The following is a 64,105-nucleotide window of genomic DNA, read 5'->3' as shown; positions in this document are numbered from 1 at the left end:
GGCCTGACACTCCATGAAATGCACGAGTACTACACATCTAAAAAAGTCCTTGTCCCACCTGTTGATCCAGGAGATGACGTGGGCTATGCTTGAGCTGTGGTGTCAGGTGAGCTTACTGTTCTAGTGTGAGTGATAGGCTGGGATGCAGATCCTTGTAGTTTTCGGAAGCGGAGACGTGATTGTTGCAACATTTCTCCTCGATGTCGAGGAAGTTGTTGAAGTTAGTGTTGTTGGAGAAGTGGTAGGTGTGCTGCTGTTAGTGTTTGGTTCAAAACATTCTATGCTTAGCTGACCTGTTGAAATAAACCAAAGAGAACTACTTGCGATTAGACGGTAGTTGCAAGCTATTCAACTAGTTGACTGTGTATGCATGTAAGAAGAGTGAGTTTAGTTTCCCATTTCACAATATCACAGCGGGAAACACGAGAAATGAGATCCACACATTGTCTCTATATGGGATATTGAACCCGTGTCCTCGGTGTAACGAGGGAACAACTAGGCTACCCAGTAGAACATTTGTTAGAAAGACATCACTGAAAACGTGGTTTTATTGTCTGAAATGACATGATTGATGACAAATTTGAAGGGAATCATTAGTATGAAATTGTCTTCAGGATATCATCTTGTTTTTTGGAAAAGATGTGAATCGTAGCATACAAGGACACAGGGAAATCCTACAGATTATACTATGTGGTTTAGTGATGATGCGGAAATTAAGTTAAATTTCAAACAATGTTTATATGTTTGTTTCGTACACACACCTCTGATTGAAGAGCTGGTTGCCAATACCACCTTCGCTAGACGACACTGTTATGGGTGTAACACTTTCTAGGTAAAAATGACCCGTGAAGGTCCCGGTTTGCATTCTGGCCCTCTGTAACACATGCTTGTGATGAAAGACGACTAACGGGATAGGGTGTCATCGGTTCCCAATTGTACAGATCGATGCTGATCTTGTTGAACACTGGATTTCCTGGCCCAGCCTCTTTTATCGACAGACCGCCTCCATATAGCTAGAATATTGCTGAGTGTACCTTAAAACTAAACTCACTCACTAACTCCAGGTACAATATATATCACCTTTGGCAACATCTCTCACCTGATGTTCGTTTCACTTTGAACTGCACCAGTCCTGACAGTCCTTTGGATCCTGGTTTTGTAGCCACCATCAGGATCCATCTTTTCTCATCTGTGGTGACGGCGTGAGCCTGTCCAGGTGGAGTTTGTACAACACCATTTGTACACTGTGTACTTGTCCAGCACTTCTGTACAGTCATGTATGTATCACACTGTGATATCCAGTCAGTAAAAGGGAACATCTCCACCTGTGTTGTCTTTGACACAGTCAGTCTACAGGAACACATCCCACCCACTGAGTTGATTTGTGTGGTAGGCACATCCAGCAGTATCTTTTAGGGGCTGTATTCCTTTCAGAGAAGGAAATCATTTTGTCATGACCTTCATGTAGATCCATGTTGTAACTTTCATCAAACGAACTGGGGTTTAACATACAGTACATTGTAGTTCTTACCGTGTTCGCTGACCAAACAAGACAAAGGATCCATTAGAGTCACCGTGGACAGTGTGTGTACTACAATGAACTGGTTCGATAAGTGTGAAGCTGTTATATATATCTATGGGCACCTCGGTCATAATTATGTAATTAAACTTACACATACTTACACACGCACACATAGTCTAGCTCCTAAGTGATGTCAAAACTATAGATGTTGAAACAACGGCTATTGATCGTCACTGACACTCCACTTCCAGCATTCGACTGCACGCTTGTTACACAATCAACATACATACACTTGTGATATACACACAAAAGCAATAAATACAGTTTTTCAATAACTAACACGCAAGCCTCAGTGTTTCAGTTACCCACCTATTATGAATACAGTAAGGATGACTGCCGGTAGCGTGAGGACAACCAAAGTCAAAGAGACGTCCATGATGACCTAAGTTCAGATGTACTTCTCCTCTAAGAATTGTATAGGTTACATTCATCTACAACCAGGAAGTAGGTTCTTTGTTTAATAACCAGTATTATGTAGTATATACAGGAGCGTGTAGTGCGGTAGTGTAGCCAAGTGGCTAAAGTGTTCGAATTCCGATAATGCTCGATTTCCGATATGTGTGCAAAATCTGAAGCCCATTTCTGGTCTCCTCCGTCGTGATGTTGCCGGAATATTGCTAAAGACCACGTATAATTAAACTCGCTTACAGGAGTGTGTGAATGAAGTTTCTTCAGATTACCGTTGCTCGTAAATCGTCAGGGCTAGCAATTTCGGAGTAGAGACAACGGAGTCTAGTATAAGGTTTTGTCATGGAGACCTTTGCTTTACTTGGCACCTGTATGCCGTAAGCAGGGTCACGTAAAGTTATGGATACGTATGTCATAGCTTGGGGAACTACAGTGTGTAGTAAATGGACATATTGCATGTTCTCTACAAACAGAAAGTAATTGAAGCGAATAACAATCAACCGGAAAAGCAAGTATAGTTGGTACTCTCTAAACAGTTTAGACACCTTACCTACAAAGGCATACCTCAATGTCAATATTTTAATGAGAAATAACCTTTCATGTGTATTCAACAAATGTCTGGGAAGTATAACGTTAACTTTATTATTGTCAGTGACAGTAGCAGGTAATAGCATGGTATGTGTCCAGTATGACAAAATAAGAGAGTATAATATGTTCTTGTGTAGGGTGTTTATTTTTGCGATGTTTTCTGTATACATTGGTCGAGTTCACTTCTTAGTGGAGACTTACTCCCAGAGCAATTATTTTTCAAATTCTTTTGTGTGTCACTTGATTCGGGGTCACTTGATATACTGCGATTCAGATCAAAAGAACGCCCGGTGATGTAATAAGTTCCAACTTTGGTCAAAAGCGCATGATGTTTAGCAGACCAACGATAATACAGCCTGTGGCGACTAGCCCTTAGATTCCCATCTTTCTGCTCACAAAGTGTCAATACCAACAAACACTCTATGACTCTAAGTGAACTACTACATTTCCAAATCTCCAGGCCTCAACTGACAGTTAACACAGATGCTGTGCAAAACAGACACGAAAAACGGAACATGCGCTATGTTCTATCAATGCATTTAACAAGCACTTTACAGTCCGCTAATTGGCTGAAATTCAATCTTTGAATGGTACTCATGATAGAGAGAGCCTGACATCAATAATTTTCAGCTTTAGCTTTGTATTGTGTATGTTGGTTATGGTCCTCATGCTCTTTGTGCTCTGTATTTTATCAACATTATATAAATGTTTTACAAATGTTTGCTTATCAGGCCAATTGTCCATATGTAAATTCCCCGCATGAGGTAGATAGATGCCTGGAGCTACTCGTAAAGATTTTAATATCCACAGGTCATGGACAGAGACTTACGCCCGAACGTATTGGTAAACATGTCCATATCCACACGTCACTGATAGAGACTTACAGCCAGATCTGCCGGAAAAGATGTCGGTTTTGTGTAATATGTGATGTTTTTTGTAATAGTTATTGTGCAACATTTTTAATTGACTCCCGACTCAGAAAAAAAGATAGGTTAATCTATAACACATTGATATATGGATTGTCCGTCACCTTTGAAGATTTTGGATTGATTTTGTCGTATGTGTTCATGGGCTCCTCTGTTCTGGGTGTGAACCCGGAGTAGGTGGGATGGGCATCAGAGATTGGGATGTCATCAGGATTGTGACGGCGGAATGTCCACCATTTTCGCCTGTAAAACAACACAATTAATCACACATAATAAAATCAACTTTTTGCTCACCGATATGAACTATTATCTAATATTGAAAGCTATGTGTGTTTTTAAAGCTACAACTGGTTACATAAGATTTGAACATGATTTTTACATGTATTTGGCTCACTATATGGACATTCGGGATGAATCTGTATGTATCAGGATCTATCAGCATCCACAGACAGTTCTGAAGTGATACAACATATAGAGTACAGACCACCTATCTCCCCTGGCCAGCTTCACATCGTAACGGAAATAATTATGAAACAATCTCAGAGAGACACCGGTAACACCATTCATTCATGTCTACGTGCTATGTCCTGTGGGGGTTTAGGTTTCATGCATACTTATCTCTACCTTTTTAACATATTTGACTGGAATTCGAGAAGTTAAGGATATTAAGAATGAGAACAAGTAATTTAGACATACAACTTCTTTATTCTGTTTGGCTACTTCTCTAGATCCTACTGTTGTCACTTGCTTGCTACAAATATGTATGTATGTATGTATGTATGTATGTATGTATGTATGTATGTATGTATGTATGTATGTATGTATGTATGTATGTATGTATGTATGTATGTATGTATGTATGTATGTATGTATATGTGTGTGTGTGTGTATGTATGTATGTTGCTACAAATATGATATGTTCAAAATATGACATTATTTTTTTCCATATATATATAGTTTAATCTTGGAATAGAAGTCTTTATATGTCTGCACTGAGTGCTCATGCACTGTTAGAAATATATTGATGTCAATAATAGATATATCTGAAAAGATTCCATATGGCCTCATAACATTGTCTACAAAGTGAGCACCTTTAGGGTTGTAAGAATAGTAGCATTCACACTTGTGATTCTTGACGTCTGCGAATTGGTATGGTATTAATTTCACTCATGTTTCTTAAATAGTTTCACAACACATAAGCACTACCCTGCCAGTTAAAAAAGACCTCAGGCTAACTTCAGATGTGATCTTTTCAGAAGTTTCACTATAGTACTTGAATTAACATTCCTCAGAAGTGAGAAAGAAAGCCAGTATTGAACTTTAGAAAGCATACACACCTGGGAAGGGATCCTTTGTATTGTCTGTAACGGCACCTGGAGTAGGAGTAAGAGTAGCTTGAGTACTTCCTGTTGATGCTGCAGCTGACCCAGAAGTAGTTCCTGCAGATGATCTAGAAGAAGTGTCTGCTGAGGCAGTAGCAGTCTGCCCTTGAGGTGTACTGTCTGTTGCGCTTGTGGTGGTTTTATCTGCACTTGTTGGCTTTGTTGGTGTTGTCTTCATGCTTGCTACTGTTGTTGTTGGAACGGATGGTGTTGTAGTTGTGGTTGATGATGTTTGAATGGGCGTTGTTGCTGTAGAACTGTTGGTGTTCGGCGTAAAGCACTTAATGGTAAGCTGGACTGGTACAGTTGGAAAAGAATAAATATTACAATAATACAACATCAACACAAATCTAGGCAATTTCACTGATTATATTCCACCTTTCATTACATATTCTGACTTCATCAAGAGCATGTGCTTGTGCATATCATGTTAAAATATCAGTTTAGATGATTTTAAAGATCGCTACTGACTACATGACATTTCCGCTGGATTTTTGTTTTTAAATCAGAGAATCTTATTATGATAGGCTTAAAACTGACATAATAATGATTATGTTTAGGTTGAGTGTGCAAAGTACTAGTAGTATAAAATAGTTTAAATAAAGCAGTGAAAGTCAGTGAAAATAGTCAAAGTACAAAGTGAAAGAATAGTTTACAGACATTACATGAGTCATATTATTATGTCATATGACTGCTATCGATTCAGCTTCTCGGCGGTTTAGCGATTACCGTGGCAGCGGATATGTTTTGTCCAGTTGTCACCTCCCTGAGAGGGGTCACACTGAAACTTGTTAAAGCGTCATTGACCAATGAAATTTTATTAATCCTCATGAAGGTAAGATACGTGGTCAAACAGGCTGAAGTGTATATGCATATGTATGTTGGAGATTTATGTTGTAGTTTGAGGTAAATATCAAGTAGTTAATGTTGTGTGCTCATATACTTCAAGTTTGTTATCTTACCTCTAATTAATAGGAATATACACATCTGTATCCTCTTAATTGTGATTATTACTGGTTTGATGTCAAACATCATCAGTTTCATTGTGTTTTTTTCCTTTCACAGATTTGAAACTATCTCTTACGTGATGGCTGCTTAACCTTGAACTGCACCAGTCCTGACAGTCCTCTGCCTCCAGGTTTTGTAGCCACCATCAGGATCCATATTTCCTCACCAGTGTTGACGTTGTTAGTCTGTCCAGTTTGTACAACACCATTTGTACACTGTGTACTTTTTCCCCACTTCTGTATAGTCATGCATGTATCACACTGTGGTGTCCAGTCAGAAGGGAACATCTCCACCTGTGTTGTGTGTGACACAGTCAGTCTACAGGAACACACCCCTCCCCCTGTGCTGATCTGTGTGGTAGACACATCCAGCATGATTTGCATGGAGCTGGTCTCTATCCCCGAGGAGCATGTCTGTAATCCTTATCTCATAACTAGCAGAAACGTCATTTGTCATAACCCACACAGTGAGATATCATCAGTTCTAAGTTAACTTTGCTCTTTGTTGTGACTTTCATCGAACGAACAGCAATTGTTCAAACATGTAAATTAATGATCATTGTCGATGGATATCGTGGAGATCGATAATCTGACAATTTGTCATAACTATCGGAGAAATACCTTTCAACAAACATAGAGAATATTTGATATCACTGGTGAGTTGTGTCGTGTTAATTTTATATCAAATCAGCGTTCTGAATATAGTATACTGAATATAGAACCTGAGCACGAATAAACTTCTAAATGTGTATTTTCTATGTTAAAAAAAGCATTTTTCTATCACAAAAGATAGAGTACGATATTATCGATCAGGGAATTTTCATATCGATATCATGAACATCTTTTCCTATCGACGATACTTCGATGACCTTAGCTTGTGTTAGTGTAAATTGTAGCTCTTAATATCATTCTCTGATCAAACATCTTAATGTCATTTGCTAATCAAACAAGACAAACGAAGTATTCATAAAGTTTCCGTGTACACAACGTGTGTACTGAAATGAAGAGGTGTGTACCAGTTATAGATTTTTATGGGCAACTATGTTTCATAGATAAAGGACACATACACACGTATCTCAGTGCAGGAGTGATGTACGCACAAACATATCGATTTCAAGCGAAAAATGTCGTTGTTTAACGGTGAGCCTATTACACAGTGTATGAGTTATATGTACATTTGAAGTCTTACCTGTGATGACTGCGGGTAGCGTGACGACAACCAAATTCACCAAGACGTTCATTGTCTAAATTTAGGTTTACTTCTTCAAGGAAGTGAATTACTATTTGTACCAGTTCACATCGATCGGACAGCTGTTCTAAGGTCATGGACTGCAGAATACCGTATATACAGAATAGTAGCTATATTTATAGACCAGCCCCGTCCGAAATCATCAACGTTTTACGTGTAAGATTTACTCTCTGAAAGGAGATGTTGAGATAGGTCAAGGTATGTTTATATAACACATATTCAGCTTGTATTTTGATATAATAGATAGTTTAGATGAAGTGCTTTGTTCACACTTTACAACTCAGATCAGCAATCTTCCAGTTTAATGTTGACGATATAAAAAGGCTTAAACTGGGCAAGGAATCCAATGGCTGACATAGTGAGCATCGATGTGGATACCATGATATTGCACTAATCAGTGTTAGTCACTCTAACCGTACAATCAAATCAGTCGTCTCTTTCAACAAGCACGACCAATTCTAAAACAAATCGTCATGCGTACGAGGAAATATAGACACCTGTTGATTGATACACTATAACACACACACACACACACCACACACACACACACACACACACACACCCCACCCCACCCCGCATTCGTGTTGTTAGATCTAACTATCTAAACTGTGTTGTTGTGAATGTTCAGTGTAATGTATACAGTAATGTTTATATCACTTGTAGAAGTTTATCGAATTGTTTTAAACATGTGTATACAACTTGAGTCATATTGCCTCCAAGTTATGTTAAAGGCATACAGAATATTATTGTGGCTAGGTTGAGGTTTCATAAACATGAAATCTCATCTAACCAATGCAAATCTGCTCAAAAACAATATTCAAACATGGACTCTCTTGGATTCACTTGCACTATTAGTTGAGTAATGGAAGAGTAAAGTATATATATTGTCCAATTTCTTCCATAAAATCATATGTATAGTATATCAGGGATGAGATACATCTGTGATATATAAAACATCTAACTCCAATCCATTTTAGTAATTCTAAGGTGAGACATATACATGCACCAATTCTCGAATGTGTTTTTGACAAAAATGATGTCCGATGAAATTTCGTATTTTGACTTGTACCAAACGTTCCCGAATGTACTTAACAATATATTTTCTGTATAAATGCATTTGATTGGATAATCTGTTGACTGCAATAATGTACATGAATCTATGCAATTTAGAGTATGATGACGTGAAACCAACCAAGTGACACTGACAGTCTTTCCTAGTATGGGTTCAATGTGGTCATGTATCTTTCCCCTGAACGATTAAATAATTATGCTTAATCAACGATACGGTGCTGTTTTGGATTGCATATGTTTTACGTCCACAGTTCAGTTTCTATTGTCACCAGAATCCCTTCATGGATATGAAATGTCTAACGATGTAAATAATATTCTAAACAACAAACTGTCAGACGAGGCTGAAATGTAATCGCAATTTTAAACAATATTTTCCGAAACAGCCGAAGACGCTTATTATGATCCCGTTTCTTACGTCACACGCCCACATAAGGTGGCTGAAGCAAGGCGTAGTTCTTCCAGGTCACACAGTGACAAATACCACATTATCTTGTAACCATCCTGAATGTCTTAGGTCGCGTTCAAATGCTATCAGGTACACAAATGAGTATATTTGCTCACGTAAGCAAATTTGCTTACAAGAGTAAATGAAACAAAAATACCACGTGTTCACATGAGAAAATAGTGCCAGTTGCAAAACCATGTTTATTTTTATGAGTATTTGCATTTTTATCATCATTTGAGAGTGTACCATTGATCTGATAACTCTGCTTGTAACAAGAAAAAAGATGTTACGACTTCTCTTATTTTTGTAGCACAAGACAAAAGACGAGATGGGTGAAGCCCAGATCTCAGCATTGGTGGTCAAATGTTGTAAAAAAAGATTCACAAGTAAAGAATGGACAGAGATCTTTAGAATGACAAAGACAACGTTTGATATTCTGTGTCGAGAGCTTGAACCTGGTTTGACATCAAACTGTGTAGGTCGATCTGTCAGAGACACACTGGAGACTGATTGCAAAGTTGCAGTCGCTGTATACTGGCTTGCATCCTTGGCTGAATATAGGACCATCGCAAATTTGTTTGGTGTTGGCAAGTCTACAGTATAGAAATGTGTGAGGGATGTTTGTATTGTAACTGAGGAGACAATGGTGCCAACATATATCTCTTTTCCAAAAGGTCAGCTGCTCAAAGTTGTTATTAAGGGATTTGAATCAACAAGGGATTTACCAAACAGCGCAGGTGCCCTTGACGGCATGCATTTTCCTACCATCGCCCGCTTATGTCCATGGTGACTACTTAAATCGAAACGGATACTATTCACTGATTTTGCACGCCGTACGATCACAGATATATCTTCACTAACATCAATGTGGGTTGGCCGAGACAGGTACATGATGTGCATGTTCTGGGACACCCTGAGCTTTTCCGCAAAGGAGAGACGGATGATTTGTTTCCTCAGTGGTCAAAGAAATTAACGACTCCCAACAAGTAGTTTCACATGCCGATTATTCTCGAAGCTGATGCAGCCTATCCCCCGAAACCTTGGCTTGTGAAACCCTTTGCTAACAGAGCTAAACCCAGCCTCTCCGAGACCACATTCAACCTGTCCTGCCCGTATGACTGTAGAGATTGCATTTGGGCGCCTGAAAAGTAGGAAACGTAAGAAACGCTTAGACACGTGTTGAGTTCACTAGTACAGCGGTCATTGCATGTGTGGTCCTGCATAATCTGTGTTAGATGTACCGTGAAGCGTTTGGCCAAAGAGGACGGGGAGACATTGATGAGGTGGACCCAGAGGACGATCTAATCCTCAGCACCACAACTCTGCTCAAGGACTTGGCAGAATATTTTGTGCTGTAGTGAGCCTTCTATTCTCTATATCTTATGTGAGTATGATATGTTGCAGTCAACTTTCCATTCATGTGTTCATATCGTTTTGCAAACTATAAAGAGGTTCAATACATCTCAACACTTTTTATTGTTATTGTATAATGCCCCCAAAAGTTACAGTTCACACATTTTTAATAACCAAAAAGGACTGAAAAGACCAGTGGATCAGATTATATATCACAATGGAATAATACTCATGCATGTTAAGTTGAACAAACAAATTTTAAAATAATTCCAAAATGAAAACGTTAACCGTGTCTTCGATTGCGAAAGTGGTGTGCATCAACAATTACCAAACACAAATATGCTCAAAAAACAAAAGTCATGAATCATATTATTAATGTATTAAGGGAATAATTGAAAAAGGGTGCTGTAAAATTTAATGAGTCTTCTCATTCTTCCACTTTTCCACAGTTTCTTAGTACACTCACGAAATGAATGCTTAAGTGCGTGCATCCTGTTTCTGTGCACTTGTCTTCTCAACGTCATGACTTCATAGAGCAGAAGATACGTGTTGATAAATAGCTGTTCTATTTCTTTTAGGATCTTCCAACTGTACTTCGATGTCTTTTTCTTTCCATATAGACAGTAGTGTCTCTGGCTCCCCGTCTGTCCACGAGTTTCCTCCTCTCCTCTTCTGACCAGCCATTTAGCTCCTTTACATTTCTGCTGCTTTTAAGTATATGACCTGTCATCACTAAAATCACACCATCAGGGCTATTTTTTTTTTAAATCATGTAATATTCGTCTAATTTTAGTTATGATGAAACTTACTTGCTCATATAAGCAAATTCTGTGTTCACCTGACACAAATACTCGTATGAGAAATTTGCCCATAAGCCATTGGAGGTGTAGTACATTTACTACAATAACAAAGCGTTATTACATAAGCAAGAGCGTTCACATGGTTAGTTTACTCATTAGGAGTAAATTTGCTTGTATGAGCAAATATATTCATATACGTATACCGTGGCATATGAACGTGGCCACATGTGAATGTTAAACACCACAGTATTTATTTACAATACAACCTATGAAAAAATGTATCAATTTCTTACATTTGTAATGTAAAGGGATATACTACATCCAAAGTGTTTGAACCATGATGACATTATACTGTGTGCTCACACATATTGATGAACCTTATACTACCTCACTTAACTGCTACACATTCAAAACAGTTTTTCTCGAACACAGACGAAAGTCTGTACTTACTTGTAAATAATTACCAACAGTAGTCCCTACTAATAGCATCCAATGTAGATCAATGTATGTCACTTATTCGTTGATGTAGTGGTTGGTCCTGACCTCTGCTGGACTAAGTCTGTCATAGTTGTTGACTGGTTCTTTAGGTCTGTCAATAAAGCCAGCATATAAACTTGGGATGGACAGGAGACACAGGAGTATCAGCAGTAGGACTATTACGGCAGGATGGCATGTATCTCGGTCTGAAATACGTCAAAGTGAAAAGTGATGCAGGAAATTACGTTAGGTTCTTGGAAGGCATATAGAAGTTGGTATTCAAGTATACGACAGATTGTTACGGGTGTAAACGTCTTCTTTGTTTTATACACAGCGTTTCTGAGCTATACCTTATCCCTTCGTCACCTGACGAAATGGCAATGCACAGCTCAGCTGACGAAGGGGCAAGGGATAGCTGAGAAACGTTGTGTATAAAACAAAGAAGACATTGACATCTATAACATTTTGTTGTATACCTGAACCTACGTTAATATTGATATGGAAGTGGTTTCTTTTCCTTTATAGTACATTTGTCAGTGTGTCAAGGTCCTGCTTAATATAATGTCATGACACATACATCTTTTCCTGTTCGCAAAGTTTAACAACATATGCAAGTTGTGTCACAGCCATTGTAGATGCATGATTGGATGGTTGGCTGTTTTTTCAACGCCACATTGAGTATTCTAGCTATATGGCAAAAGTCTATAAATAATAGAGACTAGACAATCCAGTGGTCAAGGGCATGAGCATCGATCTACGCAGTTGGGATACGACAACATGTGTCAACCAAGTCAGCGAGAATGACCACCCGATCCCATTAGTAGCCTCTTGTGACATGCATGGGTTGCTGAAGTCCCGGATCTTCGGGGATCCGTAGGTGTATTAAAACACTGCAGAATATTTTTTTAAAAAACCATACATGATGACGCAGAAGTAGACAACGGGAAGAGCAATGGCCATCCCGCCATCTGTGGCCATTCCACCAGCAAATACATGACCTTTAATAGTAATTATTTGGATTCAAATGTTTGGTTGATGTGTTATTTCGTATAAATGAAGCATAAGCACTCACCAATCACACACTGGTTTCCATCCTACCTCACTGACAGGTACATACACATTTCTAATAAATTCCCCATCCACCATTTCCAACCCAACCACTGATGCCTTATGTGTTGAAACCTGAAGACTGATATTTTTCACATTTGGACAAATTCCACGCACATTATAGATGTGTTGAGCAGTTCTTCACACCAAAGCACATCAGTAAAATACTGCCCTCAACAGATTCCATTTGTGTTGGTGTGGACCCACAACTATCTTTGGCTTGCCAGCAATACATCTGTTCCTGTAGGTTCCATCAAAGAGGATGGCACACCATACCTGCACCGCAGTCTGGATTACAGACACAGACAACCCACTGTGTGGATTTCTTATGTGTTTTGTTTCGTGATTAAAGATGGATAAAACAATAACAGTGGTGGTGCTTGTTAAATGGACCGCATTTGACCAGATAAACTAGTGCTTCAAAATAATGAGCAAAGTCAGGATGAGAAGACAAGGACCCATTCACATCATCGTCCCAACCTACAAGCACTGATTTTAAGTGATCTGTTCTTTGTTCATAATCATACAAAGACGTTTGACCAAAGAGGGAAAGGTTATACAGCATCAGGTTTCTTCTTACGTGACAATAACACACACTGACTGGAATTTAACTTAAATATGGTACAACGATTTTCTGCCTCAGACGGCAGTTATTAATTTCTTAGCATTGAAGCTGAAGAAAGAATCATTAATACGTTTCACCAACGTGGGAGCATATGTTTTCATTGTGTTAACAAAACTATTTTTGATAATCTATGTATCGACCACACTATAGTTAAGACACGAGATGTTGACTGTCCTAGAGGTGTGGTGTCAGGTAAACGTTCCGTTTCAGCCTGAGTGCTTGACAGGGATGTAGATATCATTCTTCATGTAGATATAGTAGGTGTTGTCGTTGTGCTGCTGTCAGTGTTTGGCTCAAAACAATAAATGTTCAGCTGATTTGCTGAAACGAGAAATGATCATGGAACGATTGTTTGCAGTTTTCAATTGACCATTCACTGCTTGTCGCAAGCAAATCAACGAGTTTTGTATGTATTTTTTTTTTTGTCCGATTTGTTCTACGATTGTACCTGTCAACGATTATCACAGGAACAGAAAAAAAACAAGAATAGGCAGTCAGTTTGCGTGCAACTAAAACAGGTAATCGCAGTAATTTTGATGATGTGAAAATATTAATGTTTTAATGCAAATAAATAAATATTTATATGTTTTAACCTTTCTTCACGAACCTGATGGTGCCATAAGTTTTAAATACAGTTTGAATCTTGCCAGAATGGAGGGTGTGAGACAGTCCGGTTATAGTTATTTTGTGTTTAAACAAAACTGTATATATTTTTTTTCCTGCATATATAATTAGATTATCTGTCTGGACATGGAGAGTAGGAGCATGTCTGCAGACCTTGGAGAAGAGAATAATCATATGTCATAACCTTTGACTGGGACATATCATTAATGGTAAAGTAATATGTGTTCCCGACACAACACTAGTAAATACACAGGACGGTTGGGGCTCTCATCAGGCGACACACTATTACATATGCTCAAGTTTATGTGCTTTCTGACCAAACAATAGAACATTATGCATTAAAGTATTACAGTGGACGTAACATTTGAACTTCAACGACCACGGACACCTATTGCTGATCGTATGGGCAGCAGGCCGTATGTTTTGTAACTATGCACAAAGACAGTACACAAGGTGTCAAACAACGACTCACGCAGGTAACGGACACTTAAATCTTAACTGCACGCCTCTTACACAACTGAAGTATGTATACAATCAACGTCCAATCTGAGATGACTGCCGGTAGTGCGAGGATAGTCAAAGTCAACAGGACGTCCATTATCTAAATTTAGATGTACTGAGAATTATACATGTGGCATTCATGTGGAACAAGGGAGTAGATTCTCTGTGTGACAAACTACGTGATTGATTGTCTCGCTGACTGGGTTATGTACTGGACAAAGCAGATCCTTGACAATTATTCTGCTGTAAATTGTCTTCAGGATATCATCTTGTTTTTCGGAAACGATGTGAATTGTAGCATACAAGGACACAGGCAAACCCTACAGATTACAGTATGTAGATTAGTGATAATGCGGAAATTAAGTTAAATTTTAAACAAAGTTTATATGTTTCTTTTGTAGTCACACAGCTCGTTGCCACTACCACCATCGCGAGACGAAACCGTTATAGGCGTGACACTGTCTAGGTACAATTGACCCGTGAAGGTCCTGGTTTGCATATTGGCCTTCTGTAACCCAAGCCTATGGTAAAAGGCGGCTAACGGGGTCGGGACATGGGCTTGCCTGGCCCAGACTGTTATTTACAGACTGCCGCCATATAGCCAGGATATTGTTAAGTGTGGCGTAAAAAGAAACTCACTCACTCACCCCAGGGATGATATATATCACGTTTGGCAACATCTCTCACCTGATGAAGGCTTCACTTTGAACTGCATCAGTCCTTACAGTCCCTTGGCTCCAGGCTTTGTATCCACCACCAGCATCCATATTTCCTCATCGGTAGTGACGGTGTGAGTCTGTCCAGGTGGAGTTTGTACTACACCATTTCTACACTGTGTCCCCCACTTCTGTACAGTCATGTATGTATCACACTGTGATATCCAGTCAGTAGAAGGGAACATCTCCACCTGTGTTATATGTGACACAGTCAATCTACAGGAACACATCCCACCCACTGAGTTGATTTGCGTGGTAGACACATCCAGCAGGATCTCTTAGGGGCTGGTCTCAGTTTTTCAATAACTGACACGCAAGTCTCAGTGTTTCAGTTACCCACCTGTCATAAATACAGTAAGTTTTACCTGAGATAACTGCCGGTAGCGTGAGGACAACCAAAGTCAAAAAGGCGTCCATGATGATCAAAGTTCAGATGTACTTCTCCTTTAAGAATTGTATAGGTTATATTCATCTACAACCAGAAAGTAGGTTCTCCGTATAATAACCAGTATTATGCAGTATATACAGGAGCGTGTAGTGCGGTAGTGTAGCCAAGTGGCTAAAGTGTTCGCTCGTCATGCTGGGCTGGATTTCCGACGTGCGTGCAAAATGTGAAACCCATTTCTGGTCTCCTCCGTCGTGACATTGGCCGGATATTGCTAAAGGCCACGTCTAATTAAACTCGCTTACTGGGGTATGCGAATGAAGTTTCGTCAGACTTCACTTCACTTCACTTGGCATCTGTATGCCGTAAGCAGGGTCACGTAAAGTTATGGACACGTATGTCACAACCTGGGGAACTACAGTGTGTAGTAAATGGACATAGTGCATGCTCTCTACAAACAGAAAGTAATTGAAGCGAATAACAATCAACAGGAAAAGCAAGTGTAGTTGGTACTCTTTTGGACAGTTTAGACCTTGGACCTTACCTACAAAAGCATACCTCAATGTCAATATTTTTTATGCGAAATAACTTTTCATGTACATTCAACAAACGTCTACGAAGAACAATGTTAAATTTATTATTGTCAGTGACAATAGCATCTAACAGCATGGTATGTGTGCGTCAAGTGGTGACAAATAAGAGAGTAGAAAATGTTCTTGTGTAGGGTTTTTATTTTTGCAATGTTATCTGTCTACAAGGATGGAGTTCACTTCTTAGTGTAGACTTACTCCGAGAGCAAGTACTTTTCAAATTCCTTTGCTTGTCACTTGATTCGGGTGCATTAGTATACTGCGATTCAGATCAGAATAGGAAGAACGCGCGATGTCAAATAATACGTTCAGCCTTTGGTCAAAAGCGCATGATGTTTAGCAGACCAACCATAATACAGCCAGTGGTGACTTGGCCATAGATTCCCCTCTTTTTGCTCATAAAGTGTCAATACTAACGAAGACTCAAAGACGCATACTGCATTTCTAAATCTCCAGGCCGCCGTCGACTGTTACCACAGATGCTGTGCAAAACAAACACGAAAAACTGAACATATGCTATGTCTCATCAGTGCATTTAGCAAGCTTTTTACAGTCAGCTAATTGTCTGAAATTCAATCTTTGAATGTTATTCATGATACATAGAGCCTGGCATCAATAATTTTCAGATTTAACCTTGTACGTTGGTCAAAGTCCTCCTTCTCCAAAAGATGTGTATTTTGTGAGCATTATTTAAATGCTTTACAAATGTTTGCGTATCAGGCCAATTGTCCATTTGTAAATTGCCCGCATGACTTACAGCCAGGTCGACTGGAAATGATGTAGTGTATCTTAATATCCAGGGGTGCAACATTCTTAAATTAGCGGGAGACGTCTGACTCAGAACAAATAAGGTAATCTATGACACATTGATATATGGATTGTCCGTCCCCTTTGAAGGTTTTAGATCAATTTTGTCGTATGTATTCATGGGCTCCTCAGTTCTGGGCGTGAACCCGGAGTAGGTGGGATGGGCATCAGATAATGGGATGTCGTCGGGTTTGTGACGGCGGAATGTCCACCATTTTCTCCTGTAACACAACACAGTTAATCACACATAATAAAATCAACTTATTGCTCACCAGTATGAACTATTATCTAATATTGAAAGCTTTGTGTGCTTTTAAATCTACAACTGGTTACATAAGATCTGAACATGATTTTTAGATGCATTTGGCCATACTGTCTTCACCTTGATATGACGACGTACAGTCCACCAGCGATGAAGACCAACCCAACGCCTGTAGCAACCACAGCAGCAAAGATGCCTCCTGCAATAAAACCCTTGATGGTCTCACAACCACTTTCATACAACTCAATGTATGGACATTCGGGTTGAATCTGTCTCGTGCATGTATCAGGATCTATCACGATCCAAAGACAGTTCTGAAGTGGTATAACATATAGAGTACAGACCACTTATCGCCCCTGACCATCTTCACGTAACAGTTTCAACACTGACTGCCTAGAACTGAAATAATTATGGAATAATTTCATAGAGACACCGGTAACACCATTCATTCAAGTCTAAGTTGTCAGCTTGTAGGTTTCGTGCATAATTATCTCTACTATTTCAAACACATTTGATTTGAATTCGAGAAATTAAGGATATGAAGAATGAGGACAATTAATTAGGACATACAACTTCTTTATTCTGTTAGGCTACTTCTCTAGATTCTACTGTTGTTGTCATTCGCTTGACTGTATCGATATATTAGTGCTACACACACATATATATATATTATATACTACACACACACACACACACATACATATGCATACATACATACATACATACATACATACATTATATATATATAGAGAGAGAGAGTGTGTGTGTATATATATATATATATAGTATATAGTATATATAGAGAGAGAGTGTGTGTGTGTGTGTATGTGTGTGTATATATATATATCTGATGGAATAGTAGCATTCACACTTGTGATTTGATGTCTGCGGATTGTTTCGTTATTAATTTCACAAAGATTTCACTCATATTTCTTACATAGTTTCACAACACACCAACACTACCCTGCCAGTTACAAAACACAGGCTAACTTCAGATGTGATCTTTTCAGAAGTTTCACTATAGTACTTGAAGTGACATTCCTCAGAAGTGAGAGGGAAAGCCAGTATTGAACTTTAGAAAGCATACATACCTGGAAAGGTACCCTCTGTATTGTCTGTAATGGCACCTTGAGTAGGAGTAGCAGTAGCTTGAGTACTTCCTGCTGATGCTGCAGCTGACCCAGAAGTAGCTCCTGTAGATGAACTAGATGAAATGTCTCCTGTGGCAGCACCAGAAGTGGTTTGCCCTGTAGGTGTGCTGTCTGTTGCTCTTGTGGTGGTTTTATCTGTACTTGTTGTTGGTGTTGGTGATGTTGTCGTCATGCTTGTTACTGTTGTTGGAACTGATGGTGTTGTGGGAGTTGTTGTTGTAGAACTGTTGGTGTTCGGCTTAAAGCACTCAATGTTAAGCTGGACTGGTGCCGTGGGAAACCAAAAGGTATTTAGGTTATTTATAATGTTACATTGCAAGAGCATACAACACTGAAATACAGTTATATATCCTGATATGTACAGATTAAATATTCTAACAATACAATATCAACACAAAACGAAAGCTATTCTGACAGGCTTAAAACTGCTATAATACTGGTTAATTATGTTTGGGTTGAATGTGCACACTGCTCTGAAATAAATAAAGCAGTGAAAGTCAGTAAAATAAATCTGTACAAAGTGTTCGCAAAACGGCTGAAGGGACGGTGTACGAACTCCATACATTACATGGCTCATATTGTGATGTCATATGATTGCTAGAGATTCAACTTCTCGGCGGAGAGTTTGGCAGTTACCGTGGCAGCGGATAATATTTTTTGTCCAGTTGTCACCTCTCTGGGAGGGGGTGACACGGGAACTTGTAAACGAGTCTTTGACCAATGAAACTGAATTATTACACATGAAGGTAAGAAAAGCAGTCAAACAGGCTGAAGTATATTCATATGTATGTTGGACGTTTGTGTTGTAATCTGAATTAAATATCAAGTAGTTAAAGTTCTGTGTACATATACTTCAGGTTTGTTATCTTACCTCTAATTAATTGGGATATACACATCTGTATCCTTTTCAATGTGATTATTACTGAAAATTACCGACTTGATGTCAAACGAAATCCACCAGTTTCATTTTGTTTTAGCCTTTTGCAGATTTGGAACCATCCCTCACCTGATGGCTGCTTCACCTTGAACTGCAGGCGTCCTGACAGTCCCTTGGCTCCAGGTTTTCTAGCCACCATCAGGATCCATACCTCCTCACCAGTGCTGACGGTGTGAATCTGTCCAGATGGAGCTTGTACAACACCATTTGTACACTGTGTACTTGTCCCCCACTTCTGTATGGTCATGTGTGTATCACACACTGATGTCCAGTCTGTAGAAGGGAACATCTCCACCTGTGTTGTGTTTGACACAGTCAGTCTACATGAACACATCCCTCCCCCTGTGGTAATGTGTGTGATAGACACATTCAGCATGATTTGCATGGAGCTGGTCTCTGTACCCGAGGTGCATGTCTGTAATTCTTGGTTAGAAAGCAGAAAAGTCACTTGTAAAACCTACATTTTTAAGCACAAACAGTGATACTTACATGGAAAAAATTTATTAAATTTGAAAACAAAAAAGTACATATACATGCAATACATTCCAGTGCTACAGATCACATAGTTTACTGTTGTGTGAACCTGTACAGCAATAAACAGCAGAAACATCACTTGTCATAACCCACACAGTGAGATATCATCAGTTCTAAGTTCCTTTTGCTCCTTGCTGTGACTTTCATTGAACGAACAGCACTTTTACATACATGAAGGTAATAATGGCTATTGATATACATCATGGAGATCGATAATCTATCATCTTTTTTAATAACTATCGGTGAAGTAACTCCGTAGAAAGTGAGATATAGAGGATACTAAACGACCTTCCGTGTAATGCCATTTTTATTAAACGAGTTAAACGAGCGAAAGCGAGTTTGATACTAAGTCTTTAACGAGTTTAATGAAAATGGTATTTCACGGAAGCGAGTTTAGCATTCTGTTTATTACTTGCCAACATAAATTGACAGAAACTGCGGCGAAAATGCCTACCGTGTGAGGACTCTCAGCTTTCAAGTCAAGCAAGGTCTAGTAAAATCGCGACATCAACTTTAGCATTGTGACGTCACAACTTTGAACCATTTTGACGTCATACGTCAAGCGGTATTACACTAGTGTAATACTGAAGTGGAAATATTACACTGCAGTATCTTCAACGGGCGAGTGATAAATTTCACATCACATATCTTTCTTAATATCAAAACAGTGTTCTAAACAGAATATAGAACCTGACCATGCATAAACTTCTAAATGTGTATATTGTGTGTGAACAAAGTAACTACCACAAAAGATAGAGTGCGATATTACCGATAAGAGAATTTTCATATCGTTATCATTAACATCTTTTCCTTTTCCTTTGGATGATATTTCCGATTATCGATGACTTTAGCTAGTACTAGTGTAAATTGCAGCTCTTAATTTTATTCCCTATTCAAACAAGACAGTCGAATTACTAGTATTCATAGAGATTCCGTGTACACAGCGTGTGTACTGCAATGGGAAAGTGTATACCAGTTTGTAGATCTTTATGGGCAACTATATACTCACATGTTTTATAGATAGAGGACACATATACACGTATCTCAGTGCATGAGTGATATACGCACAAACGCAGTACATGCAGGTTTCAAGACAATGTCGTTGTTTAATGGTGAGCCTATTACACAGTGTATGAGTTATATGTACATTTGAAGTCTTACCTGTGGTGACTGCCGGTAGCGTGACGACAACCAAAGTCAACAAGACGTCCATTATCTAAATTTAGGTTTACTTCTTCAAGGAAGTGAATTACTATTTGTATGTGTGAGTTGACGTGATAGGCGTACGAATCGATCAGACAACTGTTTTGAGGTTATGGACTTCAGAACACAGTACATGTATTCGTTTTACGTTTTAGAAGGCTGTATTAATAGACCAGTCCCGTCCGAAATCATCTACGTTTTACGTGTAAGATTTACTTTCTGAAAGGGGATGTTGAGATAAAGTCATGGTATGTTTATATAGTTTATAACAAATGTTCAGTCTGTATTTTGATATAATAGATAAACCATAAGCCATTTTGGACGAAGTGCTTTGTTCACGCTTTACAACTCAGATAAGCAATCTTCCAGTTTAATGTTGACGATACAAAAAGGCTTAAACTGGGCAAGGAATCCAGTGGCTGACATAATGAGCATCGATCTGGATACCATGATATTGCACTAACCAGTGTAACCAGTGTTAGTCACTCTAACCGTACAATCAAATCAGTCTTCTCCAAGTTATGTTGAAGGTATACAGAATATTATTGTGGCTAGGTTGAGGTTTTATAAACATGAAATCTCATTTAACGAATCAAATCTGCTCAAGAAACAATATTCAAACATGGACTCTCTTGGATTCACTTGCACTATTAGCTGAGTAGTGGAAGAGTAAAGTATATATGTGGCCCAATTTCTTCCATAAATTTATATGTACAGTGTATCAGGGATGAAATACATATGTGATACATAAAACATCTAACTCCAAACCATTTTAGTAATTCTATGGTGAGACATATACATGCAAATTCTCCAATGTGTTTTTGACAAAAATTATATCCGATGCGATTTCGTATTTTGACTTGTAGCAAACGTTCCCGAATGTACTTAGCAATATATTTTCTGTATGACTGCATTCGATTGGATAATCTGTTGACTGCAATAATGTACATGAATCTATGCAATTTAGAGTATGATGACATGAAACCAACCAAGTGACACTGACAGTCTTTCCTAGTATGGATTCAATGTGGTCATATATCTTTCCCCTGAACGATTAAATAATTATGCTTAATCAACGATACGGTGCTGTTTGGATTGCATATGTATTACGCCCCTAATTTCTATTGTCACCAGAATCTCTTCACGGATATGAAATGTCTAACGATGTAAATAATATTCTAAACAACAAACTGTCAGACGAGGCTGAAATGTAATCGCAATTTTAAAAAATATTATTCGAAACAGCCGAAGACGCTTTTTATGATCCAGTTTCTTACGTCACACGCCCACATAAGGTGGCTGAAGCAAGGCGTTGTTCTTCCAGGTCACACAGTGACAGACACCACACTATCTTGTAACCACCCTGAATGTCTTAGGCCGCGTTCAAATGCTATCAGGTACACAAATGAGTATATTTGCTCACGTAAGCAAATTTGCTTACAAGAGTAAATGATACAAAAATACCACGTGTTCACATGAGAAAATAGTGCCAGTTGCAAAACCATGTTTACTTTTATGAGTATTTGCATTTTTATCATCATTTGAGAGTGTACCATTGATCTGATAACTCTGCTTGTAACAAGAAAAAAGATGTTACGACTTCTCTTATTTTTGTAGCACAAGACAAAAGACGAGATGGGTGAAGCCCAGATCTCAGCATTGGTGGTCAAATGTTGTAAAAAAAGATTCACAAGTAAAGAATGAATAGAGACCTTTAGAATGACAAAGACAACGTTTGATATTCTGTGTCGAGAGCTTGAACCTGGTTTGACATCAAACTGTGTAGGTCGATCTGTCAGAGACACACTGGAGACTGATTGCAAAGTTGCAGTCGCTGTATACTGGCTTGCATCCTTGGCTGAATATAGGACCATCGCAAATTTGTTTGGTGTTGGCAAGTCTACAGTATAGAAATGTGTGAGGGATGTTTGTATTGCAACTGAGGAGACAATGGTGCCAACATATATCTCTTTTCCAAAAGGTCAGCTGCTCAAAGTTATTATTAAGGGATTTGAATCAACAAGGGATTTACCAAACAGCGCAGGTGCCCTTGACGGCATGCATATTCCTACCATCGCCCGCTTATGTCCATGGTGACTACTTAAATCGAAACGGATACTATTCACTGATTTTGCACGCCGTACGATCACAGTCCTGCCCGTCTGACTGCAGAGATTGCATTTGGGCGCCTGAATAGTAGCAAACGTGAGAAAAGGCTTAGACACCTGTTGAGTTCACTAGTACAGCGGTCATTGCATGTGTGGTCCTGCATAATCTGTGTTAGATGCACCGTGAAGCGTTTGGCCAAGAGGACGGTGACCTAGAGGACCAGGAGACATTGATGAGGTGGACCCAGAGGACGATCTAATCCTCAGCACCACAACTCTGCTCAAGGACGTGGCAGAATATTTTGTGCTGTAGTGAGCCTTCTATTCTCTATATCTTATGTGAATATGATATGTTGCAGTCAACCTTCCATTCATGTGTTCATATCGTTTTGTAAACAATAAAGAGGTTCAATACATCCCAACACGTTTTATTGTTATTGTATAATACTCCCAAAAGTTACAGTTCACACATTTTTAATAACCAAAAAGGACTGAAAAGACCAGTGGATCAGATTATATATCACAATGGAATAATACTCATGCATGTTAAATTGAACAAACATATTTTAACATAATTCCAAAAAGAAAACCGTGTCTTCGATTGCGGAAGTGGTGTGCATCAACATCTACCAAACACAATTTTCCTCAAACAACAAAAGTCATCAATCACATTATTAATGTATTCAGGGAATAATTGAGAAAGGGTGCTGTAAAATTTAATGAGTCTTCTCATTCTTCCACTTTTCCTCAGTTTCTTAGTACACTCTGGTCACGAAATGAATGCTTAAGTGTGTGCATCCTGTTATTGCACTGTGGACGTGTCTTCTCAACGTCATGACTTCATAGAGCAGAAGATACGTGTTGATAAATAGCTGTTCTATTTCTTTTAGGATCTTCCAACTGTACTTCAATGTCTAATTTTCTGACCAGCCATTTAGTTCCTTTACACTTCTGCTGCTTTTAAGTGTATGACCTGTCATCAATAAAATCACACCATCAGGGCTATTTTTTAAAACTCATGTAATATTTGTCTAAAAGTAGTTATGATATAACTTATTTGCTCATACAAGCTAATGAATTCTATGTTCACATGACACAAATACTCGTATGAGAAATTTGCAACCTATGAAAAAAATGTATCAATTTCTTAAATTTGTAATGTAAAGGGACATACTACATCCAAAGTGTTTGAACCATGATGACATTATACTGTGTGCTCACACATATTGATGAACCTTAATACTACCTCACTTAACTGCTACACATTCAAAACAGTTTGACTCGAACACTCGAGTACTTAGTTGTAAATAATTACCAACAGTAGTCCCTACTAATAGCATCCAATGTAGATTATGTCAGTTATTCGTTGATGTAGTGGTTGGTCCTGACCTCTGCTGGACTAAGTCTGTCATAGTTGTTGACTGGTTCTTTTGGTCTGTCAAAGAAGCAAGCATACGTGGGGTGGACAGGAGACATAGAAATATCAGCAGTAGGACTATTACGGCAAGAGGGCCTGTATCTTGGTCTGAAATACGTCAAAGTGAAAAGTGATGCAGGCAATTAATTACGTTAGGTTCGTGGAAGGCACATAGAAGTTGGTATTCAAGTAGAAGACAAAATGTTACGGGTGTAAACTTCTTTGTTTTATACACAACGTTTCTGAGGTATTCCTTATCCTTTCGTCACCTGAAGAAATGGCAATGTACAGCTCAGCTGATGAAGGGGCAAGGGATAGCTCAGAAACGTTGTGTATAAAACAAAGAAGAAGTTGACATTTTGTTTTATACCTGAACCTACGTTAATACTGATATAAATGTTTATTTTTTCCTTTATAGTACATTTGTCAGTGTGTCAAGAACCTACTTAATATAGTGTCATGACACATACATCTTTTCCTGTTCGCAAAGTTTAACAACATATACAATTGTGTCACAGCCATTGTAGATGCATGATTGGATGGTTGGCTGTTTTTTCAACGCCACATTCAGTATTCCAGCTATATGGCAAAAGTCTATAAATAATAGAGTCTGGACTAGACAATCCAGTGATCAAGGGCATGAGCATCGATCTACGCAGTTGGGATACGACAACATGTGTCAACCAAGTCAGCGAGAATGACCACCCGATCCCATTAGTAGCATCTTGTGACTTGCATGGGTTGCTGAAGTCCCGGATCTTCGGGGATCCGTAGGTGTATTACAAACAGTGCAGAATATTTTTTTAAAAAACATACATGATGACGCAGAGGTAGACAACGTGAAGAGCAATGGCCATCCCGCCATCTGTGGCCATTCCACCAGCAAATACATGACCCTTGATAGTAATTATTTGGATTCAAATGTTTGTTTGATGTGTTATTTCTTATAAATGAAGTATAAGCACTCGCCAATCACACACTGGTTTCCATCCTACCTCACTGACAGGTACATCCACATTTTTAATAAATTCCCATCCACCATTTCCAACCCAACCACTGATGCCTTATGTGTTGAAACCTGAAGACTGATATTTTTGACATTTGGACAAATTCCACGCACATTATAGATGTGTTGAGCAGTTCTTCACACCAAAGCACATCAGTAAAATATTGCCCTCAACAGATTCCATTTGTGTTGGTGTGGACTCACAACTATCTTTGGCTTGCCAGCAACACATCTGTTCCTGCAGGTTCCATCAAAGAGGATGGCACACCATACCTGCACCGCAGTCTGGATAACAGACACAGACAACCCACTGTGTGGATTTCTTATGTGTTTTGTTTCGTGATTAAAGATGGATAAAACAATAACAGTAGTGGTGCTTGTTAAATGGACCGCACTTGACCAGATAAACTAGTGCTTCAAAATAATGAGCAAAGTCAGGATGTGAAGACAAGGACCCATTCACATCATCGTCCCAAACTACAAGCACTAATTTTAAGTGATCTGTTCTTTGTTTATAATCATACAAAGACGTTTGACCAAAGAGGGAAAGGTTATTCACGATTCTGCTAGGACCGGCATCATGTGAACAGCATCAGGTTTCTTCTTATATGACAATAACACACTGACTGCAATTTAACTTAAATATGGTACAACGATTTCCTGCCTCAGACGGCAGTTATTAATTTCTTAACATTGAAGCTGAAGAAAGAATCATTAATACGTTTCACCAACGTGGGAGCATATGTTTTCATTGTGTTAACAAAACTATTTTTGATAATCTATGTATCGACCACACTATAGTTAAGACACAATCTTAAAGGATGTAAAACACAAACAGTTATATAACGTTTGGTTGTATCTCCGAAAAAGAATCAGTGATGGTGCAAACGCTGAAACACGATATACACACCTTATGTATCTGTAAGATCAACATTTGTGTATATTTAAATCCGAATAGGTTTTATGGACACAAGGATATTTCACGTTATGAGAGAATCGTGTTGCCTTCGGACAAGTATCCAAATACAGTAGGATCCGTGAAATCCTTTGAGATTTGACTGACTCGCTCTGAAGCATCGGAGAAATAACGATTGTAGGGAATTGAATCTGGAAAGTTATCATTGCAAATATGGGTCATATCATTAGTGGTTAAGTAATTTGTGTTCCCGACACAACACTAGTAAATACACAGCACGGTTGGGGCTCTCATCAGGCGTCACGCTATTGCATATGCTCACGTTTATGCGCTTTCTGACCATACAATAGGAAAATTATGCATTAAAGTATTACAGCGAGCGTAACATTTGAACTTCAACGACCACGGACATCTGTTGCTGATCGTTTGAGCAGCAGGTCGTATGTTTTGTAACTATGCACAAAGACAGTACACAATGTGTCCGACAACGGCTGACGCAGGTAACGGACACTTAAATCTTAACTTGCACGCCTCTTACACAACTGAATTAAGTATACAGTCTAAGTCCAACTTGAGATGACTGCCGGTAGCGTGAGGATAGTCAAAGTCAACAAGACGTCCATTATCTAAATTTAGATGTACTGAGAATTATACACAAGGCATTCATATGCAACAAGGAAGTAGATTCTCTGTGTGACAACTTACGTGTTTAATTGTATCGCTGACTGGGTTGTGTACTGGACAACGCAGATCCATGACAATTATTCTGCAGAAAATTATTGACTTTACAGACTTAAGTTTTTTAGTTCATGTCGATAGAGTTGCCGCGAGAGAGATGGAAACATCGCTTGATTGCGAGTGCAGGAACCCTGAGAGTAGACAAATAGTTCATGATCGTGTCCAAGATTGCGCTTTGGATGATAGTAATGTATTCCGTTTCATTCAGAAATAATTTCTCATTCATCAATAATTCTGCACTTTTTGTACCATAGTTATGTTTAAATGTGTGAACAAAGAACATTAATTTACCGTGAAACGTCACGGTAACCCAAATAGTGTGGCTACTGGGATTATAGATCTGCATGGACATTGATGCACATGAAGATGGACACTGATACATGAAGACATTTCTACATTAATTCCAGGCATACCAAAAGTAGGAATATATAGAGAATCTCGCCCAGGTGTCCACTGACATCGAATATATCAACACGAGTTGATAATGTAACAAATATCTGAGGCTTTCCGAGGATATCTTTATCTTTATCAACGAGTGTTGATATAACTGATATCTGCACGAGGGTGAGATTCTATTTATCATCCAAATTCATTCTTCATTGGTTTTCAATAAAAAAATGTACATCTCTGAACCAGGCACTGGCATTAGATTTGCAGTGCAACGATGTCATAGCATTGTGACGTCATCAAGTTCATGACGTCTTAGCAGTGTCAGGACATTGTGCAAAAATCTACTGTCAAAGCGATATCTCCCAGGAGAAACCAAAGCAAACTATTCCAACTGTTAAGGAATCGTCTCTGCTGTGCCGGGAAGCGTTCTTCAACCACATGGAATGTCTACGGCTGTGTCATCAGAATCCTAATGTCATTGCTAAATGAACAAGAATTATGCAACTCCGGATCGATGTCGACGTCATCAGAATGATACAACGTTACAAAGTAGCAAGTGTCGACATCTGTACTGGTTCCATTGCATGTAATCAGTCATCTGATATGTTGCAGAAATTACGACAGACAATGATGTTTTTTTGTTTGTATTTTTTATGTATACCGTTTTATTGATTTCTACATTGGTCATAACGGCATTGACTGGTTATCTATGTCTTGGGCAACCGTTTTATTGGAAAAATGGGGCCATGTCTTTTTGAAATGACATGTTGACTTGTTAATTCAGGAAGTGAATTCTAACGCTATAAAATATGGTTTCTGACAAATAGGTGAATACTATGTGACCGTATCCAATTTTATCTTTCACTGGGTGTTTTCACCTGCAGCTGACGCACAGATTGAACACATACCTAGGTGCTTTAGAGGAAAACCGTTAGGTTTATTCATACCTTTGATAACAGGTAAAGTTGTACAATAGGCCACTGCAGCGAATAGACACACAAATAAGTGACGTGTATTCTGCAATACTTTCTATGTCATTAACTCCCCTTACAACCCTTTTTATCCCCCTGCAAAACTACGTGTGATCCACTAATCACAAGATAAAGTGTCACTGCTAGATTTATTTATTAGAAGAAAGGACCTTATAGGTCTCTTCTCCAATAAATGTATTTTTCTTCAAAAGAAATTGAACAAATCCATCACGGAGATCGGTACATTTTTGTGTGCAAATCACAGGCAACTTTATTAGGTTTGAAATTTTGCTGGATCTAGCTATACTGTATGTTGCAGCAAAACCCAAAGTGGCGCGGGGCTGAAAGACGACTGGCCATCGTGCTTCCGCTAGTTTATATTCCATATTCTCGAGCTACAAGGGATCAAGGACCTTTAAGTATGTCAGGAACATATCCATGCTGTAGGTTTCCGTGCTTGCGTTAGCCTTTTCTGCCAGGTTGTCATTCATTCATTCGTTCATTCATTCAGACAGACAGACAGACAGACAGACAGACAGACAAACAGACAGACATCGAGTGTTACATATCAAATAATGGATACCCAACACTGTAGCCTGTTGTGTTCCCCTTGTAGCATACGCGGGCATTCCAGCACCGTCAGTCAGAGGATATCATATTTTAGAACGAATACGGTACAACCACCTTGCAAACCATGAAAGGAGCTTCTATTCAGTAACAACCAGGAAGAGTATTTGTATGTTCTGATCATGATTATTCATGTTGAAATCTAAACACATTGCAAACACAGTGGGTAACACGCATTACTCTAACCATACCTGTAAAGGTGTAGCTATGCATTAAAGCGATACAACAATGTCAAATGCACGTCGTATCTGGATTTTCCTGAGTACGACGCGACTGTGAGACCGGTTTTCAACAACACGATCCCTGAGCCAGCTGAACATGCGTCTCCGTAACCATGGTGATTCGCAGTTCGAGTTCAGCCCTTACTTGAAACCACTCTATGTAGTTCAAGGTTCCATGTGTTGTGAACGTACGATTTACATTAGACCCACTAAGTATCTGTGTGCACCTCAAACATTGTCGTTATTCACAGCATTTTATTAAAAATAGACGATGTGTTTTCTCAGAAGGAAGGGCTGACTCTATCCCATGCTGTAACAACATAGAGATGCTAATGAGCTTGCGGTGCACCCAAAGATAGCCGACCACCCGGTGTTCCTGACAAACATGTCCTGTATCACACCCAGCAATCTGTGCATCATATTTACATAGTTACCCTCGTCTACGCCCTCTGTAACTGTACAGCATCACCTTTCGTTTATGAAAAAATACCACTGAAGTGTCGGCAGAGCGAAACGCCTTTCAATGAAGATCTCCTTGACAAGCAGGAAGATGTTATTACAGTAGAGTTAACGTCAGATCACACCGCCCTGTGTTTGTATGGAAGCCTGTTAGTGGCACGGTCTTAACCTTGGTATCATCATCTTGAAATGCACTTCATCTCCTTGGACGATGCTTACATCTGCTTTAGTCATGTCTACATCTACGTAATGTAATACTTGCGTCGGCTTAGAACATGTTTTCCCATATCCATATATAATTTTGTAATAGTGTGTATCGTTACTCTGACAATGTGATTGTCTTTGATGTATGTGACTACAATTTTAAATAGTTTATACAGACGTTGATATATATGTATTGGTCAAATATACATATGGGACATACTTAAGTGTTTCGTTTCGTGTTGGTCAACTTTTAAATGAATCTATCAGCTCTGAAATACAAAATAGTGAAAAAACATTAAGTAAACGAAACCTTCAAACACTGGGATGGAGAATTAAAAACTTCAATGCACAATAGTACCTCAATAAATACATACCACATGTGAAGGTTTAACGAGAAAATTAACTTCTGATTTTAATGAAAGTATATTCAATGTAGCTTTTTCGAGGAATATGCTCCCTTCGCGTTTTAGCTTTATCATATTGACACCATATACATTGTTGAGAATAATTATTGTTAATAATGAAATAATTATATAATGAACTTGAACATATGCAGGTAATAACGCCATAGTGAGCCAGTGAGTTTAGTTCTACCCCGCACTCAGCAGTGTTCCAGCTATGTGACGGCGGTTTGTAAATAATCGAATCTGGGCCAGACAGTCCAGTGATTAACAGCATGAGCATCGATTTCCACAAATGGCAACCGATAACATGTGTCAGCCAAGTCAGCGAGCCTGACCACCCGGTTCCCGTAGTCGCCTCTTACGACAAGCATAGTCGGTTTTTATGTTAAGCATGTGTTGCTGAAGGCCTATTCTACCCCGGGACCTTCACGGACCAATGACGTCCAAACCACACAGGCCCAGGTAGCAGCATATATGACAGGCGACCTGTTTTGTTTTTAGTTTGGCTCACTGACACACAGATGTAGAGATCTTCCAAATGAACCCAACGCACTTTATTTTGAGACTATGAGAGGATTCAATCCGATGATTGAGTTTCACAGGAGTTATCCCATTGGTTCAGCCATTCGTAGTCCCCATTCAAGTTATTTTACGACCGCTTGCTGTATCACGCGCAGTTTCTACTTACGAACGTGGATTTTACATCCCTTCCTCCACTTAGACAACTATGTCAATATGATAAGTCGTTCATGATGATTTCGCGCATGAGAGAGAAGGTACTACCAATATTACCAGTATTTTAGTAGTGGGAAAAACTACTTTCTCAAAAAGATGTTTATGCTATTAACATAGATCTACATTGTACATGACTTGAAGTTACAATGTTGACGCATGGGGTACAGGTTCAAGTCAGGAGGTGAGTGAGTGTAGCTTTTAGCAATATTCCAGTGGACGCTAGAACCATTAGGCTATAGGTGATGAGTTTTCATGAGAGAAGGATATAATTCGGGACATGGAGTAGAGATCAGAGAGCATGAGGTACATGTTCCCCTATCTCATACCCAGGTTGTGAACTTAAAGACTGCTCTCCCAAAATACACAATCACTCCACCGTGCCCCGCCCCAATTGCACTACTGCTTGTGAAGAGAGTTGAAAGAAATGAAGATTGGAATAGTAAATGTTTGCACTGGCTGACCGAGTGTCAACGTGCATCCTTTGCACGTCGTTTACCACTTCCATGCCGAACCCGGAAAGAAATATGCATCCTTGTGATTTAACCATGTGTTCTAGAATGTGTGATACAATCTGCTGGAGTATAATAAATACATGAATTTCTATAATTCATCTAAATACTTTATTGCACATTCGTATTTTTCTACATGGAAACAGCTATCTACTAACAGAACTAATCACTACCATCATATTTTTTTATGAAATCACTAAATTGCAAGTGTGTACCGACATAGTAATTTTATCCAGACATTGTCGCAGAGAACGACCGTCTTCACATTGATTATTACTCGCTGCCGATCTCCGATGCTTGCCATAGATCAAATGATTCAGTCGTCAAGTTCATGGAATCAGTGTTTATCAGATCGGATTTGTCAAAAAGACGGAGATTGTTCATGATATTGACCATCGGTTTGCTGGGCTCATATCGCCTAACTAAAACGCCAGCAGCATATAATTAGATCATACTGACTGACGTGAATCATGGTTGGTACTTGCTCACGCAGATGTTCCCGAAAAAAGTAAGAATACGACCATAGTGACTTGGACATTTGTCATCATGCTAGTTAAACACTGTTCAAAGTCACTGTTGAAGTTTACACACGAGCTCAGTGGCACATATGTAATGCTGACATGGGTCTTCGCTACGTTCCTAAGGCTAATGCCGTCGTAAGCGTAATAATATAGGGGTCAACGATCAGATTGACCCATCTCTTTGTGGAGAGGGAACCTGGTTATGTTTAGTTTGTTATGCAGCATACTTGCATGTATGACTCCCTGGCAGTCATCCAGTTCATACTAAGGCCAGTCAAGTTATGCTATTCACTGCACGCCCGTGTGTCACACTAATGGCTTTGTTGATAACACTCGCATTTCATATACGTTACGGTCATACATTAATATATCAAATCAACATGACCGACAGTTACCTGTCATGACAGTTCTACATATATAGTGTGAGTAATCTACCCAAAAGGCCTGTACATCTCTGGCGTCTTATCAGCTGGTTAGTTGTGTGCTTTTGATAATTAGTTAGAAATAACCGTTGAGGTTGCTAATAGTGGCTGTGACTCTGTGTCTCTTGGTATCAAATACATTAAGAGTATGGCCATTTGAAACGCATCGACGAGTGAGATCGTATTCCTCACCCAAGTTAGTTCAACAACTACAATCGTTTGATAACGACAACATAAAATATACGAGTGTGTAACTTTGAGCTTAGCCGAGATTCGGTGATGGTGACGTCGTTGTAATCGGTAACGTTACAATTGTAATGCAAGTGCGTGAAGTAACAACCTGCGTTCGTTAGTGCCTATTATTATGTGACGATGAGCCTGTCCGTGTACATAGTATAGACGTCCACGCTTTCCCTCCTTTAATCACAGCTGTACTCCATTTTTACATAAGGAATATTTCATGAGGCGGTGTTAGATCCATAGTTTTGTAGTTGACAAAGTGGTATTAACCAATTAACCAATGCCATTAGACATATAGGTGACTGGAAGATAGGATGTTGAGTACTGGGTGTTGTGAGGCTATTCAAAATCCCTCCTTTAATCACAGCTGTACTCCATTCCATTTTTACACAGTGAATATTTCATGAGGCGGTGTTTGATCCATAGTTTTGTAGTTGACAAAGTGGTCTTAAACAATCAACCAATTAACCAGTGCCATCAGACATACAGGTGACTGGAAGATAGGATGTTGAGTACTGGGTGTTGTGAGGTTATTCAAAACGAACTATATTAAAACACCTGCGGTGGTGGACATATTTTCGATCAGGAGGCATTTTACTAAAATTTACTGTTCGTTAAATATTCTACAAAACGTGAGTTGTGACCACAATCAGCTTCTCCGTTTAGAGAAACATCGTAACACTTCAAACAATTTTCTGTTACAAACAAGTCTTCCATCCCGAGTACCCCTGAATAGTATGTGATGGGTCCCCGGTTGGAAAGAGGATGGATATATACTTCCCAATCATCAGGACATATACTTCCTCTGATACGTTACTACAGCACCGATATAACCAGAGAAGGTCAGGTGACACGCCGTACTCGCACGGATAGACTGACCGTACGGGTAGACTCAACGATTTCTAATACACAAAGTTGGCCTCTTCTTTGTCAGTTGCGGACGCTCTCGGGACGTGTCCGTATGGTGACTTTCCGTTTTGATCCCTCAGGTATGAATCCACTCGCAGAGGTTGTTTCCTAGGCACCCGGACACCGGTCTTCTTGGTGGCGGCGCCTTGGTAGTATCCAGAGTTATCTGCCCCATGTTTGGCGGGGATCGGTTTAGGCATTACGACATCATTGCCGTCATCGCCGAACAGATCGTCGTCATGGATGGGGCCGCTGTGCTTGTCTTTCGCCCTAAGCTTCACTCGACTGCTGTAAGACGGATGACGTTTATTCGTTAAAGAAAATATATTGCGTAATATTATTTCCAAGAAAAGGCAGAGCGGTAGTCGAAAGGTTGAAATGGACGTTGATCACACTAAACGTCTAATCTCTACGGTGGTCTAGTTTTTGGCGCCTCTTTGTGATGAGACACGCTGTTTCAGGTCAGTGTTGTTTCAGGTCAATATTTAACCATACTGATAACTAATAATTGTTTAATGTCCTTCAGAACACGGTCGTTAAAGTTATGTTATAATGCATACATATTCCACTTACAACACAAAACAAACAACGGCAACGATGACGACGGATATACCAACCACGATTCCAGTGATGGCCCCAGCTGCAAAACACAATCAGAAATATGTTATTTTATATTTTTTTGTGTGTTATAATATTACAGGATATTTATATAGCGCACATACCTATGCAACTAGTGCTTGCTCACGGCTCTGGTATTTGTTTCCCTAGATCATTGGATGTCAATATCAGAGTCACATCGTTTTATCAGTCTCAACTCTCTGAGGACCATACAACTGCTGCTGCCACTAGGAGCACCGAGTTTGTTGTGGCTCTCGCATCCTATCAAGGTACCCTATCCACAGCTGGGTGAATCATAATACTTTTCTGTACGTTGCTGTACCCGCAATTTGGTATTTGCGAGTATCCATCTGGCCACCATCTGGTCATGTACCAACGGATTCATGGGTTCCTTTATGTGGACAGGGTTGTGTACTATACGCTAGGGGCCTGCACACAAAGTTGACTCTAATGGTTTTACACCCGTTCATATGTTGGCTCGATCCCGACACTTCAACGTCGATGCATGACTAGCCTGACGCTTTGGCCACCTCGCCCCCCAATTATTGTACACACATAAAACATCATTAATAATAATGCAGCTTTTTGTTTTGTGTGGTGATTAATGCCGCGCCCAGCAATACTCTATACGAACAATCAAGCCTGGACCAGACAGTCCAGTGATCAACATCACGACCACCAACTTACGAACTTGGGATAGACTGTCACGTGTCTACCAAATCAGAGAGCATGGTGAGACAACTAGCCCGTGCCTTATGGTCACTGTCACTACATCTACACAATCAGTAACTGTTGATATAATGCTCATCGCAAGAGGAGACTTAATTAATTCTGTGGTTATGTCAGGTCAGGTAGGCTGTTTGCGCGTCATTGTACCACGAGACAGGCGCTCTTAATACCATTCACTACGTTTTTTGCTCCTTTTTAATATTTTTTACAAGTGGTGTTTACAATTAAAGGTTTAGTACAATAATAATCATACTGAAAGATACATGTTGTCCCGTTTTCCTTCCTTTTTATGCATTATTTAGTTGGATCAAACGTCGGATTCGTTGGGGTTCCCCAGTAAACCCCTTCCACCTCGAGGTAAAGGCGTTTGACTGCATTTCTAACCATTCCTCGTTTTCATTTAACTCTCCGTGCTATTTCCTCCGCTATATTGACCTTTCTTACAGTGAAATCTGCTTCGGCACACCGGCGATATTGTCTGTAATATCACTGACGTTATCTTGAATTGAATATTGTTTAACCAATTAATTTGACGTAATTTGGGCACAGCATCAGTGCAACCTGTCTATTATACAACCTTATGCACAATCTAATTACATTACAAAATAGCTTCTGTATTGCGGAATCTGTAATTGTCTGTTAAAAGCAGTTCTTATATTTACAGTGATATATTTGTTCACACTGAATACCAGAAAATAGTTTAGTCGACCCCGTTATTGCGAGTCTCAGAAAAGGCACGAACATACCACTTTACAAGTTTCGCGTAAGAAATGGTGTGCCGTAAGTTCGCGACAGTTCATATCGTAACCTACAATGCCTGTGATAGCCTTAAATCGTCATATGTATCATTTGTCACAAGGACACCTATCAACAGATACATGTCCCTCATCCCTAGGTAATGACAACTTGAAGCAAGAACTTAAATGGTCTTCAGCAACCCATTCTTGTCGTAAGAGGGATCGGGTTAGATGATGCTAATGATATTGATAACTGGATTGTCTGGTCGATACTCTAGTATTTACCGACCGCCTTCGTGTAGCTGAGTTGAGTCCAGCGTTAATCAACAAGCAAACAAAGGTCATTTTTCTGCACTACTACAGTATTTATCCTCTCTCCAAAAGCTCACCTTTCAGCGACGTGTCCTCCGGTGCTGTCGTCTCATGTGGATCTGTAATAGTGGAGGATATGTTGAATTAATCATTAGTGTCAATGAATGTGCGTGCAAATACTTTTTATCCTGCTGATGGTTCCAATAAAGAAAATGTAGGGAACTCATATATCGCAAGTAAATTCACCATATATATATCATTAAAGGTCACATTACACATGTACCTTTCTGTACATTCAGTTTAAGGACACTATGTCCACAACATAAGCAGTCTAGACTACCAGTTGTCCGACTGTCATTTTTGTGGAAGTCGCGGTTGCCAAGCGGGCTGTGTGCTGGCGATTAGGTTCCTGACTCTGATGGTGCGGGTTCGCATCCCGTATGGGACTCAACCAAAAACAGTACTAGAATTTGTACTCAACTGAGAAAGTGAAATCCCCAATATGACATATGTTGCATTTGTCCACTTTCTAAAATGGCATCGTGTAATCACACTATGTCAAAGATGAGTAAGGTAACGTACGGCGTGTCGTCACAGGTTCTCCGTGACTGCAGGTAAGGGTCATCGTTGCTGAAACAGAAACATTTGATAGCGATGATATCTCAGTCACACACAAAGAATGTATGCAATGAGATAATCTACTTAAAGGCAATACTGTCTGTGACATTTTTTCAACTTGTAACAAAGTGTGATGGTTTATTTTTTGACCGACATGAGGTCTTGGAATAGAGATGGAAAGCTGATGTTTCGGGGCATCGGTAGTGCTTAATGCCGCCACGATATATCAAACACTCATTTCCTCGAAGTAGCATATTCATTCTACCCTAGGGCAATGTTTGCCGTTAATCCTGAAAAGATGTAGGTCCTAAGGACCCAGGATCTCGATTTTCGAAGCTCTCTTAGTGCTAAGATAGTCGTAAGTGTCATACATTATCATTAACCTACGACAATCTTAGCGCTAAGAGAGCTTCGAAAATCTAGGCCCAGGACCATAAAAGGTTGTGTGGCCTGATCAGAAGGCGTAGGCCCTATAGTTTAGCTTCAATTTAAGTATTTCCCAGCAAACATTTAACTCTAGTGACTGACCAGTCTTCCTTTACAAAACAAAAAAATCAACGTCCATGTCAAGAACCAAATGTTCTGTAAATTACTTCCTCAAAAATGATCATCGTTTCACTTACAGACAGCAGCTACTGATCGAGATGAAAAGTAGAATTCGCTGAATGATATTTTCTTTTAAAAAGCATTACGTTTAGCTATATGGATGAAAAAGCTGTCGATCTGCAGAAAATAAGCTTTGGGTCAGTGGTATTCAGTCGGCTTCAGGTCCGAGGATCCAAGTTAAGAACGAACGCTGTCAGGGAAACAGGCCCACTTGTCTTCGTGAGCCTGTCCAGATCACCCAATGATCTACACGCATGTCTTCCTGTCACGTCTCAAACATGTTCGGAGTTAGAAGGTCTGGACTCATTGCTGGCCATGCCCTTCTATGGACCTAAAGACGCCGGAGTTCGTGCACAGTACTCTTGATGCTGACCTTGGACACCATGGACAGGGTCTGTCGTCTACATCTGGCATTTGTTGGTACCTGTCCAACAATCTGTTCATCACTGACGACGCATTGAGCGCACCATTTCCAGTATACCAACAGTCTGTAGACTCTTCGAGAGTTCATAACCAAACAGTGAATGGAAACTATGTGACAAGCAGAATGAGGCAGACTGTCAGAACTAATAGTCTACAAGGCATGATCAACCTGCCTTGAAAGTGTCAAAATCAGGACCCACTCACTACGAGTGCGTGACGTTATTGCAAGTGGCACGTGCAAAATAAGGGACGTTTCAGTTTAGTGTGTCACTAACAGACATTGCACAGGGTATTTGTACATCAACACTCATCTGTGTTTTAATTTCGAATTAATATTATGCTTCATTGTCGCTTATGTATTTTTACAATATGTGAACACTGTACACTGTGCATTAAGGTATTAATCAAAGAAACATGTACCTTCACTCCGGAGATGTATCATCCCAAACTGGACGGGTCCACTTGAATTTCTGCCCACGCATATTGAGTATCCATTGTTCCTGTCCTGGATACAGTCATTTGACCAGCTATTTACAACCCCGCATGCAGGAAGTGAGGGAACATCTAGAGAGACGTTAAAGCTACAGTCATATTCTATGCGAGATGACAGATTTGTGCAGGGCACGTCCGTCATGGCAACCGTGTAACTACAGCAACACACGTCTCCCAAAGCCTCCGTCGACAGATTCAGACTGATGTGGTCGTCCCTGGTGATCCCGTTACTGCAGATGCTCACACCTGGGAGACAAGAAACCAGCATTGACAGTGAACCATCTTTCGAGTTTGTGAGTGAACGGCATACCTGCAACAATCTAAAGGGGAAAAAAGGAGAAAGGCTTGACACATTGTACCTATTTTTTAATCGAACCCGCTTACCAGTTAGCTGTCCATTCCATATGATCACCTTATGTTGATGTAGATAATCTAGTCTGGACCAGTCAATTCAGTGATTGATAATATGAGAATTGATCTATGCGAATGAAATGCGCTGTCTTGTGTAGACACCAAAGGTAACAGGTAATCATCCATGTACATGTTATTTTGGCGCAATGCTTTTTATTTATGATGTTACATGATATTCAGTATTTGTATCCAGTTACTATGGAAACACCAGTCGTGATCCGGCCAGTGGACTGTACTGCACAGTATTACTCAGAACGTGCACTCTTAATATGTCATGTAATAGTTTCCTTACGTAGGTCCATCACCCACAGCTATATATATACAATAATGCCGATGCAAGTTAAAGTTTAACTCACGGTGTTGCCTAAATTAAGTGACTGAAAGTTCAAAGTCTCATGACGCTTTTCCCAATTTTACACAAAATCAAGGAAGATGACACACAAAATGGCCTTCACCCGCACCAAATCTGATCCGAACCTTCTGTGTGCCACTAAACCACCCGGCAACACCTCTTTTGACTAAAATATCCAGTTTGTTTTTGACAAGTTAAACATCACCTGTTCGCAGCCGTAGATATCACAGAGAGATTCGTTCACTTAGTGGTATGAGTCTCCTTGAATATCAAGACGCTACACATACTTGGTTAAATAGTCCTCTACGTCAGTGGATATGTAAACAGTCGTGTCATTTATATTCGGACACTTGACGTAATTTCCATCGACTTACGTGTTATTTCAGTGCAACATAAATAATTTTCATGAAATCACTTTAGGATGGATCTTTAAATGTTTGTCAGGCAAGTGTGAAATCATCTTTACTCTACGCTAATAATTTCAATTCAGTTTTCCGACCACTATTTAACTAATGACATCACATTTATCACTTATGTATGGTTCCACAATGAACAATCCCATAGCCGCCATGTTAAAGGACATCTCGGCGCTGTACATATGTTGATCAACTTTCTGCCATTCGATAAATACACAACGGAAAATTAAGCAGAAATTATGCGATTTTAAGTAAGATGGTTCCTCACAAATGTGCAAAATTTGACTTGGATCTTACGTAAATTAAATCCATGAAAATTATTTATGCTACACTAAATTAACATGTAAGCCTATGGGAATTACGTTAAGTGTCCGAATATTAATGGCACGGGTCTGTAGCTCTATAAGACTAACAAACAGCTGTGAACAACATGAACATATTTTTTCAAAGGACACTCAAATCAGTAACGATGGTTTCTATTTATATTGCATATTATACAAACATGCAAGTTATATTTATCATGCTGAATTTCACAAACATGTAGTGGATGTGTGTAACAAAGAAATATATTTAAATCTCTGTGTAACAAAGAAAGATATTTAAATATCGGAGGTTACTTGAACGAGGAAAATGTATAAATATTGAGTCAGTATTTCAAATGTACAGTTTTATCTGTAACTATCTTTTCTGTTTACATTGCACATTTCAAACATACAAGTTGTATTTATCATGATGAATTTAATAACAATCGTATGTGTAGATTTGGAACATGAATATGTGTAACAGAGATATTTAAATCGCAGAGGTTATTTGAACAAGGAAAGTGTGTAGATTTTGAGTCAGTAATTCACATGGCTGACTATCCATACCAACAGACTGAATTGTTACTGTAGGACCCCTGTCACAAACACATTCGACACGCCTTTCCCACAAACTACACACACAATCACACAATAGAGGGCAGTTAGACTTTATCCATGGACCAGCACTCGGTTCCCAGATAGCGAAACTTTTGAGAAAGTTCACATTAGAGAGATTCTGACATAAAGACTTCACCCTAAAAAGAACAACAGCCATGAACTGGGGCGAAAAATATTAGGTTTGTAGTTTACTCGGTGAATGACCGGAAATGTATTGCCATTTCATATCAGCTGTTAAAAAACAACTCTCGATGAATGAATTTCAGATACATCTAGAAACGACTGAAGAGTCGATTGTACAAGTCTGACAATATCTTTACAAAGTTCCTGTTTAACGGCAGTAATACAGTTGCATGTCGCTGTCTGTAAACAATCAAGTCCGGACCAGACAACTCAGTGATTGACTTACGGCACACGATGAAATATCATTTTTGTCAAATGTTGAAATGTGCTGCATATATATGTTTAGCATATGAGAGGTTTTTTGACATGTGGTACATGTCAAAATAGGGATCTGCATCAGACATCATTTTCGTCAAATCTTGAAATGTCCTCCACAGATCTAACATAACATTCTGAAAGCGTTGCTTAGACCATGAATGCTGAATCTGTATGATTGTTCCTGGACATGAAATGAAAAAGAAATATTTTATAGTTGAAGTCCTGCCGTCTGTTCTATAACCTCACTCTTTGTCAAAGTGAGTCTTTGTACCAGGAGATAGCTTGGTCAGTATATCGCAGTATCCTGTATTGTAATGAATGTTTTCATGTTTACATGTTTTCTTTAAGTATCTATCTGTGATGGCAGGTTTTTTCGAAGAAACGTAATGTATTATTAAAGTGCATATCATAAATATCATAATAGCAATACTGCTGATGTGACTCTTAATCACATAATCAACTTACTCACTCGGATTCTTTATTTATAGATCCAAATACGAACCAGTTAAAGGAGTCATATTTGTCTTTGTATTTTCAGGTGGCTAAATCAGTGAAAGTGAACACTAAACATAGTACATAATAATACTAAAAATCCTAAATGGAGGCAAATATTTCAATGTATTTGAATTAAATTATGTTTCAAATCACCATTCGTCCGAAATTAGAGATTCAAACAGCGTGTCTGTTTTAAATTGGCAGTCGTCTGTTTTCTTCCCAAAATGCTTAAAGCTGCTTTCACAATAAAATAAGCACATTCTGTTTTCATAGTCCCATTTAATGATTCCTGGTGTTCCTGTCTTTCTCAAGTATTTTAAAAGGCTGTTACTTGTTCACAAACAGAAATATTCATTGTCCCATTCAATGATTCCTGGTGTTCCTGTCTTTCTCAAGCATTTCCAATGTCTGTTAATTGTTCACAAACAGAAACAAATATCACAATAGTGAATGTGAGGATGATAACCATCACCGCCATCGTCATCGGTACGTCATCGGTACGTCATCGGTACGTCATCGGTACGGTACATAAAAAATACAAACATGAAATATCTTTATACAATATTTTGAAGCCATATAATCAGTTTAAACCATTCAAAATTAGGGTAAGATTTAAATTGCTTTTCCTGATAAAACCCCTCTGATACAGCTGGAATTTCGCTTTTTAAAACACGCCACCGACACGAAAACCCAAACAAATGTTAAACATATCTAAAATTCATTCAGACTACAATTACGTTAAAATCAATGTCATGCGTTAAAAATCTAATTCTCACTTTATCTAATATTTAAGTATTGCTGGTTGTACATGAACTTGTCATTATACAGTGACATCCTTATGTCACATAGCACAAATACAACACTTGGGACTGCAGAGCTTCCGTTCTAGCTTGTATTTATACAACATATTGTACACCGAAACGCAATACTGACCTGTAGCCTGTGTCCATGCCACCAGTATTGCCATTGTTATCAGAATACAATGTCCTACATGCCCCATAATTAGTTATTGGTATACTCTTCTCCGATGTTATTAAATCCCCGGTTACAGTGTTATCTTCAAACGTTCACTACAAACGTTGTCGGACTGGTGACAGTCGTTCGGAGATTTACTTTAACCCACCCTGGGTTTGTATACCAGTCACTACTAGTGTGAATATGAATTCAATAGCGAATCCCAACTGTACTCGCCTGCTATTTGAGAACTTCTCACTTCCTAACAAAAGTTAATGGCCGAAAGCCCGCACATTTCAATGTCGGCGTTTTATTGAAAGGCGACGCGAAAAAAGGAGTCACGGAGACTCACATTCTCATTCAATGGCGGACACTGCACTTGAATATTGTCGTGTAAATCATAACTTGTTGTTCAACCCTCAACTTGGTGGGGTGAGCGTTATAACGAGCGGATGATTATATTATACACGCTCATTCTACACTTGACATGTCCGCTGGTTTTACACAATATTAGCTTGTTGACAGTCTCTGAAGGTGAACATTAGTCGATCGGTTCCAGAGCCTCGAGGTATAGACTACATGCATTGCAAGTACGCGTGTTTCGTGCAGTAGTCTTGAAGAACGGTACACACAGAAGTGGAACTACAAACATCATAATGTGTGGGGTTGTATATTTACATGGCAGCTTTGAGATAGTCTTGATTCATGACAGTTGATAGGTTATGAGTGTACTTGTGCATTTGCTTCAGCAAGAGAGTGTAAGTAAAGCTATGTATACAGATGTATGTATATTCACTTTTCATTATCATGTATATACGCGTGTATATAGTTATTATGCTTTACAAATCCGTGTGCGTATGTATACATAGACCCTTAATATACGTATACACGCATACCTAACTATAACGAGTGTCCAGACATGCACTGAGTTAACAAGCGTAGCTACCTACATTTCACTAACACTACCCGTAAAGGTCCCTGGATAGAATAGACCTTCAGCAACCCAAGCTTGCCATAAGAGGCGACTATGCTTGTCGTAAGAGGCGACTAACGGGATCGGGTGGTGAGGCTCGCTGACTTGGTTGACACATATCATAGGTTCCCAATTGCGCAGATCGATGCTCATGCTGTTGATCACTGGATTGTCTGGTCCAGACTCGATTATTTTTAGACCGCCGCCATATAGCTGGAATATTGCTGAGTGCGGCGTAAAACTAAACTCTCTCACTCATCTCACTAAGACATGTACATGCATATGCATTAACAAAACTGGTATACCATGAACCTACCTATCAAGTGTAATCATTTACTTTTGATTAGTTTTTGTTATGGGATATTTATGTTACAAATGTTAATACACGCCCTTACTAACTCGTTTACTTACATTTTCCTCACTAAGACTTTACGATAACGTGCGCATGCACTCGCAGCACCAACACATGCGCTTCATTAAAAGTTATACAAACATATGCCTCAGTAACAAGTGTACATGCACACACATCACCCACGCGTACACCAACATGCGCTTCACTAGCACTTATACAAACATGCGCTTCACTAACACGTGTGCATGCACACGCATCACCAACGTGTACACCAGGATACGTTTCACTATCACTTATACAAACATGCTCTTCACTAACACGTGTGCACACACACGCATCACAAACACGTACAGCTACAGACGCTTCACTATCACTTATACAAACATGCGCTTCACAAACACGTGTGCATGCACACGCATCACTAACGTGTACACCAGCATACGCTTCACTAATAGTTATACAAACATGCGCTTCACAAACACGTGTGCATGCACGCGCATCACTAACGTGTACACCAGCATACGCTTCACTATCACTTATACAAACATGCTCTTCACTAACACGTGTGCACACACACGCATCACAAACACGTACAGCTACAGACGCTTCACTATCACTTATACAAACATGCGCTTCACAAACACGTGTGCATGCACACGCATCACTAACGTGTACACCAGCATACGCTTCACTAATAGTTATACAAACATGCGCTTCACAAACACGTGTGCATGCACGCGCATCACTAACGTGTACACCAGCATACGCTTCACTATCACTTATACAAACATGCGCTTCACTAACACGTGTGTATGCACTCGCATCACCAACGCGTACACCAGCATACACGTGTATACTTATGACCAGTACATGTACCTATATACTTTTCACGAACACTTACAAAACTTCAAGTAGCAGAAATCAGAGATGAGCGTCCTTTACCAGCACGGAAGTATTATAGAAAGTATTGTACATCTGCTTGTAAGGAGGAACGCATTTGAGATGCAAACTAGTTTTATACGACACTATTCAGAGTTGATTGAAGGCAATGTCTGAAGATTTATATAATATCTAAATGACAAATTGACAGCGCTTTCATTACAATGAATGGTGTTGATCAGGTGGCGCAGCAGCAGACCTTAAGACATTCACATACTAGGCCACCTGTAAGTCGTTAGAAGCTGAGACATTGTGGTTTAAAACAGTGTACATGTTCACCAGTTTAACACTGCTTTACGCAATATTTACTATATATCACAATGTAAACATTTCAACCATTTCGTGACGAGTGAGTGGGTGAGTTCACATTTAACGTTACATCGGCAATATGTCAAAAAACACAATACAAAATGAAAACATGTTGAAGAATAAAACCTGTCGACGATGGACAGTATAATACTACAGTAGTATGGATATGAAAGTAAAACTATCATGGAAAACTAAAACATTTTAGTTTTAGACAGAACATTATAAACACACCCTAGACATCGAAAATATTGTGACGGCAAAAACGTCAATGTATGGAGACGAAAAATATGTGTAGCAAGTAGCTGTCTCAGCGTGATAATGTATCAACTAGACTATCACATGTTTTCTAAAACTATTTGTGAGCAATGAAACCTGCTAATTGACAAGCACAGTATAAAGGAGGGCTAGAGATCACTAGCGGCCAAAGTGATGTGTGAAAAGGTATTTACAGAGTGATCGAATGCTACAAGCCGCGCCAGTATGCTGAAATGGGTCTCTCTAAGCACATTAAAAAACTATTAACGTTTTTTGGGTTTTTCACTTTCGCATAAGGATCATTATTATGATTGATAATCTCGGGACAACGGTTCAAAATTGACGCTTGGCTATTATTGTCCTCTACAGTTGACATGGTTTCATGTTCTGTTCTGGATGGGCTGCTCCTTGGTATTAGGTGTGTATCCGATGACCTCCTACTACTCTGTGGTTCTGGCAGTTCTGTTCCAGAGCATCAGAGGTATCCCTCCATGGTGATTCGGAGCTTCATTATTCTCACAATCTCCAACGACTCCGTTGATCTTATTGCACTGTTCCAGAAGAAAATCAGAATGTGGTTCAGAGACATCGTTCTGGTTCCCTATTGCACAGTCAGCATCCTCACAACCCCAATAGACTTCATTTCGTTGGTTGTACTCTTCAAAAGCAGCAGCCGTGTCCGTCGATTGGGATTCAGAGATGTATGTTGGGTTCCTTGTAGCGATGTCAACACCCTCATTACCATCAACGATTTTGTTGCCCTTGCCGTATTGCTTCCTAGTATGAAATGAACCCGTCGACTGATATATTAGATATATCGTCCTTGTTCCTTACTGTGTTGTCAACATCTTTATCATCTTCACCGACTTCATTGCTCTTGTTGTGCAGTTCTAGGACATCAGACGTGTCTGTTGACTGTGATTCGGGGATTTCCTTGTAGTGTTGTCAATATCTTCACAAGTTCCACCGCCTTCATTGTTCTGGTTGTGTAGTTCCAGGACACCAACCTTGTCTGTTGACTGTGATTCAGGGATATTAACTGATTTCCTTGTAGTGTTGTCAACATCTTCATAAGTTCCACCTCCTTCATTGCTCTGGTTGTGCAGTTCCAGGACACCAACCTCATCTGTTGACTGTGATTCAGGGATATTTACCAAGTTCTTTGCAGAGTTGTCAACATCTTCATAAGTTCCACCTCCTTCATTGCTCTGGTTGTGCAGTTCCAGGACACCAACCTTGTCTGTTGACTGTGATTCAGGGATATTTACCAAGTTCCTTGCAGAGTTGCCAATATCTTCATAAGTTCCACCTCCTTCATTGCTCTGGTTGTGCAGTTCCAGGACACCAACCTTGTCTGTTGACTGTGATTCAGGGATATTTACCAAGTTCCTTGCAGAGTTGTCAACATCTTCATAAGTTCCACCTCCTTCATTGCTCTGGTTGTGCAGTTCCAGGACACCAACCTTGTCTGTTGACTGTGATTCAGGGATATTTACCAAGTTCCTTGCAGAGTTGTCAACATCTTCATAAGTTCCACCTCCTTTATTGCTCTGGTTGTGCAGTTCCAGGACACCAACCTTGTCTGTTGACTGAGATTCAGGGATATTTACCAAGTTCCTTGCAGAGTTGCCAATATCTTCATAAGTTCCACCTCCTTCATTGCTCTGGTTGTGCAGTTCCAGGACACCAGACTTGTCTGTTGACTGTGATTCAGGGATATTTACCAAGTTCCTTGCAGAGTTGTCAACATCTTCATAAGTTCCACCTCCTTCATTGCTCTGGTTGTGCAGTTCCAGGACACCAACCTCATCTGTTGACTGTGATTCAGGGATATTTACCAAGTTCTTTGAAGAGTTGTCAACATCTTCATAAGTTCCACCTCCTTCATTGCTCTGGTTGTGCAGTTCCAGGACACCAACCTTGTCTGTTGACTGTGATTCAGGGATATTTACCAAGTTCTTTGAAGAGTTGTCAACATCTTCATAAGTTTCACCGCCTTCATTGCTCTGGTTGTGCAGTTCCAGGACACCAACCTTGTCTGTTGACTGTGATTCAGGGATATTTACCAAGTTCCTTGCAGAGTTGTCAACATTTTCATAAGTTCCACCTCCTTCATTGCTCTGGTTGTGCAGTTCCAGGACACCAACCTTGTCTGTTGACTGTGATTCAGGGATATTTACCAAGTTCCTTGCAGAGTTGTCAACATTTTCATAAGTTCCACCTCCTTCATTGCTCTGGTTGTGCAGTTCCAGGACACCAACCTTGTCTGTTGACTGTGATTCAGGGATATTTACCAAGTTCTTTGAAGAGTTGTCAAAATCTTCATAAGTTCCACCTCCTTCATTGCTCTGGTTGTGCAGTTCCAGGACACCAACCTTGTCTGTTGTCTGTGATTCAGGGATATTTACCAAGTTCTTTGAAGAGTTGTCAACATCTTCATAAGTTTCACCGCCTTCATTGCTCTGGTTGTGCAGTTCCAGGACACCAACCTTGTCTGTTGACTGTGATTCAGGGATATTTACCAAGTTCCTTGCAGAGTTGTCAACATTTTCATAAGTTCCACCTCCTTCATTGCTCTGGTTGTGCAGTTCCAGGACACCAACCTTGTCTGTTGACTGTGATTCAGGGATATTTACCAAGTTCCTTGCAGAGTTGTCAATATTTTCACCGACACCTTTTCTCTGATTGTCCTGTTCAGGAGTATCATGATCACAAGTAGCAGTTGACTGTGGTTCGGAGATATCGTCATGGATGCTTTCGGTGTTTTCATCGTAATCACCATTGCAAATATTCACACGGTCTGCACAAACACCTTCTACTGGTACATGTACAGACGTTTCTCCCTCGTCAACATGTATGTCAACTTGTACGATGCCATGGTTAGACTGGTTATACGCATTCCCTTGTGCAGTAAACAAGGCGGGATATCTCCTCATCTTCAGATGCAACCTGAAGGTATATATATTGATACAAGTGATAAAAAAGATTATTTAACATTATTCTGCTTATGGCATCACTTGACTGCAATCCCTTATAAATCATGAATACAACTTCACAGCACAGAGTGATTGTGTACTTACAATATACAGACCATGAGGGAGATGCTCGTCAAGACGAATCCAGCCAGTGCTACTGCTATGTAAATTCCTAAGAAATATAATAAGTAAAAACACTTAAATCCATATATCAAATTAAACACTATCTTTAGAAATTGGCCTCACACACTGTGCCCATATCGGGAATCGAATGACTTTACCACTGGGCTACACCCCCGCCCCAAATCGGTTAGAAGCTGACACTCGCAGACGTACCCATTAGGCTGACAACAAAATCTTAATTCTGGGCATCATACGGTTAATATAAGATGTTCACATGTCACGAGGGGGTCATGGGCTCATGTAGCCTCGAGGTAGTATATGTTTCCCGAGCCCATGGACATGAGCCCATGGACACCGAGGGACCAGTGAACAACGTGTTTATCTTACCGAACACTTGAATTTAGATTTTGAACTGTTTGAAGCACTTCTGTTGAATGCGATGCGAATCGCCATTTTGCAGACAACACAAGGTAAATAGATTAAGAGTTATCTCCCTTCCATCGATTTTCAATCGCAAAACATCGGTAATTTCTGTACTTCAAGCGTGATTTAATGGTATTCGAGACGACGAAGTACTACCGTGAAGCACTAGAAGAGTTCGGAATTCCCAGCTGTGTGCACTGAAAATAATACATCGCCTGTAAGCGGGGTACATTGGAATTAAGAGAATAGCGCTTAGCCAATCAGAAAGGGATATTCATGTGTAAGGTAAGATAACACTAAAGGGATGGTACTGAGGCGTAAATGTATAACTGACGTATAAACAAATAGTAACTATTTCATTTATCCGGAACATTTGATCTGTATGTGTATAAAAAAGTGAGGAAAATTGTGTTCAAATGTATATAAATGTATCTCTTGGTATATCTAGTGGACGAAACACCATCTATGATGGGGAAGTTACATGTGGCGTTGTTGCTTCCGTGTTTGTCCGACCTGCATCAGTTCACGTCTATCTCTGGATAGCATAACATGACATAGCATAGCCAACATGCATTTCGCTTCAAAAGTACGTCGGACAGGTAGCAACAGACTCTCACCATATGGTCGTATCAACATCGGTTTACCGACATGAAGGGCAATGTTTCCAAACTATTTTAGCAGAATAGTATTTGTGATCATTCGTTTATGTAAATCCTAGAAGAGTCTGATCTGTTGAACATATCACTGAAATACATTAACTATACATTCACATTGTAATGGGACGAGAGGCACCAGTATGAAGATCGTGCATGATACCATCCACCAGAATCCTTCTGAATACACTACCAGAAGTCTGTGGTTCCAATATCTCCTGGCCCTCGAGTGACTGGTTCTGTGCATTGCTATCCTCCACTGAAACACATATATCTGTTTTTAGCTGATAGATCATCTGAGAAGTCCTATCACGACAGTCACTACCAAGGAAGGTTGCATTATGGACAAGCGTTATTCCACGATCCACACTCATCTTTCTCCTCAACAACTGAGGTGGTTTCACATCTAGAAGTCACCAACACTTATAGGTCAACGAAGTCAAAGATATTGCCAAATTGATGTTTCTAGAGCTAGCATCCCCCCCCACCCCCACCCCCCACTGCACATTGCTACATCTGTAAAATAAGTTTACAGGATGAATTTCTCTGGTAACAAACGAAGATGCTACTCTATTTACCAAGTCCAGATATCGGTTGCTTGTCTGTCTTAGATCTCTGTATGATATTGCAATGTTTGTACTCACCGACTGCACGACTGAATTTAACAAAGGTGCAAATTCCAACCACTACAATGGGATGTGTTAACTGCATCCTGAGGTATACCGAATCCCCAATACTCCCCATTAAGGACCTCTCCGAGCTCTATTCAGCTATGTGCATTATATTAACTATGCTAATATATTTGACCTCTACGAGGAAGTGTTTCTTTGACATTAGGTTGCTATCTTCCAACTCTCAGTTCGTTCAGTGTATGTTGATAACGATAAAGACTAGATTTCAATTAAAAATAAAATTCATTTCAGTACTACCTTCACCTGACGGATTAGGACTTATTTAAAGGCAACAACTACCAATCATTACAATTAATAAAGTATCAGTAAAATGCACGAGAATGCATGGCGTTTTGTTTGGCTACTTGATCACACCCTGACCATCGACTGAGCCATGGACAGTGAACAGAGGTATATCTACGTAAATGAGTGAGTGGGTTTAGTTTTACGCCGCACTCAGCAATATTCCAGCAATCCAGTGATCAACAACATGAGCACCAATCTGGGCAAGTGGGAAGCGATGACATGCGTCAACCAAGTCAGTGAGCCTGACCACCCGATCCCGTTAGTCACCTCTTGCGACAAGCATAGTCGCCTTTTATGACATGCATGGGTTGCTGAAGGTCTGTTCAACCAGAACCTTCACCAGTCTCTACTAAACTACATTTGGACTAAACCATTTCAAAACAGCGTCGATTCTTACTGAAATTATGTGCCTCCTCTTTGTGATCCCTTAACTGCTTACATGAATCTTCAGAACACCGCTTAAAGCAAAGTCAGTCGTACAACAAACAAACGGACTTATCACTTCAGCAACGGGTGTGAAAGAGATACTGATACCAGGTTAATCTTTTCTTAGACCCTGACCTTTAAATCCATGAAATGTAGCGTGTATCTACGTATTTACTGCCTTCAACAACCTGGACCAGCGTATATCTATATCTAAACTCTTTCCACTAATGAACGTAACGTTACATAATTATACAGTCAAGACCAAACAACTTGGTCACAACGTGAAGTCTCCCATAGACTCAATGTGCATACCGAATTTCAAATTCGTAAATCCTTTCAAAACGTGTAAATTGTTCATATGGTTGTACTTTATCCTGTCGGATATCTAATTACGTCATATGAAGTCACTTTCCTTGTGTTTGTCTATACCATTGATAGCGCTATCTGATTACCTGTCAGGAAAATGAATGGTTGAATGAAGAGAAATCAAATGATTAATAAGCAGCAGCCCAACCGTATGTATCCAGTCACCTATCGTAGTGGTTCAAGATGTCCCGAGAGTTTCTGTTAGTTCCCAACCAACACCCCACCCCCCTCACGCACACACATCACCCCACCCCACCCTCACGCACACACACATTCCAAATACATACATACATACATACATACATACATACATACATACATACATACATACATACATACATACATACATACATACATACATACATACATACAAATAAGTAAATATATACTTTTTTGTAAAGTATACACCCCGGCAATTGTGCACCCGCTAACGGGATCGGGTTGTCAGACCCACTGATTAGTTGACACATGTCACCGCATCCCAAGATGTTAATGCTGTTATAATTAATCACTGAATTTTCACAGAACTGTTATTGGACTATTTACCGGCCGCTGCCATAAATATAGAATATTGCTGACAATACGAACAAAAGCATCATATGTAATTAAGTGTATGAACTATTGACGTCATAGATATTTTTATGCATACGTGTATAGAATTCGGTTTATTTATTTGGTGTATTCCATCTTTTTCAAATGCACTTTTTTATTCGGAGAATTTACTAGTTGTACCGGATGTGTGTCACTGACCGTGAGCTACCACTGTCCAACTCATTTACAGTGACCTGCCACTGCCCTAGTGTATTAATTCAAATATACCTACTGCATCAACTTACACAAAGGCACATATAACCGAGATAATTCACAGTTTGTATGCATTGTTTTACTAGTGATATACACAAAGTATGCAGCTGACTACATCTCCGTACTCCGTACATTTTGCCCACAGTGTAAACGTTATTACTCCATTACAGGAGAGTACCGTGCACGGTAGTGACAATCTCTGGACTCCTAGATGCTGATGTATTGTGCGAAGGAGATTTTTAAGTCCAAACTGGAATGAAACTTTATTTCGAGGAGGATTATAGGAATGAAACATCCTTTTTCTGAGTGACACTATTCAGAAGTAGGGAAGTGATATAAGGACAGTTTTTTATGGATTAACAACTTCAAATGATACGACTTTTCAATACAGATTCTTGCATCGTTCTGTCCTGAAAATCAGGATCAGCTTGTGTGCCCTTGCCCGTACGTTCCCAGATGTAAGGACCATATTCTGATAGTTAGACATGTTGAATGTAACAAATCATCGGGAAAGAACGACATTTTCTTTTAATCGTTTAGGTAAAACCGAAACTTCTCGGAATTAGTGCGATTCTGCACACACGTGCGTACACAGTGGACTCTGTGACAAGAGAAAGGACAGTCATGGAGCTATCACTATAAGTGGATATCGGAAAAAATATACATATAAAGTATACTTGGCAGATACCCTGGAGCAATACAAAAATTGTATTAATTGTAGAAATTGATAAACAACAGTGGGTTCATTCTTCTTCTACAAGTTATTATGCAATAGCATTTTCAATAAAAAGTGGTACATGGTACGCACCATTTGCCTACATTTCGGAAAGATTCAATCTGTACAGAGAATTGAACCATGGAACATAAACTCCCATACCATGGACTTAGTGATAAACCCGATAAGTAGTACTTGTAGTAACTTAACGATATGAAAAAGAAATAGTTACTTGTCATAATTCAGTTAGGAATACGATAAGACGCTAGTTTGAGTCCTTCCCATTATTGTTTCTATGTAAGAATAAGTTACACAATCATTCCCATGACTCTATGATATGTCTGATTTTTTTCTGTTATCATTTGGACATAATACTCCACCACTTTCCAGTAGGTATGAAGGGATAAAGATAAAGAATTGAGAACTGAAAAGGTATTGCGATATATGTAAACTAAACGACAGAAATGGAAATTATGTGATCGTCTTTTAAGAGACAAGTTGTTTAGAAACAGAAAAAATCGTTTTAGAAACTTGAAGGGAAATTGTTTAGAAATTGTTTTACAAATGCTAGGGTGTCTACTTTCCAAGGTATGTTTCTTTTGGAAACATCATAGAAACAGACACAGATGAAGCACACGTATTAATACACACACACACACACACACACACACACACACACACACACACACACACACACACACACACACACACACACACACACACACACACACACACACACACACACACACACACACACACACATTTATAAATTATATGTATGTATGTATGTATGTATGTGTGTGTGTGTATATATATATATATATATATATATATATATATATGTGTGTGTGTGTGTGTGTGTGTGTGTGTGTGTGTGTGTGTGTGTGTGTGTGTGTGTTTATACTTAAACATATTCATGTTAGTGGAGACATTACTGCGCCTCCTTTTTAATATATGCCGTGCTGACACAAAACTAATCCTGATTTGAATCCAATTCGTGAGCTCTAACCTATGCATGAAAAAACTGCTATTGTATTTGTCGATGTGAACACATGGTTTTACGCTTTGAACAAAATTCCACAAAAATTCCAGGGCGGGTACACAAGAAATGGGTTGGGTAAATTTTACCCATATGTCAACTCAAGTGAGTTGTATAGCACAATGTTCGAAGATTTGTAGCCTCAGTGGAAATCACAAAAACATATAACATTCGTTTATCAATTGGTAGTAATCCGGAGAACTCAGTGAGGTAAATGTGACAATCCATTTAACAAGTTATTTCTTAGGTCCATTCCACGTTTTACAAAGAGAGATAATCTAAATATTACATCGACATCATTTGAGGATAAAATAGAAACAAACCCTATTTTACTCGTCTTAGATAGGAAGCACTCTGGTATATATTTAGTTCGTAATTCAGCATAATAAGGACATTCAAAAGTAAAATGTATTTCGTCTTCTATAGCAGAGTTACATAATGGACAAATTCTTTGCTTTCTTTCAAGTGATATGTTCCGTCCATAATTAATTATTAGTTTTGACAAGCCAAGTCTATATTTGACATATATATTTCTTAGGTTACTATTTGTCAAAACAAACAGATATTTTTCTGGCTCTAATAAAGTTTTAAACGTTTTGTACAGATCATAACGTGAACTGTTTTCTAAGTTAGATTGCCATCCTTGGTAGAACATATTTTTTGCTACTTTACGAAAATCATTTAGAAATAGGTATAGATCGCCAACAGATTGATTAAGCCAAACAAACCCATAAGCATGCGAAAATAGTAGTGTCCTTACATGCGAAACCCATGTAACCTTACCGATGCTATCTAGATGAATAAGCATGTTATAGGCTATTTTCGGAAGTCGATGTTCTGGCATATGGATGATACTAAACCATTCTTTGAATGTCATTTAGAAGTGAAAATACATAAGAATGAAGATTTTATGGATATCAACTTCTTTATGTGAGAACACAACGTTCTGATGAAGGAGTAAGCATTAACTCCGAAACGTTGTGTTCTCACATAAAGAAGTTGATATCCATAAAATCTTCATTCTTAGATACTAAACCAGTATCTTAGACATTTTATTTGCAAATTTATATAAAGTGGGTACCTTATACATTCTCCACATATCATGTTTTTTGGAGTTGCTAATCCAACACAAAGAAACTTTTTACATGCCAGTGGGTGGATTCTTTCTATGCATTCAAATCTTTGGTAACCCCACACTTCGGATCCATACAATAAAATTGGCTATGGGAAATTGAACCTGGGTCTTCCACGCGACGAGCGAACGCTACAGCTACGAGGTAACCTCAACGCCATTATTTCCCACAGACCGAAATCCATCAACTGTAGGAAAGCGAATTTGTGTCAAACCCTCTCAAATTGAACCCACACACATCTGAACTGTTTCAGAAGCTTGAGCGAATTGTGTATAAAACCAACAGCATGCTTGGATTTCGTATGAACAATAGGAAGACGTTTCTTTAGGATACTTCATCAGTCTGGAGCACATTATTGATTTATCTTTCTGGGATCTGTTCATTCGACAAGCCAACCACACCTCAGTCGGAATGTGAGGTTTTGTTTGTTTATGCTATTCTTGTGCTTATAGGACCACGATCTTGAATTAGGGTAACATAGACTACTGGCGGGTGTTAATCTCGTATCTCAAAGCTCGGTGTACGTGGTAGCCTAGTGCTTAAAACATAAAACATTCGCTCGTCGCCCCGAACACCCGGGTTGGATTCCCAGCATATCTACACTTTGTGAAGCCCATGTCTGGTGTCCGTTGCTTCGATATTGCTACAGGCGGCGTAAAACAAAACTCACTTAATGTATGGAGGTTGAGGAAAAATCAATACCAGATGTAAAAATATGCTTGTTTGCTTCGGTAGACATTTCATTTATACACAGTGGTCATTCCGTTCAGATGCACGACACATGTTGTTAGTACAATGAGACACTGCTTTAATCTCATCTTCTGTTTTCTCCAAACCCAAATATCAACATCACTCTAACGTCTCACATACGCATGACTTTTCCTGTTTTTGTGACAGCACACAGCTGAACAAAAGGCTTTCAAGACACGAAAATTATGATATACGCTTTGGGATGTACAAAGCATTGTGCATTTACATCACGTTTGTGGTATCTCTTTTAATATTCACATACGCATGCCGTCTTTAAAGTGATATCGCCACAGTAGTCAAATGAAAATGAAAAGAGAGAATTGTTTGTGTTCAGGATAACACCTACAAACTATATTCTACAGTGTTTGAGGTAAGTACGCTGCCCTTTATACCGACTTCATAGTGATCATGTACCAAAAGCATTGTGGATTTAAGCACTTTATTTAGACTCAAGGCATCCACAGCACGCAGACCAAATCTAATATGTGTATTTGATCCCTGTTCCTTAGCCTCCTAATAAGCAGGCAAAGCACTGAGTACATGTAGTATATACTTGGAATCACGTCAATATTTGGCAGGGAATATTGGATGACTGAGCCCACGGTGCACTAACCATCTTGATGTCGGCGGTGCACTGACCATCTTGATGACGGCAGTTGTATATTCCAGAAGACAGTGGACATAAACACAGTATTTCATGTGTCCTTTACTAGGGCAAGGCTAGGGCTGGACTCCTGGGCTAATGGACACCATGCTCACCAGTCTGTCTGTATGTGTGTCTGTGTGTGTGTCTGTGTGTGTCTGTGTGTCTCTGTGTGTGTGTCTGTCTGTATGTGTGTCTGTATGTGTGTCTGTATGTGTGTGTCTGTGGGTATGTGTGTATGTGTCTGCGTGTGTCTGTGTGCGTGTCTGTGTGTCTCTCTATGTGTGCTTGTCTGTGTGTATGTGTGTGTATGTATGTGTGTGTCTATGTGTGTGTCTGTGTGTCTGTGTTTGTGTGTCTGTCTGTCTGTCTGTGTGTCTGTGTGTTTGTCTGTGTGTGTCTGTCTGTGTGTGTATGTGTGTGTGTCTCTGTGTGTGTCTGTGTGTCTGTGTGTGTGTCTGTGTGTGTGTCTGTGTGTGTGTCTGTGTACCCCTTGATACTGTTTACTTCAGCTGTTGGGGGATCAAGCGTATGTTCTGAAACGTCGTGTTATTCACAACAAAGAAGTTCATATCCATAAATCTTGTTTTTCATGTGCTTTCCACTTCTCAATGCCCTTCAAAGACATAGTGAGTGAGTGAGTGGGTGAGTGAGTTTAGCTTTACGCCGCACTCAGCAATATTGCAGCCATATATATATATATATATATATATATATATATATATATATATATATATATATATATATATACATATACATATACATATACATATATATATATATAATCGAGTCAAAGTGTAGTGTGTACTGACCTACAGATCTGGATTTCTGTGTTCGCGATGGCAATATTTCCCATGACTAGGTGACATATCCATGACAGTATTTTAGGGGCATTGCTGACTTTGTCTTCTTCTTGTGTGTTCTAATTGTCACCACAACTCCATACCTCCTTCCAGATATCGATTGTTAAGTATTTGAACGTCTCGTAGTCCGAAGTTTCGGTTTTGTCGTGCGATCTTTGACAGTGCTTCATATCAACTCTAAATGATCAAGACCACACATATAAGGTGGTAGTCGTAATGCGTCGTGATTCTTACTTCTAATGTAATTGTCCACCTTATACACTGGACCGGATTTGGATGTTTTATTCACTGCAAACAAATGTGGCGTTGTTGCCATTGGTGGACACATTATTGCGCTTTGGCCACGTTAACGTCACTTTTTCAGCTATTGGAAGTTGGCGGTTCACTGCCTTGATCATACACGATGTGATGAGGGGAAAGTTTGTTTGTTGTTGTTGTTTTGTTTTGTTATTTTTATTTCTTTGTTTTTGATTCTTTTTGTTGTTGTTTTTTATTCAAAGCTTAAACTACCTTATCTCTCACTTACCGTTCCTTTCCGCATAATAGTCCGTTGTCCTTGCCCTTAGTTCTGAAAACCAGATGGCAGCCAGGACGAAAACCCTAACTGACCGATCCAGCGTGAAGAACAATAAGTCTCTCGCCCTTTCCAACAGTTACCTTTCTGCCTGTGTCCTTGCCATCCTCACTGGCTACCCGTTGAGTGCTAGTTGTGTGGGAAGCGTTCACATAATACTGTTCTATTCATGCCATTTATCCATTGATGTGTAGACAAATGTGTGTTAAAGCAATTATTTAGTGATTGTGTGCAGTTTGAAAATGATACTGCAGTGTTCAAATGGAAACAAAGGTATTGTTGATCGCACCTTTTTCATCACCTTAGAGGATATACCAAGAGCTTCAGACGCTTTCGTATTTCATTCATAAAAGGCATAGACTAGTTTTTCCCCGGCTTCAAGCTTAAGGTAATCATTCACGTTCACTGTCAACTGTTAAACACTGGGTGAGTATCGCAAGTTGCCAGTCAATCTGGCTGTACTGAGTCGTACGTATTTCGATTTAATTTATTATTCATCGTTCTCATTTGAATCCAAACGGCCAGTAACATATGGCACAGGAATACTTACCACGGGTCTTCATGCATCCTAGTCATCTCCCGTTACGAATATTTGTATATAATTTGCACTTCGAGCCTATGTCGCGCTCTGTCTGCGTGGCGATTCATGTCAATATATAACACGTACGTTTCAAGTTTACTTCTGGGGCGGTGGGGTAGGCTAGTGGTTAAAGCGTTCGCTCGTCAAGCCGAAGACCCGGGTTCGATTCCCCACATGGGTACAATGTGTGGGGCACATTTTCTGGTGTCCCCCCGCCGTGATATCGCTGAAATATTACTAAATTCGGCGTAAAACCAAACTCACTCACTCTAGTTTAGTTCAGTAATTGTCTTCTCATGACACACTCATTTGGGTTTGAAGCGATGTGGTTTTCCCCAAAGCGACATAGTTAGCCGAGATGAAGCTTGTTATAAGATGATTCTTTACAGATTATGTTTAAAAAGTAATTATACAATGATGACATTCTTCTCGATTCAGTGAACAGATACAACAATGACGGAGCGCTACAGCATCCACAGCGGAAGAAAGAACAGTCTCCACTGGTGGGACTATGTTGTGTTTGGAGGTACACTTGTCATCCCAGCTGGTATTGGCCTCTACCACGCAATCAAAGACAGGAAGAAAAACAGCCCGTCAGAGTTTCTGGTGGGAAACCGTCAGATGGGAACTATTCCTGTAGCTTTGTCGGTGACGGTATCCTTCTTGTCAGCGCTGACGTTGCTTGGGATGCCCGCCGAAGTCTACAATTACAACACGATGTTCTGGTGGCTTGCTGCTGGTATGGTTGTAGCTGTGGGTGGGGCGGCACATCTGTTTTTGCCCTGTCTGTACAGACTTGGGGTACCCAGTGTCTATGAGGTAAGACATTATCTCATTAGCCATATTACCCTCCCCCCGTATTACCCGATGTTATACCCCGATGTTACCTCCCCTTATTATTGTACGGATAGCCAGATGGTTACGCGGTTGTTGTTGTTTTTCTTTTTCTTTTTTTTTCTTTTTTGTCTGTTTGTTTTATCAACACCGCACTCAGCATTATTCCACCTAAATTGCCGAGGTCTATTTTCGCGGGACAATCCAGTGATCAACATCCTGAGCATCAATGCGACCCGTGAAGGTTCTGGGGTAGAATAGGCCTTCAGCAACCCATGCTTGCCATAAAAGGCGACTCAGCTTGTCGTAAGAGGCGACTAACGGGATCGGGTGGTCAGGCTCGCTGACTTGGTTGACACATGTCATCGGTTCCCAATTGTGCAGGTCGATGCTCATGTTGTTGATCACTGGATTGTCTGGTCCAGACTCGATTATTTACAGACCGCTGCCATATAGCTGTAATATTGCTGAGTGCGGCGTAAAACTAAACTCACCCACTCACTCACTAAACATCAATGCAATCAATTATTACCCCGGTCGTTACAAAATTACTGATTTTACATTTCATGATTTGAAATCATTTAAAAATATTAAAACTTGCAACAAAATACTTCTTTGAGTTGTTGATTTCTTTGTTTTGTTTCAGTTTTAGCTAGTGTACCTTGTGTTGTTGTTGTTGTTTTTTTGTCTTGTTTTGTTTTATTATTTTGGAATAAGGGTTTTAAAATGGGAAAGTTATGTCCATTGTTCTTGGTAGTGTTTCATTAGCACGACTGATTAACTGACCTGGCACAATTATTTCCTATTTAAAAGAACAAAATTGTACATATTTTCATAATCTTCATCATGCCTAATACATTACACGCGGTTTAAATAAGTATGCCGCCGTGGTGTAAGCTGTTTAATCACCGTCACGGTACTTATTCAACTATACTCTGCCCGATCAAAGTTACCTGACACGGCTATACTGACGCATAACTAATCCCGCACAGCACACCACCACACACATCAAGTATTAAATGACCAGCCATAGTTACGGTAATGGGTCATAAAGAAGACACTGCTTTAATATGTATAGTTTACTTTATGACACAGTGTCTTCTTCGTTGTCATAGTATTCTCTTATTAATTTCAGTACCTCGAACTGAGATTTGGGAAGCGAGTGAGAATGATGGCATCCTTTGTCTGGACTTTACAAGTGGTAAATAATACTAATGTTTGCTTGTTTACTGTACTAATTGTTCATATATTAGTAATTAAATACTACTTTACGAAGCATTCTTGCGCTGCACATATTTGGTCTCATCGCTATTATGCCCCGAGAGACATTCATGTCCGGTCGTTGACATTATGGAGATAAACTGTGTTGGAAAATCAGAGGCATGTAATGAAATTATATTAGCTCTAAATCTGAATTACAACCGAACACGTGGCGTGAATTTTCAAAAACCTACTGCTATTATAATTTCGTAATATTCCTGTGATTTTCCAACAGAATACGTTTATCTCCATACTACCATAACCATGTTATCTAGATTTAAAAAGTACAGACTCTTTTTGAAAATCATATCGTGATAAATATATATCGTGATTATATACCTCTGAATGACTTGCTAGACAAATCACAATGCAGTATTTTCTGAAGTCATGGTAAAATTGTTCTTTGAAACTTGTTTGTACATACATACTGCGAGAGAGCAAGGATAATAACCAGGACAACCCCTGGATTCGAACCCACGATCATCGGATCCTGCCACAACACGCGTTGGTGATGTGTTTATGACGTTAGATTCATTATCACATATGTTACCATATCAACACAATTTAAAGAAATTACATCCTCGGTGATGAGAACTGTGCATTGAAGCTTCACAGGAACATATATTTCTCAGTCCGGGTTGTGATTTTGACTGCCTTTTGATCTTAGGAAATTCTTAATTACGATGATCATAATATAGTGTTACCACGCAACAGATGATAGAACTTGAGACATTTGAAGCCTCAACCAATGTGTGCCAATATGTTTAATGTTACAATGAATGTTTTATTTAAACAATCTCACTAAACTCAGATTGTTCACAGCTGGAATTAAAATGAAGTGGATTGCTATTTAAGCTAATCACATTTCTAAATCGATTCATCAACCTTGATTTCGAATCGGTGATTCTAAAAGAAATGGAACCAGTAAACAACACACATTCCTGTAATAGGTTGCCTGTTTTACGCCGCACTCAATAACATACCTCGTATTTATGGTTATACAATACAATCGTTTTCAGCTGGTATACATGGCCTTTGTTCTTTTCGCTCCCTCGCTGGTGCTGTATTCAGGTAATGGCCTATTGTTTTTATCGTTTATTACAAATTGTTATTGCAGTGATTGTATTTATCTATTTATGCATGTCAACACTGTCATAATGTAAAAATGGAAAAAGAGTACCGCAATACCTCATACCCAATGCGGTATCAATAATTATGCTACCATTAACATACCAAAACGAACTTATCCAGACTTCAGTTAAATTTTACTATCCAAATAAACTGATTACCAAAGAATAGCAAATATCAAATCTAACCGTGGCAAGAATGAAAACGACGTTTGTCAGAGCAACAAACACATCACAACAAATCATAGTTGTTCCTATATATTTTCCGCATAAGAGTGAGTGAGTAGGGTTTTATGCCGCTTTTAGAAACATTCCAGCAATATCACATCGGAACCGTGTTAAGAAATGTTCAATCTGATCGTGTACATATGGGATCCGATGTCTGATGAGACTGTGTTCTCAGTTTTTATGTGTTACTGTATTAGAAGCCATTATCTTTTCTACACAGTTTTCTTCCAGTAAATAAATATAGCTCGCCTGGTGTGGCCTATTTGTTTTGATTTCGCGGCTTTCCTGCTTTATTGCATGTAAAGTATATAAGATAGTCTATGTTTGAGTCATTCATTGCGCTGTATCTATTGTTTAATGTCTCCATTGTCTGAGATCACAAGCGTTTCGTGATGAAAACACGTAAATGAAATACGTTAGTTTTATTTCAGTGACTGGTCTGGACTTGTGGCTGTCTATTTCCACTGTGGGGATCGTCGTGACCCTCTACACAGCACTAGTACGAACTCGTAGGATATATTAATGAGCGATTAAATGAAAAAAATAGGTGGATAACTAGATACCTGAAAACAGGTCGTTGTAACTTGTAAAAGAGTTCCTCTGTTTGACCAAACGTGTAACATGTCATCAATGAAATATGCAGACATAGATTTACTCACCAACAGATACCATTAAAAGAGTAGGGGATAGTCCATCTTGCGAGCATACCACTAGCCAATGCCAATGTATACGAGAACTCATACACACACATGAAACGTTTCCATAGAAATAGAATATATTCTCACATTTTCCCTTAATCTCCCTTCATCATCGTTTTCCTCATTGGCTTCAACATTTTCATTTTGTCAAGCGTGTAAATAAAATATCCCCATCTGTTGAAAGGTATAATTGTAGTCAAACGTGATTTTCGGGTATCTTTCACCTAGAGAGCAAGGTACCACTATTGTGGTACTCCGGGGTTGATTTTTCCTAGTCCTCTGTAGAGACATGAGTCTTGTTTGAGGTGTAAATAATGTACCTTATATCATGCACACTTTATGTACGGAGTATATGGTTCAGTGAAAGATTGTAGATAGACAGATTCTTTACTAACTTGGGAGAGCCGTAAACAGATGGATTGCACAAGGACAATGCATCAAACTTGCCAAAAACTTTGTGCAAATATCGTGTATGTGAACAGCTGCGTTTGGGTGAAAAGTTTTGTTAAGAATGTTCTATTTTTCACTGATTGTTATCAGTTATTGAATTCATGACAATAATCGTTTCAGCTTTACGAATTTGTTTATCAATATATCGGTTCATGTGCAAACACTCTTTAAACATTCTGGAATATTGTTGTAAGTGTTGCCTGAAGTATGTGGCTCTACATACACCAGTGAGTCTTCCGAAAAAGGAAGTATACGTTGCTAAGCAATATCTCAGTGTTTGGTTTTCGTTTTTAGGGTGGTATGAAGACAGTTTTATGGACAGACAGTCTACAGACAGTCATTATTATTACTGGACTCATTTCCCTGCTGGTGCAGGGGTCCTTGGCCGTGGGAGGCTTCACCAGGGCCTGGAACATCGCGAAAGAGAGGGGGCGCCTGCTGTTCTTTGAGTGAGGAAAATTACATATCAGTGAATTTGCCCACACCTTTACACACACACGAACATGAATATACAGCCTATTACGTCGCCATACTGTCATAATTGTGTTCATACACCCACAGACTGGCACGGCTGTCTCTGTACGTGATCAGCCTTTCGCCGCTTCACAATCAACATACCAAACAGAATATATATATATATATATAGTTAAACAGACTGTTATGACGTCACTTTTGTCTTGACGTCACAATGCAACTGTATACAAGTGTTGTGACGCGGCGTTGCCATGACGTCACATTGGCGGCTTTAACATTGACACTGATACAATAGAAGCATAAGAAAAGCAAGTATAATTCCAATACATTGCGTTACTGATTAAACGATGGACACAATTCTTTTATGAAAATGTTTTGTTTAGCTTTACGCAGCATGGCATCAGCAGTATTCACCATGTAAAAAGGGAATATTTTAAATTTTATTTCCTTTCCTGCTGCGCATTTGTCGATGTGAGCGCTTATGGGGATGCACCTGGTTTTTGGATCCTTAATCTGCTATCTATGGACGCGCATTCTGTCCCCCCAAGCACTCCGTTTGTCCAATGTATTCTTCATGACAGCCTTGGAATATAATAACATAATATATTTAATCCATCAAAATTAAATGTATTATTATTCAATATGAATTTAAATTCAATTTAAATAATATGTTTAAATTTTAATTGAATTTAAATTCAAGTTTTCAATTCAATATTGTTAAATTCATACTGAATAATAATACATTTAAATTCATATTGAATAATAATAAATTCATATTGAATAATAATACATTTAATTTTGATGGAGAACAGTATAGACAAATACAGGGTATAGCAATGGGAACTATGCAACGTTAGTTTTAGGATATTTGGAGCGAACTCTGGAAACCATTTTGTAGTTGATAGTAAACTTGTATAAGATGAAATATTATGGATGTCAACTTCTGCTTTACTCTGTACACAAAGTTCCTTGGCTTCGTCCTTGTTCCTTTCGTCAGGTTAATCATGAGAACACAACGTCTATGTGCCTCTCAAGAACCTGTATCAAACTTTGTCTTAAATGAACAGCTGTATTCATCCAACTTCAGTTTCAATCCTAGTCCCGGAGTACG

At 39.3% G+C, this 64,105-nt stretch overlaps 5 protein-coding genes and 1 pseudogene across 6 annotated transcripts in view; 1 reads left to right on the top strand and 5 right to left on the bottom strand.

Annotated features, from left to right (window-relative positions):
* Window positions 1-3,643: 3,643 nt before the first annotated feature.
* Window positions 3,644-7,134, bottom strand: LOC137287853 (uncharacterized). Its single transcript, XM_067820236.1, has 4 exons — window positions 7,083-7,134; window positions 5,971-6,315; window positions 4,842-5,183; window positions 3,644-3,747 (listed from the first exon to the last, which is right to left on the bottom strand). Exons 1-4 carry the CDS (start codon window positions 7,132-7,134, stop codon window positions 3,644-3,646), a joined length of 843 nt encoding a protein of 280 aa, XP_067676337.1.
* A 6,130-nt stretch (window positions 7,135-13,264) lies between these two features.
* LOC137287620 (uncharacterized) lies at window positions 13,265-15,278 on the bottom strand (annotated as a pseudogene).
* A 684-nt stretch (window positions 15,279-15,962) lies between these two features.
* On the bottom strand, window positions 15,963-20,858 carry LOC137287612 (uncharacterized). 2 transcript variants are annotated; one of them, XM_067819991.1, is made up of 5 exons: window positions 20,689-20,768; window positions 19,063-19,416; window positions 17,997-18,320; window positions 17,026-17,104; window positions 15,963-16,864 (listed from the first exon to the last, which is right to left on the bottom strand). In XM_067819991.1, exons 1-5 carry the CDS (start codon window positions 20,738-20,740, stop codon window positions 16,693-16,695), a joined length of 981 nt encoding a protein of 326 aa, XP_067676092.1. In that variant the 5' UTR covers window positions 20,741-20,768; the 3' UTR covers window positions 15,963-16,692. The 2 variants fall into 2 exon arrangements, with proteins under 2 accessions (XP_067676092.1, XP_067676093.1); XM_067819992.1 differs by lacking the exon at window positions 17,026-17,104 and having other exon boundaries at window positions 20,689-20,858.
* Window positions 20,859-33,520: 12,662 nt separating this feature from the next.
* LOC137287852 (uncharacterized) lies at window positions 33,521-42,064 on the bottom strand. The gene is made up of 6 exons (XM_067820235.1): window positions 42,031-42,064; window positions 37,991-38,308; window positions 36,506-36,553; window positions 36,001-36,042; window positions 34,101-34,167; window positions 33,521-33,815 (listed from the first exon to the last, which is right to left on the bottom strand). Exons 1-6 carry the CDS (start codon window positions 42,062-42,064, stop codon window positions 33,521-33,523), a joined length of 804 nt encoding a protein of 267 aa, XP_067676336.1.
* A 3,705-nt stretch (window positions 42,065-45,769) lies between these two features.
* LOC137287851 (homeobox protein 2-like) lies at window positions 45,770-47,815 on the bottom strand. The gene has a single exon (XM_067820234.1). It carries the CDS (start codon window positions 47,813-47,815, stop codon window positions 45,770-45,772), a length of 2,046 nt encoding a protein of 681 aa, XP_067676335.1.
* Window positions 47,816-58,376: 10,561 nt separating this feature from the next.
* The window catches only part of LOC137287850 (sodium-coupled monocarboxylate transporter 1-like), a 14,062-nt gene continuing 8,333 nt past the window's right edge, over window positions 58,377-64,105 (top strand). The window contains exons 1-6 of the mRNA XM_067820233.1: window positions 58,377-58,742; window positions 59,893-59,958; window positions 61,037-61,088; window positions 61,804-61,871; window positions 62,815-62,969; window positions 64,082-64,105. The exon at window positions 64,082-64,105 is cut by the window's right edge and continues 117 nt beyond it. Of these exons, the coding sequence (XP_067676334.1) occupies window positions 58,377-58,742; window positions 59,893-59,958; window positions 61,037-61,088; window positions 61,804-61,871; window positions 62,815-62,969; window positions 64,082-64,105 (731 nt within the window). The remainder of the gene's footprint in view (window positions 58,743-59,892; window positions 59,959-61,036; window positions 61,089-61,803; window positions 61,872-62,814; window positions 62,970-64,081) is intronic.

Source organism: Haliotis asinina, chromosome 6 (genome assembly GCF_037392515.1).
Source record: "Haliotis asinina isolate JCU_RB_2024 chromosome 6, JCU_Hal_asi_v2, whole genome shotgun sequence".
Classification (NCBI taxonomy): domain Eukaryota; kingdom Metazoa; phylum Mollusca; class Gastropoda; order Lepetellida; family Haliotidae; genus Haliotis; species Haliotis asinina.
This window is presented reverse-complemented; position numbering and strand designations above follow the sequence as displayed.

Bases quoted from the DNA above. Each gene is read 5' to 3' on its own strand.
- LOC137287612 (XM_067819991.1), bottom strand. From the start codon at position 20,740: ATGGACGTCTTGTTGACTTTGGTTGTCGTCACGCTACCGGCAGTCACC. The intron at 18,321-19,062 runs GTGAGGGATGGT...CCACGGCACCAG, and splicing joins CAAGGTGAAGCAGCCATCAG to TCCAGCTTAACATTGAGTGC. The intron at 17,105-17,996 runs GTATGTATGCTT...GTTTTATTGCAG, and splicing joins TACAGAGGGTACCTTTCCAG to GAGGCATCTTTGCTGCTGTG.
- LOC137287851 (XM_067820234.1), bottom strand. From the start codon at position 47,815: ATGAGGAGATATCCCGCCTTGTTTACTGCACAAGGGAATGCGTATAAC.
- LOC137287852 (XM_067820235.1), bottom strand. From the start codon at position 42,064: ATGGCAATACTGGTGGCATGGACACAGGCTACAG. The intron at 36,043-36,505 runs GTACGTTACCTT...CCACTATTACAG, and splicing joins AGAACCTGTGACGACACGCC to ATCCACATGAGACGACAGCA. The intron at 33,816-34,100 runs GTAAGTGGAATA...TCCGTCTTACAG, and splicing joins GCCGTTGTTTGTTTTGTGTT to CAGTCGAGTGAAGCTTAGGG.
- LOC137287853 (XM_067820236.1), bottom strand. From the start codon at position 7,134: ATGAACGTCTTGGTGAATTTGGTTGTCGTCACGCTACCCGCAGTCATC. The intron at 5,184-5,970 runs GTAAGAGATAGT...CAACTGTACCAG, and splicing joins CAAGGTTAAGCAGCCATCAC to TCCAGCTTACCATTAAGTGC. The intron at 3,748-4,841 runs GTGTGTATGCTT...GTTGTTTTACAG, and splicing joins TACAAAGGATCCCTTCCCAG to GCGAAAATGGTGGACATTCC.